Source organism: Chamaea fasciata, unplaced genomic scaffold (genome assembly GCF_029207755.1).
Source record: "Chamaea fasciata isolate MVZ Bird 193981 ecotype frontalis unplaced genomic scaffold, bChaFas1.0.hap1 SCAF_1, whole genome shotgun sequence".
Classification (NCBI taxonomy): domain Eukaryota; kingdom Metazoa; phylum Chordata; class Aves; order Passeriformes; family Sylviidae; genus Chamaea; species Chamaea fasciata.
This window is the reverse complement of record NW_027094086.1, coordinates 151,875,421-151,936,422: the sequence shown is the minus strand read 5'-3', so window position 1 is coordinate 151,936,422 and position 61,002 is coordinate 151,875,421. Positions and strand designations below refer to the sequence as shown.

The 61,002-nt window shown below is 43.9% G+C and overlaps 3 protein-coding genes across 6 annotated transcripts; 1 reads left to right on the top strand and 2 right to left on the bottom strand.

Annotated features, from left to right (window-relative positions):
* Window positions 1-4,486: 4,486 nt before the first annotated feature.
* TMIE (transmembrane inner ear) lies at window positions 4,487-19,037 on the bottom strand. The gene is given in 5 exon segments (XM_066202159.1): window positions 4,487-4,923; window positions 8,566-8,673; window positions 8,676-8,714; window positions 12,229-12,346; window positions 17,355-19,037. Coding segments are annotated over 5 exon segments (702 nt in total). The 5' UTR covers window positions 17,451-19,037; the 3' UTR covers window positions 4,487-4,582.
* Window positions 12,258-36,090, bottom strand: JMJD4 (jumonji domain containing 4). 3 transcript variants are annotated; one of them, XR_010723609.1, is made up of 8 exons: window positions 35,941-36,090; window positions 33,956-34,390; window positions 32,850-33,015; window positions 31,698-31,823; window positions 30,266-30,524; window positions 28,734-28,880; window positions 24,436-25,634; window positions 12,258-12,346 (listed from the first exon to the last, which is right to left on the bottom strand). XR_010723609.1 is itself a non-coding variant. In XM_066202112.1 (7 exons), exons 2-7 carry the CDS (start codon window positions 34,212-34,214, stop codon window positions 25,341-25,343), a joined length of 1,251 nt encoding a protein of 416 aa, XP_066058209.1. In that variant the 5' UTR covers window positions 34,215-34,390; window positions 35,941-36,090; the 3' UTR covers window positions 22,540-25,340. The 3 variants fall into 3 exon arrangements, 1 of the variants encoding a protein (XP_066058209.1); XR_010723608.1 differs by having other exon boundaries at window positions 12,259-12,346; window positions 24,427-25,634; XM_066202112.1 differs by lacking the exon at window positions 12,258-12,346 and having other exon boundaries at window positions 22,540-25,634.
* A 137-nt stretch (window positions 36,091-36,227) lies between these two features.
* Window positions 36,228-56,072, top strand: SNAP47 (synaptosome associated protein 47). Of its 2 annotated transcripts, none has more exons than XM_066202124.1 (5): window positions 36,228-36,258; window positions 42,403-42,937; window positions 44,069-44,559; window positions 49,646-49,761; window positions 52,757-56,072. In XM_066202124.1, the coding sequence occupies exons 2-5, from the start codon at window positions 42,444-42,446 to the stop codon at window positions 52,901-52,903; spliced, it is 1,248 nt and encodes a 415-aa protein (XP_066058221.1). In that variant the 5' UTR covers window positions 36,228-36,258; window positions 42,403-42,443; the 3' UTR covers window positions 52,904-56,072. The 2 variants fall into 2 exon arrangements, with proteins under 2 accessions (XP_066058221.1, XP_066058227.1); XM_066202130.1 differs by lacking the exon at window positions 36,228-36,258 and adding an exon at window positions 37,219-37,358.
* Window positions 56,073-61,002: the final 4,930 nt, after the last annotated feature.

Sequence of the window (61,002 nt, the reverse complement as noted above, 5' to 3'; positions counted from 1 at the left end):
CCAAATTACCCCAAATTACCCCAAATTACCCCAAATTAAGCACAATGACCCAATTTACCAAATTAATCCAATTAACCAAACTGCAGCCCCTGGGAGCGATTTTCAGCGCTTGGCACGCCCAGAATCCTTTTCCCTACCGAGGAATAATTCAGACTAATCAATGAGGAATAATTAGGAATAATTAATTCGAACTTCTTTCATTTCTGCGAGTTCTTGGAGCCCCGTAAGCTGGGAGGGGGAGGCAGCGGCTCTGAGGTCGTTAACGAGGGAATCTTTAGGGAGGGGGAAAAAAGACTTTATCAAATAAAATTGGGATTTATTCAGAAAGGCAGAAGAAAATCCCAAATAACCCGAGGAAGGAAGAAGAACGTCCCAAATATTTAGATTTGGGAGGCGTGGCTTTGTTGGATTAATTTGTATTTAAATTAGGGAGGCGTGGCTTTGCTGGATTAATTTGTATTTAAATTAGGGAGGCGAGGCTTTATGTGATTAAATTTTTTTAAAATTAGGGAGGTGTGGATTTATGAGAGTAATTTGTATTCAAATTAGGGAGGCGTGGCTTTGTGGGATCAATTTATATTTAAATTAGGGAGGCGTGGCTTTGTGGGATCAATTTGTATTTAAATTAGGGAGGCGTGGCTTTGTTGATCAGTCTGTATTTAAATCAGGGCGGCGTGGCTTTGTATGAATAAATTGTTTTTAAATTAAGGAGGTGTGGATTTATGAGATGGATTTGTATTTAAAATAGGGAGGTGTGGATTTGTGGGATTAAATCCCATCCCATCAATCCCATCCCATCAATCCCATCCCATCAATCCCATCCCATCAATCCCATCCCGGGGGCTTGGGGACCTTTTGGTCGGAGGAAATTCGGGAATCATCACAAAAAATTCACAGTTGTCTTCTCCACTGGCCCAGGGTCATTTGGTGACCATTTGGTGACCAATTTGTGTCCGTTTTTTGTCCATTTTTGGACCATTTTGGGGCCATGTTGAATCCGATTTTTGTGACCATTTTGGGTCCATTTTGTGCCCATTTTGTGCCCATTTTGTGCCCATTTTGTGTCCATTTTGTGCCCATTTTGTGTCCATTTTGTGTCCATTTTGTGCCCATTTTGTGCCCATTTTGTGTCCATTTTGTGACCATTTTGTGTCCATTTTGTGCCCATTTTGGGTCCATTTTGTGCCCATTTTGTGTCCATTTTATGTCCATTTTGTGTCCATTTTGTGCCCATTTTGTGTCCATTTTGGGTCCATTTTGTGCCCATTTTGGGTCCATTTTGTGCTTTTCACTGAGCACAGGAAATAATTCACCTCACCTTGATAAAACCCCAACGAAATTTCCGTCCTCGGCGCAGCGCGACGGAAAAGGAAACCTGTGGACACACAGCAGGAAATGGTTTTCCCTCAAACCCAAAGAAATCCGGATATTTTATCCGGATTAGGAACTGTTCCTGACGTCCCTTTCCCTCACAAACCCTAATTTATTTTCTCTCTTTGCTCACCTCTCTTTTCCATTCTCTCCAAGAGAAAAAAAAAAAATCACTTTTTTGGATTTTTTTTGGGGGGAATTCACAATTCGCAGAAATCGATTCAATTTAATTCAATCAATTTAAACGATTCGGTTTAACTTAAACTTTGGAAAAACAGGATTTAATCCCCTGGGATGGAATTCCTGGATTTCCGCACAAATCCCTGGCCTGGCTCCTGAGGCTCCTTGAACTGAATTTATTTTTTAGATCTGTGAAATAAATCCCGAAATCTCTGGGAGCTGAGCAGAGTCAGCCTCTTCTCCCGGGGGAAAATAAAGGGAATTCGTGCCAGGGGAGCTTGAAATTGGATGTAAGGAAAAAAAAATTCCCTTCAATAAAAAGGTGGAGCCCGTTTTAGAATCCTCACCCAGAGCGTCCCAAAAATTTCTGCTTTGGAATCTCACCCAGAGTATCCCAAAAAATTCTATTTTGGAATCTCACTCAGAGTATCCCAAAAAATTCTATTTTGGAATCTCACTCAGAGTATCCCAAAAAATTCTATTTTGGAATCTCACTCAGAGTATCCCAAAAAATTCTATTTTGGAATCTCACTCAGAGTATCCCAAAAAATTCTATTTTGGAATCTCACCCAGAGTATCCCAAAAAATTCTATTTTGGAAACTCACCCAGAGTATCCCGAAAAATTCTATTTTGGAATGTTGACCCAGAGTGTTCCAAAAAAAAATCTACTTTGGAATTTTCACCCAGAGTGTCTCAAAAAATTGTATTTTGGAATTCTCACCCAGAATATCCCCAAATTTCTATTTTGGAATTCTCACCCAGAACATCCCAAAATTTCTATTTTGGAATTCTCACCCAGAACATCCCAAAATTTCTATTTCGGAATTCTCACCCGGAGTATCCCCCAAATTTCTATTGTCAGCCCCAACGAACAGCCCTGGCTGCCTTTGTTTCTTTTCTGCTTAACCACCTTTCCTCCTCCTGCTCCTTTCCTCCAGGAAGAACTTTCCGTGTGGAGCCGCAATCAAATCCCAGACGGCCCCGGGGGAGAGCTCAGGGCTGTTCCAGGAGACAAAACCCAAAAAATAACAAAACTGGGTCAATCCCAAGGTGCTCCAACTCTATTTGACCACCCAAAACCGAGTTCGAGGGGTTTTTTTCGGTCTTATTTTGAAAGACCGACGCCCAAAATGACAACCCTTGGTCATTCGGAGGTGCTCCGACTCCATCTGACCACCCAAAAGCAGCTTTGGGTTTATTAGAGAAGGTTTTGGTTTTATTAGGAAAGAGCAACCCCAAAATAACAACTCCAGGTCATTTCCGAGGTGCTCCGACCTCATTTGACCACCCAAAACCAGGTTTGGGTTTGGATTAGGAAAGGTTTTGGTTTGATTTTGAAAGACCAACCCCAAAAATAACTCCAGGTCGTTTCCGAGGTGCTCCGACTCCATTTCACCCCCCAAAACAGGTTTGGGTTTTATTAGGAAAGACCAAATCCCAAAAATCATAAAACTTGGTCGCTTCCAAGATGCTCCAACTCCATTTGACCAGCCAAACCCGGGTTTGGGTTTTATTAGGAAAGGTTTTGGTTTGATTTCGAAAGACCAACCCCCGAAAATAACTCCAGGTCATTTCCGAAGTTCTCCGACTCCATTTGACCGCCCAAAAGCAGCTCCGGTTTCATCCTCAAAGGTTTTGGGTTTATTCTGGAAGACCAAACCCCAAAAATAACGAAACCCGGTCGTTTCCAAGGGGCTCCAACTCCATCTGACCGCCCAAAACCGCGGTTGGGTTTTATTAGGAAAGGTTTGGGGTTTTCCTGCAGTTCTGATCGTTCTCTTCCCAAACATTCCCAACCTCTCCCCTGACATTTTTCCCACTTTTTTGGTTTTTTTCAGGAGCTCTGGAAATTTGGTATTTTTGGGTCTTTTTTGTTTTTTTTTTTTTTTTCTTGGAAACAGAAAATTTCCGTTCATTTTTTTTTTTTTTTCCGGGTTCGTTTCCTACCTGGATGAGTCGGGTGGGGAAGAAAAAGGGGAAGGAAAAAATCGGGATGAGGAAAAAACGGGACAAACGGGAAATATTTTGGCAGCAATAAATCCAGGTCGGAAAACCCAGCAGGAAAACGGAATAAAATCAAAAAATCAAATAAATTAAAATAAAATAAAAACAAAATTAAATAAATTAAAGTAATCAAATTAAAATAAATTAAGAAATTAATAATAAATTAAAATAAAAATTAAATCCCATTCCCGGGGGATAAAAGATCGGTGGGAATTTTCCCTCTGGAGCTGAAAATTCCAGGATAGCCCGAGTTGGAATTATCCCGAGATTTTCCACCCCAAAAAAAATCTGGATTGAAATCCCCCTAGCTGGGAATTTTAAGGCAGAAATTGCTGGAAAATTCCCCAGAAAAACAAAAAAAAAGGCGGAAAAATTCCCAAAAAGGCTGGAAAACTCCTGGGAAAGGAGGGAACAGCGGCCACATGGAAGAAGAGCGGAATTCCCGGCTTTCCTCATCAAAAACTCGGGAAATTTTGGATAAATCTGGAAAAAAAATCGGAATTCCTGGAGTTTCCTGCAGCAATCCAGGGAAAGAGGCACCGGAGAAGGAAGAAAAAATTCCAAAGCGTCCAAAAAACTCTTGGAATCCACAGGAGGCACACCTTGGAGAATTCCACGTTTGGGATTTTCCCGGAATTTCCACAATCCCTAAAATTCCCAACGAGGAGATGTTGATTTGCCAGGAAATTTTTTTCCCAACCCTTTCCAACCTTTTTCCTCCTCCAGCAGGAGAAATTTGGGATGAATCCCGTCCTCCTTTCCTCGGGATCCTCATCCCTGAGCCTTCCCCAACTCCTCGTTCCCGTTCCAGCTGAAAATCCTCCCGTAAAAAAAATTCCCAGTTTTCCTTTGGGAGAGCCCAATCGCCGTCTCCAAACGGGAATCATCCCACAAATCCAGCAAAATTCCACCGGAATTTCCGCTCCAAGTTCTCCTCCTGCCGCGATTTTCCGGAGAATTCCCAAAAAAAAAAAAAAAAAAAAAAAGAAAGAAAACAAAAAATTCCGGCGCTGGAATTCCCGGAGTTCATTTCTTCTTTGCCGGAGCTTTGGAATTCCCAGCGGATTTTCCAGCTTCTTTTTCCCCCTTTTTCCCTTGTTTCTTGTCGTCCGCGTCTTTTCCTTTTCCCCCTTTTTCCTTTTCCTCTTTCCCTCCCTTTTCCCCTTTTTTTCCCTCTTTTTCCCCTTTTTTCTCCCCTTTTTCTCCCTCTTTTTTTTTGCCTCCCTCCTTCCCGTCCTTCTTGGCTTCTTCCTTCTCTCCCTCTTTTTTCTTGGAGCTCTTGGATCCTTCTTTTTTCCCCTGAGCTTTGTCCACTTTTCCCGACACGCTGGGAATTTCTTCCTCTTTTTTCTCTTCCGCCACCTGAGCTGTTTTCCGAGGACAGAAAAAAAAAAAAATAAAAATATTAGGGAAGGGATTGATGCGGATTCCACGACTCGGGAATGGTCCAAAAAATTCCAGCTGGAAATTTGGGATAAAAGGGGAAAAAAAAAAATTCCCAGTGAGGATTTTCCCATTCAGTCGGTCGTTCCCATTGAGGAGTTTTTTGGGGGGGGGAAATTTTTTGAAAATCCAAAAATTCCTTTGGAAAAAAGAAGGAAAAAAAAATCCAGGAATGGAGAAGCAGAAAATCCAAAGGATTCCCTGAGGGAAAGAGGAGATTTAGGGAATCATTCCTTAAATTCCTTGGAAAATGATCTCATCCTAGAAAGAGGATTTTATGGAATTTGATGGAATTCCAGCTCCCAGAACGACCCAGAAAAGAGGGAAAAGCTCCCAAAGGTGTTGAGGAAAAAAGGGAAAAAAATCCAGGAATGGAGAAGCAGCGAAATCCCAAAATTTCCATTTTTTGTGGAATTCCAGCTCCCAGAACGACCCAGAAAAGAGGGAAAAGCTCTCAAAGGTGTTGAGGAAAAAAGGGGAAAAATTCCAGGAATAGAGAAGCAGCAAATCCATGGAAAAAAAAAAGAAAAAAGAAGATTTCGGGAAGAATTCCTTAAATTCCTTGGAGAATCCATCTCATCCCATCAGGATTCGCTCCAAGGACGAGGGCTGGGTGGAGAGAGAAGGATTTATTCATGGAATTCCCGATTTCGGGGTGGGAAATCCCGGGATTTGGGGCAAATTCCCGGCGTTCAACTCGGAATTCTGCCTTTTGGTGGCGTCGGAGTCGATTTCTCCACGGAATTCCTCAATTCCTGAATTCCTCAGTTCCCAAATTTCTGGATTCCCTCAATTCCGAAATTCCTGAATTCCTAAATAATTCCATCAGTGGTGGGATCTGCTCTTCCCATGGATTGAAGCAGCAAATCCCAAAATTTCCATTTTTTATGGAATTCCAGTTCCCGAAAAGACTCAGAAAAGAGGGAAAAAATTCCACCAAAGGTGTTAAAGAAAAGGAAAAAAAATTCCCAAATTTTCCATTTTTTATGGAATTCCCGCTCCCTGAAAGACCCAGGAAAGAAGGAAAAAATCCATTAAAGGTGTTTAGGAAAAGGAGAAAAAATCCCAATTTTTCCATTTTTTATGGAATTCCAGCTCCCAGGAATACAGGAAAAGAGGGAAAAAAAACCCATCAAAAGGTGTTAAAGAAAAGGAGAAAAAAATCCCAAATTTTCCATTTTTTATGGAATTCCAGCTCCAGGAAGACGCAGAAAAGAGGGAAAAAAACCAACAAAGGTGTTAAAGAAAAGGAAAAAAAATCCCAATTTTCCCATTTTTTATGGAATTCCCGCTCCCAGAAAGACCCAGAAAAGAAGGAAAAAAACCATCAAAAGTTGTTAAAGAAAATGAGAAGAAATTCCCGAATTTTCCATTTTTTATGGAATTCCAGCTCCCAGAAAGACCCAGAAAAGAAGGAAAAAAACCATCAAAGGTGTTAAGGAAAGGAGAAAAAAATCCCAAATTTTCCATTTTTTACGGAATTCCAGCTCCCAGAAAGACCTGGAAAAGAGGGAAAAAAACCCATCAAAGGTGTTAAAAAAGGAGAAAAAAATCCAAATTTCCGATTTTTTATGGAATTCCAGCTCCAGGAAGACGCAGAAAGAGGGAAAAAAACCATCAAAAGTTGTTATAGAAAATGAGAAGAAATTCCCAAATTTTCCATTTTTTATGGATTTCCTGCTCCCAGAAAGACCCAGGAAAGAAGGAAAAAAACCATTAAAGGTGTTTAGGAAAAGGAGAAAAAAATCCCAAATTTCTCATTTTTTATGGAATTCCAGCTCCCAGAAAGACCCGGAAAAGAGGGAAATAAACCAACAAAGGTGTTAAAGAAAAGGAAAAAAAAAAATCCCAAAATTTCCATTTTTTATGGAATTCCAGCTCCCAGAAAGACCCAGAAAAGAGGGAAAAAAACCCATCAAAGGTGTTAAAAAAGGAGAAAAAATCCCAAATTTCCGATTTTTTATGGAATTCCAGCTCCCAGGAAGACGCAGAAAAGAGGGAAAAAAACCCATCAAAAGTTGTTAAAGAAAATGAGAAGAAATTCCCAAATTTTCCATTTTTTATGGAATTCCTGCTCCCAGGAAGACCCGGAAAAGAGGGAAAAAAAACCCATCAAAAGGTGTTAAAGAAAAGGAGAAAAAAATCCAAATTTCCGATTTTTTATGGAATTCCAGCTCCCAGGAATACCAGGAAAAGAGGGAAATAAACCATCAAAGGTGTTAAGGAAAAGGAGAAAAAAAAATCCCAAATTTCCCATTTTTTATGGAATTCCCGCTCCCTGAAAGACCCAGAAAAGAGGGAAAAAAACCCATCAAAAGTTGTTAAAGAAAATGAGAAGAAATTCCCAAATTTTCCATTTTTTATGGAATTCCAGCTCCCAGGAAGACCCGGAAAAGAGGGAAAAACCCATCGAAGGTGTTAAAAAACAAAGGGAGAAAATCCAGGAATGGAGGAGCAGAAAATGGACGGCAAGAAGAGAAGATTTCGGGAAGAAGAATTCCTTAAATTCCTTGGAGCAGCATCTCGTCCTCTTCCTTCAGCACGGGCAGGGAGCGGAGAGCTCGGGCTTGGCCCGAGGGAGGGAGGAGATTTTCGGGATTTCCTACGGGAATCGGGAAAGGACGGTGAGGACAGAGGGAGGAGGAGGAAAAGTTCCAGCAGGAAAAGATTAAAGAAAAACCCAAAAGCTCGGAGAAAATCCGGGAATTCGGAATTCCGAACGTCCCTGGGATTTCTCCACTCGAAGGTTCTGCAAGGAATCCGAACTCTCGGTTTCGGAATTCCCCCCACGTTTCGACTCTGGGGTGGATTCCCCCGACCGGAAGGGAAGGGCGGAGATGGGATTTCTAAAACTTGGGAATTCCCCCCGGGGATGTCGGTGAGCTCACCGAGGGATTTTCCATTCCCAGAATTCCCAAAGAACCCCGGGAATTACCTCCGGGAACGTCAATGAGCTCAATGAGAGATTTTATCCTCCCAAAATCCCAAAAAACCCGGGAATTCCCTCCGGGGATGTCGGTGAGCTCACCGAGGGATTTTCCATTCCCAGAATTCCCAAAGAAAACCGGGAATTACCTCCGGGGATGTCGCTGAGCTCACCGAGGGATTTTCCATTCCCAGAATTCCCAAACAACCCGGGAATTACCTCCGGGGATGTCGGTGAGCTCACCGAGGGATTTTCCATTCCAGAATTCCCAAAGAACCCCGGGAATTACCTCCGGGAACGTCAATGAGCTCAATGAGAGATTTTACCCTCCCAAAATCCCAAAAAACCCGGGAATTCCCTCCGGGGATGTCGGTGAGCTCACCGAGGGATTTTCCGTTCCCAGAATTCCCAAAAACCCCGGGAATTCCCTCCGGGGATGTCGCTGAGCTCACCGAGGGATTTTCCATTCCCAGAATTCCCAAAGAACCCCGGGAATTACCTCCGGGGATGTCGCTGAGCTCACCGAGGGATTTTCCGTTCCCAGAATTCCCAAGAACCCCGGGAATTCCCTCCGGGGATGTCGGTGAGCTCACCGGGGGATTTTCCACTCCCAGAATTCCCAAAGAACCCCGGGAATTACCTCCGGGGATGTCGGTGAGCTCGCCGAGGGGCGGCACGGTGTCCAGGCGGTCGGCGTAGGCTTTGGCCGCCTTGCGCTGGGCGTAGCGCGCCTCGATCTCCTTCCGCGGCGCGGGATGCGGCACTTGAAGATGCAGCAGAGCGTGATGACTGGGAAACACGGGAACGCGGGAATTCCGGGAGTCGCCGGGAATGTGGATGGCGGGGGAAGGTGTCGGGAAGGAGAGAGGAAAGGGAGGAATTCTGGGCGGGTGAGCGGGAATGGGGAGTGTGGGATTGCGGGGGAGTTATTGGGAATGGGAAATCGGGAATTCCGGGGGAATTACTGGAATGGGAAACAGGGAATTCCGGGGGAGTTGTTGGAATTTTGGGGAATTCCAGAATGGGAAACAGGGAATTCTGGGGAGTTGTTGGGAATGGGGAATGTGGAATTCCAGGGGAGTTGTTGGAATTTTGGGGAATTCTGGAATGGGAAACAGGGAATTCCGGAATGGGGAATGTGGGATTCCGGGGAAATTACTGGGAATGGGGAACGTGGGATTCCGGGGGAGTTGTTGGAATTTTGGGGAATTCCAGAATGGGAAATGTGGAATTCCGGAATTTGAAACGTGGAATTCCGGGGAGTTGTTGGGAATGGGAGAGGAAAAGGAGGAATTCTGGGCGGGTTACTGGGAATGGGGAATGTGGAATTCCGGGGGAATTATTGGGAATGGGAAATCGGGACGGGGGAGTTATTTGGAACTTGACAGGGAAAATGAGGAATTCTGGGCGAGTCCTTTGGAAGAGGAGAGGGAGGGATGAGGATTGAACCGGGATTAACTTGGAATTCGGGGTGAGTTCAAGGGAACGGGAAATGTGGATCCCGAGGAACACCGGGATGGACCGGATGGAATTCTGTCCCTAGGGATCCCGAGGAATTTGGCTCCGGGAGAGACGGAAAACTTCCGAAATTACAGGGGAAAAAAAAAAGAAAAAAACCCAATTTTTTCCTGCTTTTGCATTCCCAGAATTCCCTTTCCGCCGGGATTTTTCCGCCGGGATTTTTCCGCCGGGATTTTTCCGCCGGGATTTTTCCGCCGGGATTTTTCCGTCGGGATGTCGTCTGTTTTCCCGGGAAACGCGGACGGAGAAAGTTTGGGAGTTTTGGGATTTCCCGCCTTTTGGTTTTGGTGGGATGGCGCCGCCTTGTGGGACGTGCTGGGAGCCACACCCGGATCCCACCGCTGGCTGGATTAATTCTTTGTCATTAATATTATTATTATTAATACCTGATAATCCCGGCTAATAATAATTGCTATTAATACCATCTTGAGTCATTCCGGCCCAGCGCTAACGTCGCGCTCTCGATCGTTAATTTTCTATTTCGGCTTTCCTTCCGCTCGCTCCAATTTGCGTCTCATTAACATGAATTTTCTCTCTTCACATTTCCTCCGTTCCCATTTAATTCTTTTCCCAAAATTCCACACGCTCGACTCGATCTAAGGATGATTTAACTGAATTTATTGGGGCCTTTTCCGGGGCATTTCCCACTTTCGTATTCTGGTTTCGCATTCCTTCCTGTCGCTCCATTCTCTGTTCCCATATTTATTTCTCTTTCAGTTTCCCACTTCCCTTTTTTTTAATTTTACATTCTACAGCGAATTTAATTATAATTTATTATTAATTCAATTTAAATATTTTACTTTTAATTCTACATTTGCTCATTTCTCGGTTTGCATTTATTCCTGCCGCTCAATTCTCTATTCCCATATTTATTTCTCTTTTAATCTCCCACTTTCCTATTTTTTTCTTTTAAATTTTGCATCCTACAGCGAATTCAATTATCATTTAAATTAATTAACTCAATTTAAATATTTTACTTTGAATTTTATATTTTTACATTTCTCAGTTTGCATTTATTCCCGTCGCTCAATTCTCTAGTTCCATATTTATTTTCATTTCCCACCTTCCCATATTTTTTTCAATTTTCCATTCTGTGGCAAATTCAATTATCATTCAATTTAATTAACCCAATTTAAACATTTTACTTTTAATTCTACATTTGCTCATTTCTCGGTTTGCATTTACTCCTGCTGCTCCCATTCTCTATTCCCGTATTTATTTCTCTTTTAATTTCCACCTTCCTCTTTTGTTCTTTGAAATTTTGCATTCTACAGTGAATTTAATTATAATTTAATTATTAACTCAATTTAAATATTTTACTTTTAATTTTATATTTTTACGTTTCTAGTTTTGCATTCATTCCTGTCGCTCAATTCTCTATTTCCGTATTTATTTCCCTTTTATTTTTCTACTTTCCTATTTCGTTCGTTCTTTAAAATTTTACATTCTACAGGGAATTTAATTATAATTTAATTTAAATCTTTTACTTTCAATTTTATATTTGTACATTTCTAGTTTTGCATTCATTCCTGTCGCTCAATTCTCTATTTCCGTATTTATTTCTCTTTTAATTTCCCACCTTCCTATTTTCTTTTTTTTTTTTTAATTTTACATTCTACGGTGAATTTAATTATAATTTATTATTAACTCAATTTAAACATTTTACTTCTAATTCTACATTTGCTCATTTCTCGGTTTGCATTTACTCCTGCTGCTCCATTCTCTATTTCCGTATTTATTTCTCTTTTAATTCCCCCCTTCCTATATTATTATTATTATTTTTAATTTTCCCATCCGCGGCGGCATTCCGTTCCGATCGAATTCCACTTCTCCCTCCCTCGACACCCGTTCCTCTTCCCTGCCCGCGTTCCCGCCGCTCGCGCTCAATCCGCATCCGCCGCGCGCCGTTGGCACGAGGGGATTCGCTCCGGAATTCCCAGTGGCCCCCGGGCGCGACGCTGACGACGCTCTCTCACGTTTTTCCACTAAAAGCTGATTTCCCGTTTGGATTCCCCGGATCGCCGTTCCGCTCCCTTCGCCCAGCTCCCGGATTTTCCCACGGATTTCCTTCCGCCCGAATACCGGGATGAGCTCGGGGCTCTTCCCACGGGGGATTCCAGCTGGGAATCTCCGGTTCGGAGCCGGGGAAATCCCTCGGGGATTCCCAGTTCCAGCCTCGGGAATTCTCCTCCGATTCCCAAAGATCCGAAAGGAATTCCGGGAATTTTGGGACCCGATTCTCATCGCTGGAATTTCTTCTCCGGGTGATCCCAGGACGAATCCACGACCGGAGATTCCCGACTTTGCCCATTCCTGGGGAGCTTCTCCTGAGGGAAATCCCGGGAATTCTGGGAATTCCAGGAGTTCCAGGGAATTCTGGGATTTCTGGGAATTGATTCTGGGAATTTTCCTGGAACATCTTCTCTGGGTGATCCCGGGACAAACCCACGAGCGGAAATTCCCTCCTGGCCCATTCCTGGGACATTTTTCCCGAGGAAATTCTGGGAATTCTGGGAATTTTTTTTTTTTTTGGAATTCCGGGAATTCCAGGATTTCCAGGAATTCTGGGAATGAAATCTGGGAATTCTCCTGGAATTTCTCCTCCGGGTGATCCCGGGACAAATCCACGACTGGAAATTCCCTCCTTGCCCATTCCAGGGGAGTTTTTTTCCCCCCGAGGAAATTTCCGGGAATTTGGGACTTTTTTTTTTTAAATTTTTTTTTTTTTGGGAATTCCGGGAATTCCGGGATTTCCGGGAATCCCCGGGTTTCAGGGACTCACTGATGGAGAGGACGAAGAGGGCGAAGATGCCGACCACCTGCCAGAGGCGCAGCCCCCAGATCACCACGGTCTCCGACGTCACCGGCTCCGGCTTCTTCTTGGGCGGCGCCGTCGTGGCCTGGGGGGCGCAATAATTAATTACGTCATTAGTTAATTAATCCGTCAATCAATTCCCCGCGTTTAGAGTTAATTAATCTAATCATTCATTCATTCATTCCCTGGTTTTAGACTTAAATCGACGTCACCGGCTCCGGCTTCCTCTTGGCGGCGCCGTGGCGGCCTGGGGACACATTAATTAGCTAATTAACTGATTAATTAATTCCGTATTAGCTAATTTTCAGTTTCTTAACCAATTCCATTAGCTAATTAATTAATTTATTAGTTAATTAGTTAATTAATGTGCTAATTAATTCCCTGGTTTTAGAGTTAATTGATGTCTCCGGCTCCTTCTTGGGTGGTGCTGTGGCGGCCTGGGGACAGATTAATTAGTTCATTAGGTAATTAATCCATTGGGCGGCGCCGTGGCGGCCTGGCGACACATTAATTAGTTCATTAGGTAATTAATCCATTGGGCGGCGCCGTGGCGGCCTGGGGACAGACTAATTAGTTAATTAATCGGTTAATTAATTCTCTGTTTTTATAGTCAATCGACGTCACCCGGCTCCGGCTTCTTCTTGGGCAGCGCCGTGGCGGCCTGGGGACAGATTAATTAGCTAATTAGGTGATTAATTAATTCCGTATTAGCTAATTTTCAGTTTCTTAACCAATTCCATTAGTTAATTAATTTATTAGTTAATTAGTTAATTAATGTGCTAATTAATTCCCTGGTTTTAGAGTTAATTGACGTTTCTGGCTCCTTCTTGGGCGGCACCGTGGCGGCCTGGGGACAGATTAATTAGTTCATTAACTGATTAATTAATTCCGTATTAGCTAATTTTTAGTTCGTTAGCGAATTGCATCAGTTAATTTATGAACTAATTAGTTCATCGATTCATTGATTAGTTCATTAACTCCATATTTTTAGAGTTAATCGACGTCACCCCGGCTCCGGCTCCTTCTTGGGCGGGGCGGCGGCGGCCCGGGAACGGGTTAATTAATCCATTAATTACTTCCAGAGGAGCTAATACTGGGAATAAAGCGGGAAAAAAAATCGGGAATAAAGCGGGAAAAAAATCGGGAATAAATTGGGAAAAAAAAAATTGGGAATGAAGCAGGAAAAAACGGGAATAAGGCCCGGAAAAAAAATGGGAATAAAGCGGAGAACACGTTGGGAATGAAGCAGGAAAATTAATTGGGAATAAAGGAGGGAAAAATCGGGAATAAAGCAGGAAAAAATGGGAATAGAGCAGAAAAAATGGGAATAGAGCAGGAAAAAAAATTGGGAATACAGCAGGAAAAAATGGGAATAGAGCAGGAAAAAAATTGGGAATAAAGGAGGGAAAAAATTGGGGAATACAGCAGAAAAAATGGGAATACAGCAGGAAAAAAATGGGAATAGAGCAGGAAAAAATGGGAATACAGCAGGAAATAAATGGGAATAGAGCAGGAAATAAATGGGAATAGAGCAGGAAGAAAATGGGAATAGAGCAGGGAAAATATTGGGAATAAAGCAGGAAAAAAATGGGAATGAAGCAGGAAAAAATGGGAATACAGCAGGAAAAAAATTTGGGAGTAAAGCAGAAAAAATGGGAATAAAGCAAGAAAAAATCAGAATACAGCAGGAAAAAATCGGAATAAAGGAGGGAAAAATTGGGAATAAAGCAGGAAAAAAAATGGGAATGAAGCAGGAAAAAAAAAGGGAAAACAGGGAAAAAACTGGAATAAATCAGGAAATCCGTGGGAATTTCGGGTGGGGATTTCAGATGGAGCCGAGGAGGTTTTTTGGGGGTTTTTTGGGGGTTTTTTTGGGGTTTTTGGGGGTTTTTGGGGTTTTTTGGGGGGTTTTTGGGATTTTTTTGGTGGTGGGAATGATCCCAAAAATGCGGAACGAGCGGCCGGAAATCCCGGGAAAAAAAAAATTCAGGATAAGGGCAGGGAAGGCGAGGCCGGAAATCCTGGGGGGGGAAAAGAAAATGAAGGAAAAGGAGGCTCGAAATCTTCTTTTAAATTTTTAAAAAAACTTAATTTAATTTAATTTTTAAATTTTAATTTAATTCCAATTCCCAAAATGGTTTTTAAAATATTTTCTTTATTATTTATTATTAGCTATTTATTAATTCTTCAAATATTTTATTTTTTATTCGCATTTTTATTTTTTCTATTTCCGCGTCGCCGGTTTTCCCTCCCGGCTCATTCCCAGTTTTTTTTTTTTTTCCACAGGAAACCAGGCTGGGAATGCAGAGTCATCCTCAGGGAAAAAAAATCGCTTCTTTCTTCTTTTTTAAGGAATTTTTGGAAATTCCCGGTTTTTTTTCAGGATTCCAGGGAATGAGACCAGGAGGGAAAACCCAAACTCACCCCAAACATTTCCCTGGGGGGGAATTTCCAGCAAAAATTCCAAAGAAAAACTGGGATTTTTGGGGATCGTTCCTGGTTTTATTTTAAACCCCCGCTCCTCAAATGATGGAAAAATCCGTAAAATTCCCAATTTCAGTGGGAAAAGCCGCGATTCCAACCCCAGATTCCCGATTTCCCCCTCCAAAAACCACCAAAAAATCCCCCAAATCCACCCAAACTCCGCGGCTCCACCTTAAATCCCGACCGGAAATTCCCACATTTTTCCTCCTTTATTCCCAAATTTCCCCCCCACTTTATTCCCATTTTTCCCTCCTTTATTCCCAAATTTTCCCCCCACTTTATTCCCATTTTTCCCTCCTTTATTCCCAAATTTTCCCCCACTTTATTCCCATTTTTTCCTCCTTTATTCCCATTTTTTCCCTCCTTTATTCCCATTTTTTCCTCCTTTATTCCCAAATTTTCCCCCCACTTTATTCCCATTTTTTCCTCCTTTATTCCCATTTTTTTCCTCCTTTATTCCCATTTTTCCCTCCTTTATTCCCATTTTTCCCCCCACTTTATTCCCATTTTTTTCTTCCTTTATTCCCAATTTCCCCCCACTTTATTCCCATTTTTCCCTCCTTTATTCCCAATTTTCCCCTCCTTTATTCCCACCTTTTTCCTGCCTCGTTCCCAATATTTCCCTCCTTTATTCCCAACATTTTCCTGCTTCACTCCAAAGATTTTCCTCCTTTTTTCCCCCCATTTTTCCAGCTTTATCCCAAATTTTTCCCTCCTTTATTCCCAATATTTTCCTCTTTTATTCCCACTTCTTTCCCGCTTTACTCCAAATATTTCCCCCTTTTATCCCCAATATTTTCCCCCCTTCATTCCCATTTTTTCCTTCCTTTATCCCAATATTTCCCCCCTCTATCCCAAATTTTTCCTGGGGTTTTTTTCCCAATATTTCCCCCCCTTTATTCCCATTTTTTTCCTCCTTTATCCCCAATTCTTCCCTGCTTTAATCCCAATTTTCCCCCCTTCGTTCCCACTTTTCCCCCCTTATTCCAATATTTTCCCTGCTCCATCCCCATTTTTTTTTCCTCCTTCATTCCCATTTTTTCCCCTTTCATTCCCATTTTTTCCCCTTTAATTCCCAATATTTTCCCCTTTATTCCCAATATTTCCCTGCTTCATTCCTGACTTTTTTCCTGTTTTTTCCCCCAATTTTTCCCGCTTTATCCCCAATATTCCCCTCCTTTATTCCCAATATTCCCCTCCTTTATTCCCATTTTTTCCTCCTTAAATCCCATTTTTTCCCTCCTTCATTCCCACTTTTCCCTGTTTTATTCCCAATTCCCCTCCCCTTTTATTCCCAATTTTTTCCCCTTTTATTCCTAAGTTTTTCCCTCCTTAATCCCCAATATTTCCCTCCTTTATTCCCATTTTTTCCCTTTTTATTCCCATTTTTCCCCCGCTTTATTCCCTATTCCCCCCTTTTATTCCCAATTTTTTTCCCCCTTCATCCGCAATTATTTCCCGGTTAATTCCCAATATTTCCCCCCTTTTATTCCCAATTCTTTCCTAGTTTTTTCCCGGTTTTTTCCTGCTTTATTCCCTTTTTTCCAGCCTTTTTTTCCCTGCTTCGTCCCCAATATTTTCCCCCTTAATTCCCCTTTCCCCCCTTTTCCTCCCCATTTTATCCCAAATATTTTCCCCCTTTATCCCCAATTTTTTCCCCTTTACTTCCATTTTTTTCCTCCTTTATACTCAACATTTTCCCCCTTTATTCCCATTTTTCCTCCTTTATCCCCCGTATTTTCCCTCCTTTATCCCAATTTTTTCCCTCTTTATTCCCATTTTCCCCCCTCCTTTATCCCAAATACTTTTCCCCTTTATCCCAAATTTTCCCCCCCTTATTCCAAATTTTCCCCCCCCTTTATTCCCATTTCTCCCTCCCTTATCCCCCGTATTTCCTCTCCTTTATTCCCATTTCCCCCCCTCCTTTATCCCAAATGCTTTTCCCTTTATCCCAATTTTTTTCCCCCCTTTATCCCCATTTTTTCCCCCCTTTATCCCAAACATTTTCCCGCCTTTATCCCAATTTTTTCCCTCTTTATTCCCATTTTCCCCTCCTTTATCCCAAATACTTTTTCCCTTTATCCCAAATTTTCCCCCCTTTATTCCCAATTTCCCCCCCTTTATTCCCAATTTTTCCCCCTTTATCCCCATTTTCCCCCCTTTATTTATCCCCAATTTCTCCCCCCCCCCTCACTCCCCCCCATTCCCGGTTTTTTCCCCCCATTCCCGTTTTTTCCCCCCATTCCCGGTTTTTTTTTCCCCCCATTCCCGGTTTTTCCCCCCCCATCCCCGTTTTTTCCCCCCCATTCCCGGTTTTTTTTCCCCCCATTCCCGTTTTTTTCCCCCCCATTCCCGGTTTTTTCCCCCATTCCCGGTTTTTTCCCCCCCATTCCCGTTTTTTCCCCCCATTCCCGGTTTTTCCCCCCATTCCCGGTTTTTTCCCCCCCATTCCCGTTTTTTCCCCCCATTCCCGGTTTTTCCCCCCCATTCCCGGTTTTTCCCCCCCATTCCCGGTTTTTCCCCCCATTCCCGTTTTTTCCCCCCATTCCCGGTTTTTTCCCCCCATTCCCGGTTTTTTCCCCCCATTCCCGGTTTCCCGGTCTCCTCACCTCGATGAGCTGCGCCAGGCACGCGCGGGGCGGGCCCAGGACGAGCCACGAGAACGCGCGCAAACCGCGCGCCGGCCCCGCCCCCCTTCCCTCCATTCCCTTCCCCGCGATTTGGAATTTCCCTTGGAATTTTTTCCCTCAATTTTTTGGGGGTTTTTTTTTTTGGGAATTTTCCGAGGAGAAGCGGCGGCTCGGCGGCGTTCGATCGGATTTCCCGGCGGGCAGCGCGGGGTTAATTAATGAGCGCGGGGTTAATTAATGCGCGGGGGCGGGGCCGGAGCCCCAAGGAAGGGGGAGCGCGCGCGGCGCCAGGAGATTCCTCTCCTGCCTTAAAAACCCCCGAACCCAGGGAAATTCCCGCCGAATTCCCGGAAAAAAATTGTGATTGAAGGAATTTTTTTTTTTCTTCCAAAAATTCTGTTTTTAAAGTTTTTTTTTTTCCCTAAAAAAATTAAAAATGAAGGAATTTTTTTTTTCCGTCTAAAAAACTCTTTTTTATTCCAAAAAAAAAAATTGAATTAAATCAAAATGAACGCAAACAAAATGAATCGGATTTTGGTTTTCCCTTAAAAATTCCCGCTGAATTCCTTTTTAAAAAAAATTGTTTTATATATTTTTTAAATTATTTTTGTTAAAAAACCCATTTTGGCTTTTTTTTAAAGATTTTTTTTTTTCCTTTAAAAAACAAATTTAAGGAATTTTTTTTTTGCCCTAAAAACCATTTTTTAATAAACTATTTTGTCTCCTAACTCCCCCCACCTCCCTTTTTAAAACGAATTTACTTTTCCCAAATAAAATAACTTAAAATTCTCCTTTTTTAAGGATTTTTTCCTTGGAAAATCTGGAGCTCCCGGATTTCCCGGTGAATTCCCTGAAGATCTCCCAGAGCTCCAGGATTTTTCCTGGAAAAACCCCCCCCAGGAGAAGACCTCGGGAAATGCCGGCTTCGGGGAACCCTCCCCGCGGAAGAATCCCGGGAATTCGGATTTTTTCCCTGTTTTCCAGCCCGCAGCACCAGCAGCGCGGGACGACCTCGCTCAGCCCCTTCCCGGATTCCCAGCTCCTGGAATTCCCGCAGATCCGGCTCCGCCCCTTCCCGGATTCCCAGCTCCTGGAATTCCCGCAGATCCAGAAGTTAGCGGGAATTTGTATTTTTTTTTTTCTTTTGGAAATTCCCGAACCCTCCGGGATTTCAAAATGGAAAATTCCCAAATTTCTTGGCTCCGAATGGTCCAGGATTTAGAAGGGGAAAATTCCCAGATTTCTTGGCTTCAGATCATCCAGGATTCGGAAATGTTTGGAAAAATAATTGAAAATTCCCAAATTTTTTGGCTCCAAATCGTTCAGGATTTAGGAAATGGTTCGGAAAAGGAACGGAAAATTCCCAAATTCTTGGGCTTGGAAAAGGAATGGAAAATTCCCAAATTTCTTGGCTCCAGATCATCCAGAATTCGGAAATGTTTGGAAAAATAATTGAAAATTCCCAAATTCCTTGGCTCTGAATTGTTCAGGATTTAGGAATGGAAAATTCCCAAATTTCTTGGCTCTCAAAATGTTCAGGATTTAGGAATGGAAAATTCCCAAATTTTTGGCTCCAAATCATCCAGGATTTGGAAATGTTTGGAAAAATAATTGAAAATTCCCAAATTTTTTGGCTCCAAATCGTTCAGGATTTAGGAAATGGTTCGGAAAAGGAACGAAAAATTCCCAAATTCTTGGGCTTGGAAAAGGAACGGAAAATTCCCAAATTCTTGGGCTTGGAAAAGGAAATGGACAATTCCCAAATTTTTTGGCCCCAAATGGTTCAGGCTTTAGGAACGGAAAATTCCCAAATTCTCAGCCCCAAACCCTCCAGCATTTCACAAACGGCTTGGAAAAGGAACGGAAAATCCCGTCGGGAAAATCCCGTCGGGAAAATCCCATCCGGAAAATCCCGTCGGGAAAATCCCATCGGGAAAATCCCGTCGGGAAAATCCCGTCCGGAAAATCCCATCGGGAAAATCCCGTCCTCGATCCCGCTTTTCCCCTTTGCCCCCCCGGCCCCGCGGATTTCCCGGGATTTCCGCGGAGGATTTCCCGGGATGCCGCAGGAATTCCCGGGCCGTCCCAGGGGTCTCCGCGTGTGTCTTCCAGAGGCGCTCGCCGAGTGTCTGCAGAAGCTCGTGTGAGTCTCGGGATTGGCCCGGAAATCCCGGGAAATTTCTTTGGGAAAATCCAGGAATTTGAACGTTTAAAAACCATTCTGGGTCTCGGAATTCCCACTGAAATCCCGGATTTTTTTGGGAAAATCCAGGAATTTGAACATTTTAAAAACCATTCCAGATCTTGGAATTCTTGCTGAAATCCCGGAATTTTTTTGGAAAATCCAGGAATTTGAATGTTTAGAAACCATTCTGGGTCTCGGAATTCCCACTGGAATCCCGGAATTTTTGGGGGAAAATCCAGAAATTTGAACGTTTAAAAACCATTCCAGATCTTGGAATTCCCCTGGAAATCCCAGGAATTTTTTTGGAAAATCCAGAAATTTGAACGTTTAAAAACCATCCCAGATCTTGGAATTCTCCCGGAAATCCCGGGAATTTTCGGGGGGGGGGGAAAATGTCAGGAATTGGAACGTTCAAAGCCACCCCAGCGCCACGCCGTTGGTGATTTAAGGACGAGGAACTCCCGGAACGTCCCATCCCATAAATGTTTCCACCCGGCGCCGTTATCCCGGAATTCCGGAGTTTATGTGTCTTATCCCAAAGAATATTGGATGGAAAATGAGATTCCTTTTATCCCGGAATTCCGGAGTGTCCGTGTGTTATCCCAAAAAATATTGGATGGACAATGAGACCTGTTTTATCCCGGAATTCCGGAGATTCCGTCTCTTATCCCAGAGGATATTCCAGGGTTTTCCTGGACAAGGAGATTCCTTTTATCCCGGAATTCCGGAGTTTCCGTCTCTCATCTCAGAAAAATCCGGGATCGTTTTCGCAGTGATCCCGGCCCAGGGAGCGGCTTTGAAAGACTTTGCCAACCCCGAACCCTCGGGAATTCTGGGAATTCTGGGAATTCTGGGAAATCTGGGATGGTGGGATGGTGGAATTCTGGGAATTTTGGGAATTCTGGGAATTCTGGGAAATCTGGGATGGTGGGAATTCTGGGATTCTGGGAATTTTGGGATTCTGGGAAATTTGGGGTTCTGGGAGTTTAGAATTTGGGAATTCTGGGATTTGGGAATTCTGGGGATTGTGGGAATTGTGGGAATTGTGGGAATTGGGGGATTCTGGGAATTGGGGGATTCTGGGAATTTTTGAGATTCTGGAATTTGGGGAGTTTTGGGAATTCTGGGATTCTGGCATTGTGGGATTCCGGGATTCTGGGATTGTGGAAATTCTGGGACTTTGGGAATTGTGGGATTGTGCCAAATTTGGGGATTCTGGGATTGTGGGATCTGGGAATTTTGGAATTCTGGGACTCGGGGGATTTGGGGATTCTGGGATGGTGGGAATTCTGGGAATTGTGGGACGCCGGGAATTCTGGGAATTCTGAGCCCCCCGATCCCTCCTGGGCTCCCACCCCTCCCCCCTCCCCCCGGGCGCTTTTTCCCTCCTCCCGAACTTTTGGGAATTCTTTCCGGCCGGATCTCCACCTGCTCCGGCGGCGTGGCCGACTTCCTGCAGCCCAGCCTCGCAATTCCCGCCCAGAATTCCCACTTTTTTTTTTTTCCCCCGGGCTGGGATTTGATTGGGGGGGGAGGGGCAAAAAAAAAATTCCGGAATTTGGGAATTCTGTCGGAATTCTCCTTTGAAATCCCCGATCGCTTTGGGTTTTTTTTCCCTCTGTTTTCTGCTCCAGTCGCGCTACGAGCACATCCAGAGGATCCGGCTCCATCCCGAGGAAAATCCCGCCAGTTCCTCCCGATCCGACGGGAAAAATTCCGCCTTTTTTTCCCCCCCTCAATTGTCCGGATCAAATCCCATAAAAAAAAAAACTCGGGAATTTTATCCCCCTTGGAAAGGGAAGGATTCCTCTCTCCCCACAGCCGAGGTTTGCTTGATCCCCAAAAAAACCCTGGAAAGGCTGGAATTGTCATCTCGGATTTTTGGGAATTTTTCTCATGGAAAAAGGGATTTTTTGGGGGGAATTTTATCCCTTTTTTCCACAAATAATTCCTGGGAAAAATAAAAAAAAAATCTCCTTTTCCTCCTCCCAGCCGAGATTTTCTCGATCCCAAAAAAAACCCTGGAAGGGCTGGAATTGTCATCCCTAGTTTTTAGGAATTTTTTCCATGGAAAAAGGGATTTTTTGGGAATTTTTGGGAGTTTTTTGGGGATTTTTATCCTCTTTTCCTCACAAATAATTCAAAAATAAATTCTCCTTTTCCTCCCCCCAGCCGAGATTTTCTTCATCCCAAAAAAACCCTGGAAGGGCTGGAATTGTCATCCCCAAATTTTGGGAATTTTTTCCATGAAAAAGAGAATTTTTGGGAATTTTTTCCCTTTTTCCCCCCAAATAATTAAAAAAAAAATTTCTTTTCCTGCTCCAAATGGGATTTTTGGGGTTTTTTTCCTCCTGGAAAATTCCCAGGAAAAAAAAAAAAAAAAGGGAAAAAATTTTTCCAATTTTTGACGAGATTTCTTGGAAATTCATCCCAAAACTCCTAAAAAATTCCGGGAATTATTTTTTCCCGCTCCTTTTCCCGCTTTTCCCAAGTCAGGACTTTTTTTTCCCGAGCTGCTATTCCCAAATTTCCCAAATTTCCCAAGATTTTTTAATGGAATTCCAAGGGTTTGGAAAAAAAAAAAAAAAAAAAAGTGGATTTTTCCCGGATTTTTTTTGGGAAATTCCGGGAAAAAAAACCAAGAGAAAAACGTGGAATTAAAAGCTGGAATTTCCCTTCGGAAATTTGGAATTTTTGGGATATTCCCGACGGAAATTGGGAAATTCTAAAACGTCGAAGAATTGCCCCAAAAAATCCCTTTTTTAACATTTTTTTATCCCATTTTTCCCCATTTTTCCCAATTTTTTTTCCTTCTCCAGGTGATTTCCGGGAAAACAAAACTCCCCGAGGTTTTTCCCGGCTGCTTCTCCCAAGTTTTCCCAATTTTCTGAATGAAGGAAAAGCGGATCCGTGATGTTTTCGGGAAGGAAGAAAAATCGGAAGTTATAAACAAACGGGAGTTTTGGGGGGTTTTTCCAGGAATTTTGTCATTTTTTAAGGAATTTTTCATTTTTTCCTGGGAATATTTTCATTTTCCCAAGAAATTTTGTCACTTTTCCAGGGAATTTGTCATTTTTCTCAGGAATTTTGTCATTTTTTTTTGAATTTTTCATTTTCCCCAGGAATATTTTCATTTTTTCCAGGAATTTTTTCGTTTTTCTCAGGAATTTTGTCAATTCTCTCAAAAATATTTTCATTTTTCCAAGGAATACTTTCATTTTTCTCAGGAATTCTGTAAATTTTCCCAGGAAAATTGTCACTTTTTAAAGGAATTTTTCATTTTTCCCGGGAATATTTTCATTTTTCCAGGAAATATTTCCATTTTTTCCCAGAAATTTTGTCACTTTTTCCAGGAATTTTGTCACTTTTCCAAGGGATTTTTCATTTTTCTCAGAAATTTTGTCATTTTTCTCAAAAATATTTTTATTTTTCCAAAGAATACGATAATTTTTCCCAAGAATTTTTTCATTTTTCCCAGGAATTTTTCCTTTTTCCCAAGGAATACTTTCATTTTTCTCGGGAATATTTTCTTTTTTCCCAGAATTTTGGCACTTTTCCCAGGAATTTTGTCACTTTTCCAAGGAATTTTTCATTTTTCTTGGGAAGATTTTCATTTTTCCCAGGAATTCTGTCATTTTTCCAGGATTTTTTCATTTTTCCAAGAAATATTTTCATTTTCCCCAGGAATTTTGTCACTTTTTCACAGAATTTTTCATTTTCCCAGGAATTTTTCATTTTTCCCCCGGAATTTTTCATTTTTCCCCCGGAATTTTTCATTTTCCCCGGAATTTTTCATTTTCCCAGGAATTTTTCATTTTCCCCGGAATTTTTCATTTTCCCAGGAATTTTTCATTTTCCCCGGAATTTTTCATTTTCCCCCAGAATTTTTCATTTTCCCCCAGAATTTTTCATTTTCCCCCGGAATTTTTCATTTTCCCCGGAATTTTTCATTTTCCCCCGGAATTTTTCATTTTCTCAGGAATTTTTCATTTTTCCCCCGGAATTTTTCATTTTCTCAGGAATTTTTCATTTTCCCAGGAATTTTTCATTTTCCCCGGAATTTTTCATTTTCCCAGGAATTTTTCATTTTCCCCGGAATTTTTCATTTTCCCCCAGAATTTTTCATTTTCTCAGGAATTTTTCATTTCCCCCGGAATTTTTCATTTCCCCCGGAATTTTTCATTTTCCCCCGGAATTTTTCATTTTCCCCCGGAATTTTTCATTTTCCCCGGAATTTTTCATTTTCCCCCAGAATTTTTCATTTTCTCAGGAATTTTTCATTTCCCCCGGAATTTTTCATTTCCCCCGGAATTTTTCATTTTCCCCCGGAATTTTTCATTTTCTCAGTAATTTTTCATTTTTCCCCCGGAATTTTTCATTTTCTCAGGAATTTTTCATTTTCCCCCGGAATTTTTCATTTTCCCCCGGAATTTTTCATTTTCTCAGTAATTTTTCATTTTTCCCCCGGAATTTTTCATTTTCTCAGGAATTTTTCATTTTCCCCCGTAATTTTTCATTTTCCCCCGGAATTTTTCATTTTCCCCAGGAATTTTTCATTTTCCCCCGGAATTTTTCATTTTCCCCAGGAATTTTTCATTTTCCCCCAGAATTTTTCATTTTCCCAGGAATTTTTCATTTTCCCCAGGAATTTTTCATTTTCCCCCGGAATTTTTCATTTTCCCCGGAATTTTTCATTTTTCCCCCGGAATTTTTCATTTTCCCCGGAAATTTTTCATTTTTCCAAAGGGATATTTTTTTTTCCCCTCATCCAAGCGACTCCAGGAAAACAACCCTCCCCGCTCCTTTTCCCCGGCTTTTTTTTATCCTCTAATAAATACCAGATTAATTACAATAATTAATAATTACCGTATTAACCTATTAACGAGAGAACACCGCCGGAAGTTTCTTCAGGAATTCTTTTCCGTTCAATAAAACTCTCGGGGACTCACGAGAAATCCCACGCGCTCCTCGTTCCAATCTTTCATTTCTTTCCCGGAGATTCGGGAATTCTCCGAAGAAAGTTCGCCATTTCTTTAGGAAATGAAGGGGAAAAAAAGCGAATTCCCGACAGGAATAAAAGAACATGCAGAGTCCGGGGGGTGGGGGGGAAAAAATTCCAAGGAATTCTCCGGAAAACGCGAAAATTCCCAAGTTTTTCCTCCATTTTTTTTATTTCGGGAAGGATCGGAATTCCAAGGTAACAGCGCTCAGCCCCTTCGGCGCTTCCGGGTTTTTTTTGGTTTCATTCATTTATTTTTTTCCCAAGGAGAAGGGAGACCATTCCCGGTGGGAATTGTGGGATCCCGTTTTTCCCCGCCGGGAATTCCGGGAGAACAATTCCCATTCCAGCTTTTCCTTTGAATTATTCCGAATTTTTTTTTGGGGGGGGGGATGAGTCGAGGAGAGTTTGTTCTGCTCCGGGAAAAGGAATCCTGAGCGGCTCGGACTCGGAAGGCGCGGGATCAACATTCCCAGCTCTCAATCCCGCCCAATTCCCTAAAAAAAGGACGGAAAAGCCGAGCTCAAGCTGGCCGCAGGAGAGGTTTTAACCAAGCTGAGCTTGAGTTCCGCTTCCACGCTTGATCTGCCGGGAATTTTCTCCCTGAGTTCCCGCTCGTAATCCTGAAAACATTTGGGATTCTCCTCCAGCCGGGACGGGGTTTTCTTCCGCTCGGAATTTTGGGAATTTTCTCCCTCCTTCCCCAAAGTTCTCCCTCCTCTCGTTGGAGCAAAGCCCTCCTTCAAAATCTTGGCAGAAACCCTTGGGAAAAGTCGGGAATTCAGAGCAGGGCCGCGTCGACGGCCGACTCCAGGCGCTGGAGGAGGACGTCGGGCCGAGGAGAGAGAGAGCTCAGCTCCAATTGGCGGAAATCCTCGTTAGCAATTAACGAGGCCAGCACCTCCACCGCCCTCTGGAGGTCGAAGAGGGCGTGGAGCGTTCCCGGGCCGGAGCCGGCGGCTCCGCCTTCCGCGTCCGGCCCTTTCTCCAGGACGGAGGCGCGGTTTCGGCCGACGACCTCGAGGAAGCGGTAGAATCCCTCGTAGTCGATGCCGGCGCAGGATTTCAGGAGCAGCTGGGAAAAACAACCGGAAAAAAAACCCAACGGGGGAGGGGGAGGGGAATTGAAATCCCAATGAAATGGGAATGATGGGGGAGGGGAAAAAATTCCAGGGAAAAAATTCCAGGGAAAAATTCCCGGGTTGTGGTTGTGGTAAGGCAGGAATTGTCCGGACGCGGGAATAGGTCAGGGTGAGCGGTTGGGTGCGGGATAATTGGATGATTGGCAGGGGGGAATGGGGGGGATTGGGGGGTAATTAGTGGGTAATTGATGGGTAATGGGTGGGTAATTAGTGGGTGATTGGTGGGTAATTGGTGGGCAATTGATTGATAATTGGTGGACAATTGATTGGTAATTGGTGGAGAATTTCTGGATAATTTTTGGATAATTTTGGATAATTGGTGGACGATTGGTGGATAATTGATGGATAATTAGTGGGTAATTGGTGGGTAATTGGTGGGTAATTGATTGATGATTGGTGGGTAATTAGTGGGTAATTGATGGATAATGGGTGGGTAATTAGTGGGTAATTGATTGATGATTGGTGGCTAATTGATTGATGATTAGTGGCTAATTGGTGGCTAATTGGTGGACAATTGATTGATAATTGGTTGATAATTAGTGGGTAATTGATTGATGATTGGTGGCTAATTGATTGATGATTAGTGGCTAATTGGTGGCTAATTGGTGGACAATTGATTGATAATTGGTTGATAATTGGTGGGTAATTGATTGATAATGGGTGGCTAATTGATTGATGATTGGTGGGTAATTGATAATTGGTGGATAATTGATAATTGATGGATAAATACTGGGTAATTGATTGGTAATTGGTGGCTAATTGGTGGGCAATTGATTGATAATTGGTGGATAAATGGTGGATAAATGTTGGATAATTGGTGGAAAATTGGTGAATAATTGATTGATAATGGGTGGATAATTAGTGGCTAATTGATTGATAATTGGTGGGTAATTCGTGGATAATTGAATGATAATGGATAATAGTGGGTAATTGATTGAAAATTGGTGGACAATTGGTGGGAAATTGGTGGGAAATTGGTGGACGATTGGTGGATAATTGATTGATAATTGATAGATAATTGGGGGCTAATTGATTGAAAATTGGTGGACAATTGGTGGTCAATCGATTGATAATTGGAGGATAATCGCTGGACAATTGATTGATAATTGGTGGGTAATTGCTGGACAATTGATTGATAATTGGTGGGTAATTGGTAGGGGATTGGTGGATAATTAGTGGATAATTGATAATTGGTGGACAATTGGTGGATAATTGGTGGGTAATTGGTGGCTAATTGGTGGTTAATTGATTGGTAATTGGTGGATAATTGGTGGCTAATAATTGGTGGCTAATTGGTGGACAATTGATTGATAATTGGTGGACAATTGATTGATAATTTGTGGAGAATTTCTGGATAATTTTTGGATAATTTTGGATAATTGGTGGACGATTGGTGGATAATTGATGGATAATTAGTGGGTAATTGGTGGGTAATTGATTGATAACTGGTGGATAAATGGTGGATAAATGTTGGATAATTGGTGGGTAATTTGTGGATAAATGTTAGATAATTGGTGGCTAATTGGTGGCTAATTGATTGATAATTGGTGGGTAATTGGTGGCTAATTGATTGATAATTGGTGGGTAATTGGTGGAACAATTGATTGATAATTGGTGGATAATTAGTGGATAATTGATTGATAATGGACAATTGGTTGGTAATTGATTGAAAATTGGTGGGAAATTGGTGGACGATTGGTGGATAATTGATTGATAATTGATAGATAATTGGGGGCTAATTGATTAAAAATTGGTGGACAATTGGTGGTCAATTGATTGATAATTGGAGGATAATCGCTGGACAATTGATTGATAATTGGTGCCTAATTGGTAGGGGATTGGTGGATAATTAGTGGATAATTGATAATTGGTGGACAATTGGTGGATAATTGGTGGGTAATTGGTGGCTAATTGATTGGTAATTGGTGGATAATTGGTGGCTAATTGGTGGATAATTGGTGGCTAATTGGTGGATAATTGGTGGCTAATTGGTGGACAATTGATTGGCAATTGGTGGCTAATTGGTGGACAATTGATTGATAATTGGTGGACAATAGATTGGCAATTGGTGGCTAATTGGTGGACAATTGATTGATAATTGGTGGACAATAGATTGGCAATTGGTGGATAATTGGTGGACAATTGATTGGTAATTGGTGGACAATTGATTGGCAATTGGTGGATAATTGGTGGACAATTGATTGATAATTGGTGGGTAATTGGTGGACAATTGATTGATAATTGGTGGACAATTGATTGCTAATTGATGGAGAATTTTTGGATAATTTTTGGATAATTTTGGATAATTGGTGGACAACTGGTGGATAAATTTTGGACAATTTCGGATAATTAGCGGACAATTCTTTAATTGCGCTCCCCTCTGGACGCCAAGGCACCGGGGTTGCTTTTTCCCAAACATCAGGAGCGGGAATTTTCCCCCAAATGTTCCTTTGTTTGGAAGGAAACCCACCCAAGGAGGGGGACGAGCTTCCAGAGATCCCCGTGGGATCGGCCTCACCCAGGAAGATTCCGGAAGGAATCCCGCCCGTCCTCTTCCTCGTGGAATTTCGGTTGGATTGCGGAGTTTGGTGTTTTGGCTTCTTCCCCGCCTCCAGGGATGGGGCAGCCAGTTTCTTTGGGAATTCCAGGAATTCCTTCCCGAAATCCCACTGAAATGAAGTGGGAAGCCCTTCCCTGTGTCCTGTCATTCCGAGCCTTATCCCAAATCCCTCTCCAGCTTTTCCGGAGTTCCTTTAGGTTCTGGCAGGGGCTCGGAGTTCTCTCCCAGGAATTTTCCCTTCTCCAGGTGAACATTCCCAGCTTTCCTCCTTCCACCTTTCCAACCAACATTCCAGCCACTCGACAGGAGCAACCCCCAAACTTTTCCAGCTCAACGCTCCCAACTTTTTTTTCTATAAGGAATTCTTCCCCGCCGAAACAAAGCCCAAACTCCTCCTTCCTTCGAAATTCCGCTCCGAGGATCCCGGAATTCCGGATTCCCTGGAGAAAAGCCGGGATTTGGGAGGGAGTACCTGGCACTGGAGGTGCCGATCCTCCACGGGCTCGTTCCATTGGCTGAGCTCCCTCTGCACGGCCGCCAGCTCGTCCTGCAGGAAGCGCCACATGACGGCCACGTTGCAGCCGTTCACCCAGTTGTGGTTGATGGAGATGGTGTCCTCCTGAGGGGGGGAAATTTGGGATACCGCACGGAGAATTAATAATTAATAATTGATTAAGGTATTAGGAATAATAAGATGGAATTCGGTGGTCTAAAAATCCCGTTCCTGAGCAAACCAAAATGTCCCAATTCCCAAAATTCCACCATTGACCCAGTTGCGGTTGATGGAGATGGTGTCCTCCTGAGAGGGGAAAATTTGGGATAACGCACGGAGAATTAATAACAATTAATTTAAAAAGTTCTTAGGAATAATAATATGGACCGTGGTGCTCCAAAAATCCCGTTCCTGAGCAAACCCAAATGTCCCAATTCCCAAAAGGTCCCAATTCCCAAAATTCCGCCGTTGACCCAGCTGCGGTTGATGGAGATGGCGTCTTCCTGAGGGGAAAAATTTGGGATAACGCACGGACAATTAATGATTCGTCACTAATTAATTCCTTCGGAAGGTCAATAAGGGATTTGCCGCTCCGAAAATCCCGTTCCTGACAAGGGAAACGGCATGGAAATCCTGGAAAATTCCTTTTCCCGCGTCTCTGACCAGCCCCAGACGTCCCCGATTCCCCAAAAGCCAAAAGGTGGGAGAAGGCGGCCGGGATTTTGGGATGGAATCCTATGGAATCCTCGATTCCGTTCCAATTCCCGGGATTAACAGGCCCAGCCTGCCTCGGGCTCCTCCACGATCCCATTCCTCAGGGACTGGAGGAATTTCCCGACAAAAGAGCGGGGAAAAGGGATTCCCAGATTTTTCCATGGAATATTCTCCGAAATTCCAGTGCCCCGAGGAGTTTTTGGTGGTTTTGACGTCCCAGAATTCCGGATTTGGGATGGAAGGGATTTTAAGGATCATCCCATTCCCACTCCCCCAGGGTGCTCCAAGCTGGAATTTCTCCTTCCTGGGAAGGATTTCCATCCTTTCCTCTTCCTTTTATTCCAAGGATTTTCCTCTTCCTCACCCCAATTCCGCACCATGGAATTCCTGGAATTCTCCGAGCGGGAAAAGGACCCTACAAAAGTCCGAGCTGGAATTTCTCCTTCTCGGGAAGGATTTTCCTCTTCCTCACCCCAATTCCGCGCCACGGAATTCCTGGAACGGTTTGAGTGGGAAAAAAGGTTTTAAGGCTCATCCCAATCCCAGGACGCTCCGAACCTCGTCCAAACCCTCCTCGGCCACTTCCCAGGGATGAAACTTCTCCGAGAAAAAAAACCATTCCAAGGCCTCAATTCCTTCCCGACATCACCTTGGAGAACAACTCAACCCTTTTTTTTTTGGGGAAAAAAAAAGAAATAAAATCCCGATTTCCATCGCGACAAAACTCCCTTTTTTTTTTTTTTTTTCCGGGAATGCGAATTCCAAGAGGATTGCCGAGGGGGGAAGAGTTCCCTCACCAAGTTCTGGACCTGGTGGTGCCACCCGCTGGGGACGAAGACGATCTCGCCGGCTTCCTGCAGGATCTCCAGCGGGGCCCGGCCGCGGCGGCGACCGGCGGGAGCGCGGAGGCGCGGGGCCGTGACGTCGAAGGGGAGGTCGCCGCGGGCATCGCGCAGGAATTCCTCCTGGCCCGGGGGGAAGAGGAGCCAGCGCTTGCGGCCGCAGACGTTGGCCGACCAGCTGTAGGAGCGGAAGACGTCGGCGTGGAACGGCGTCCTGGCGAGGAAGGGGGGGGAGGGGGACACGGAAACGTCCCCCGGTAAATCAGCGCTGGGAGGGGTCGGGGGCACTGAAATTCCAGCGGGGATTCCGGCTGTTGGGGAAGGGGTTGGTCCCGAAAGTCCGGGAGGGGTTTGGGTTGTGGAGGTTTTGGCTGTTGTACGGACGCGGATGCCAAAATTCCACGAGGGATTTCGGTTGGATCACGGAGTTTTGGTTAATAAAAGGTCATTATATGGATACTGATCCCAAAATTCCTCATGGAATTTCAGTTGGATTACGGAGTTTTGGTTAATAAAAGGTCATTGTACGGACGCCGATCCCAAAATTCCTCATGGAATTTCGGTTGGGTTACGGAGTTTTGGTTAATAAAAGGTCATTGTACGGACACCGGTCCCAAAATTCCGTCAGGGATTTCAGTTGGATCACGGAGTTTTGGCTAATAAAAAGCCATTGTATGGATATTGATCCCAAAATTCCACGAGGGATTTCAGTTGGATGATGGAGTTTTGTCTATTCAAAGGTTCCACATGGACACTGATCCCAAAATTCCTCATGGAATTCTGGCTGGATCATGGACTTGTGGCTGTTAAAAGGTCGTTATATGGATACTGATCCCAAAATTCCATGAGGGATTTTGGTTGGGTTATGGAATTTTGCCTTGTAAAATGCCACTGTATCCACGTCAATCCCAAAATTTCCACGAGGGATTTCAGTTGGATGATGGAGTTTTGGCGATTCAAATGTCATTATATGGAGAGTGATCCCAAAATTCCTCGTGGAATTCTGCCTGGATTATGGAATTTTGGCCAATAAAAGGTTCTATATGGATACCGATCCCCAAATTCCTCATGGAATTCTGGCCGGATTATGGACTTTTGGCTATTAAAAGGTCGTTATACGGACACTGATCCCAGAATTCCTCGTGGAATTTCAGTTGGATGATGGAGTTTTGGCGATTCACGTTCCACTAGATGGACACCGATCCCCAAATTCCTCATGGAATTCTGGGATAATTCCCTGGGCTGTTCCAATGGAACCAGATTCCCCTGAGGGATAACGGGACAATTCCCCGGGATGCCGAAGCGGAAGCAGATCCTGAGGGATGACAGGACAACTCCCAGGGAATTCCAGCTGGAACAGGGATGGGTTTTGGGAAGAGAGCCTCACCAGGATCCCTTGGGGCCCATGTAGACGAAGCGGAAGTCGTCCCCGCCCACGGCGTCCCAATACTCGTTCAGCCAATCCGAGGAGAAATACACGGGCGTGGTGTAACCGTCGTGCTCCGGGAAAGCTCTGGAAAACACGGAGAGCCCTCGGAAAAGCGGCTCAGGAATTCCCCAGATCCCGGGGGAAGGGCAAGGCGGATCCTGTAGGATGGAATTCCGGTTGGAGGGGGAGCTAATCCCACGATTATTCGCTGTCCCAGGTTGATCCTTGGATATTTCCCGGGATTCTGGGGCGGCTTCTCCGGGAATTCCGGCCCAGCCAGGAATTCCATGCCGATATCCCAAAGAAACGAAGCGGGGAGCCATTCCCTGTGTCCTGCCATTCCGAATCCAGCTTTCCTGGAGCTCAGGGAGAGGCCGCGAGGATTCCCTGGATCCTCAGGAGAACGTTCCCGGGGCGGGAACTGTGGGAATGAGCCCAAATCCCAGATCCAGCTCCCCTGGATCAGCCATCTCCAGTGACGTCACACATGACGTCATCCCAGCGCTCCTTATCTCCTTTTATCTCCCCAGTGACGTCACCCATGACGTCATCCCAGCGCTCCCTATCCCCTGTTACTGGGCCATCAATGCTCACCAGTGACGTCACACATGACGTCATCCCAGCACTTCTCATCTCCTGTTATCTCACCAATGACGTCATACATGATGTCATCCCAGTGCTCCTTATCTCCTGTTATCTCTCCAATGACGTCACCCATGACATCATCCCAGCACTCCCTGTCTCCTGTTACTGGGCCATCAGGGCTCACCAGTGACGTCACCCATGACGTCATCCCAGCGCTATCTCCTGTTACTGGGCCATCAGGGCTCACCAGTGATGTCACCCATGACGTCATCCCAGCGCTATCTCCTGCTACTGGGCCATCAGGGCTCACCAGTGACGTCACACATGATGTCATCCCAGCGCTCCTTATCTCCTTTTATCTCTCCAGTGACGTCACACATGACGTCATCCCAGCGCTCCCTGTCTCCTGTTACTGGGCCATCAGGGCTCACCAGTGACGTCACCCATGACGTCATCCCAGCGCTATCTCCTGTTACTGGGCCATCAGGGCTCACCAGTGACGTCACACACACGGCGAGGCCTCACCTGCTCAGGTGCCAGTCCTTGAGGTAGAGGCAGCCGCGGGCCGAGCTGTGCCCGTTCCCGATGTATTCCCGCCAGTATTCCAGGAATTCCCGGCAGGCCAGCTGCTCCTTGGGGTGGGAGTTGTACTCGCGGAGGTCACACTTGGCCACGGGCACCGCGGCGTCCCCTGCAACGACACGCCCGCGGCGCGGATCGCCCGGGACGCCGCGGGCGCCGCGGGGTTCGGGGTTTCATTCAGCACTCCAATCCAGCGGGGGGCGTTTAAAATTCCCTCGGAATCCGAATTACTTCCTAATTACGCCACGCTACTTATAGGTTTTTATGCATATTTAAATGTATGCATAAATAGGCCCATTTAAATATTCCATCCCTTCGTCTTTCCCCCGGGCTCTTCCGTCCAACATTTTCCTGTTCCCTGAATTCATTTCCCAGAGGTTTTTCCCTATCTTTGTGGTCCCCGTTTTCATTTCCCAGAGTTTGGTTTTCCATCTTTCTCTATTCTCGATGTTAACAGGTTATTAGCTCGGATGCAGAATTAGGCAAGTGTTACATAAATAATTAATATGGAAATAATAGAAAATAATATCTAATAATTTATTAAAAAAATAAAAATTCCAGGGCTCACCGAACTCCCTGAGGAGACGGTCGAAGTCGGGTTTTCCATGGAAAAAAATCCGTAAATTGAGAAAAAAATCTTGGAATTTTGGGGTTTTTTAGTGCTTCTTTCCCTAAAATCCCAGCCTAAAATTAAATAATTTAGGGAAAAAACAATCCCAGGACTCACCGAACTCCCGGAGGAGATGCTCGAAATTGAATTTTCCATGGGAAAAAAAAAATCCATAAATTGAGGAGAAAATCTTGGAATTTGGGGGTTTTTTAGTGCTTCTTTCCCTAAAATCCCACCCTAAAATTCCATAATTTCGGAAAACACTCCCAGGACTCACCGAACTCCCGGAGGAGATGCTCAAAGTCGGGTTTCCCCAAGGAATAAATTAATGGATTAATTTAGGCAAAAAATCTTGGAATTTTGGGGTTGTTTTAGTGCTTCTATCCCTAAAATCCCACCCTAAAATTCCATAATTTAGGAGAAACCTCCCAGGACTCACCGAACTCCCGGAGGAGATGCTCGAAGTCGGGTTTCCCATCCCGCCCGACCCAGGCTCTCCTGCTGCCCCAACCCTCGGTGAACGCGGCCGACAACACGCACGGACGGTTGGGAACGAGATAATCCCGGAAAAAATCCGAGTAACCCAAAGAATCGGGTTTGTCGATGAAATCCACGCGCTCCCCGGCAAAAACGCCGGGAGGGCAATTCCCGAAATCCCGGAAAAAAGCTGTGGAAGAGGCGAAGGTCGCTCTGTCCATGCAGGCTGAGGGGGGGAGAAATAAAAATATCCCGAGGAAATGTGGAGCGGGTTTTGTGTGGTTATTCCCCCTCCCAAAACAATCTGTTTCGAAGTGGAAAACTGAGGGGAAAATCAGGAGTTTTGGGGATAATCCCGATTTTCCATCCCGTGGGCGCTTTTCCTTTCGGTTCCGACCTAAAAGAGCAGGGAAAATCAAATCGGTAAATAAATGGCAGCGCGGCATCGGGGAGGAATTGATGAATTGGAAGGGGAGGGGAGGGATAAAAAGCGCCGGGAAAATTCCTGAAATAGGGGAAAAAAAAAAATGGGAAAGGAAGGAAAAAGAAAAGGAGGGAAGATGGAGAGAAGAGGGAGAGGGGATAAAGTGAAAAGGCGGCAGGGATGGGATTGGGGAGATGCTGAGGGGAAAAAAGGGATTTAGGGATCGCCGGGAGGGAATTCCTCCCTCACAGGGCTCCCAGGGAATATCGGGATATCGCAGTGGGATCAACAGATTTCCATAAAGGAATTCCTCCCGCGGAGATCTCCAAGGGAATCTCGGAATTAAGGGACATCCAGGAGGGAATTCCTCCCGCGGAGATCTCTACAGGAATTTCGGGATTAAGGGAAATCCAGGAGGGAATTCCTCCCGCGGAGATCTCTACAGGAATTTCGGGATTAAGGGAAATCCAGGAGGGAATTCCTCCCGCGGAGATCTCTACAGGAATTTCGGGATTAAGGGACATCCAGGAGGGAATTCCTCCCGCGGAGATCTCTGAAGGAATTTCGGGATTAAGGGAAATCCAGGAGGGAATTCCTCCCGCGGGGATCTCTACAGGAATTTCGGGATTAAGGGAAATCCAGGAGGGAATTCCTCCCGCGGAGATCTCTACAGGAATTTCGGGATTAAGGGAAATCCAGGAGGGAATTCCTCCCGCGGAGATCTCTACAGGAATTTCGGGATTAAGGGACATCCAGGAGGGAATTCCTCCCGCGGAGATCTCTGAAGGAATTTCGGGATTAAGGGAAATCCAGGAGGGAATTCCTCCCGCGGAGATCTCTGAAGGAATTTCGGGATTAAGGGAAATCCAGGAGGGAATTCCTCCCGCGGAGATCTCTACAGGAATTTCGGGATTAAGGGAAATCCAGGAGGGAATTCCTCCCGCGGAGATCTCTACAGGAATTTCGGGATTAAGGGAAATCCAGGAGGGAATTCCTCCCGCGGAGATCTCTACAGGAATTTCGGGATTTAGGGAAATCCAGGAGGGAATTCCTCCCGCGGGGATCTCTACAGGAATTTCGGGATTAAGGGAAATCCAGGAGGGAATTCCTCCCGCGGAGATCTCTACAGGAATTTCGGGATTAAGGGAAATCCAGGAGGGAATTCCTCCCGCGGGGATCTCTACAGGAATTTCGGGATTAAGGGAAATCCAGGAGGGAATTCCTCCCGCGGAGATCTCTACAGGAATTTCGGGATTAAGGGAAATCCAGGAGGGAATTCCTCCCGCGGAGATCTCTACAGGAAATTCGGGATTAAGGGAAATCCATGTGGGAATTCCTCCCGCGGAGATCTCTACAGGAATTTCGGGATTTAGGGACATCCATGTGGGAATTCCTCCCGCGGAGATCTCCGCGGCGATATCGGAATTCCGGGAATTGCCCCCGCGGCGGTCCCAGCTGTGAGCGGAGGGTGAGTGGGGGGAGGACCCGGACAGCACCGGCCGCGGCACACGCCGTGCCCTCACCTCTCTCCCGTTCCTCGCGCGCCCCCGCCGCCCGCAGGAAGCGGCAGCGCCCCGAGGGAGCCGCACTCACCCCCGTCCCCCTCAGGGGCGGCCCCGCGGCGCCAATGGCGGCGGCAACGGCGGCCAAGGCACGGCGGGGTTATGGCGGGCACGGCCGGAACCTCTGCGTCAGGCCGCTGGGGGCCGGGGGAGAGGTGAATAGAGGAGCGCCGCGCCGCGGGGCTCAGCCAATAGGAAGGCGCGGCGCCGCGGGGCTCAGCCAATAGGAAGGCGCGGAGGGCGCAGGCGCGGAGCGGGGCCGGTGCCGCACTGAGGGAGGTGCGTGACGGGGCCGCGGGGGCGCGGAGGGGAGCGGGGGTGGGAATGGGATTGAAGGGAATGGGATTGATGGGAATGGGATTGAAGGGAATGGGATTGAAGGGAATGGGATTGAAGGGGATGGGATTGAAGGGGATGGGATTGAAGGGGATGGGATTGAAGGGAATGGGAATGGGATTTAGGGGATGGGAATGGGATTGAAGGGGATGGGATTGAAGGGAATGCGATTTAGGGGATGGGAGTGGGATTTAGGGGATGGGATTAAAGGGAATGGGAGTGGGAATGGGATTTAGGGGATGGGAATGGGGTTAAAGGGGTGGGAATGGGGTTTAGTGGGGTGGGAATGGGATTAAAGGGAATGGGATTGAAGGGAATGGGAATGGGATTTAGGAGATGGGCATGGGATTAAAGGGATGGGAATGGGGTTAAAGGGAATGGGGTTAAAGGGATGGGAATGGGGTTTAGGGGATGGGAATGGGATTGAAGGGATGGAAATGGGATTAAAGGGGATGGGAATGGGATTAAAGGGTCGGGAATGGGGTTAAAGGGGTGGGAATGGGGTTGAAGGGATGGGAATGGGGTTAAAGGGAATGGGATTTAGGGTATGGGAATGGGATTTAGGGGATGGGATTAAAGGGAATGGGATTGAAGGAAATGGGAATGGGATTGAAGGGAGTGGGATTAAAGGGAATGCGATTTAGGGGATGGGATTAAAGGGAATGGGAGTGGGAATGGGATTTAGGGCATGGGAATGGGGTTAAAGGGATGGGAATGGGATTAAAGGAGATGGGAATGGGGTTAAAGGGATGGGAATGGGATTAAGGGGATGGGAATGGGATTAAAGGGATGGGATTAAAGGGAATGGGAGTGGGAACGGGATTTAGGGGATGGGAATGGGATTAAAGGGATGGGAATGGGATTAAAGGAGTGGGAATGGGATTTAGGGGATGGGAATGGGGTTAAAGGGATCAAAAATGGGGCCAAGGTGGATTTTGGAGCGTGGGCCGGGAATGGGGTTTTGGGGCCGAGAATTCCATCCTGGAGTTGCCTCGGGATCGAGGGACGCCTTCCAGGGGTTGGAGAGGGCAGGGATGAGCTGGGTGAGGAGAATGTCCGACAAATCCCTGGATGTCACCGGGTTGTGGACGCTGAGGGGCTGGAGAATCCCTGGGAATGTTCATCCCGGAGAAAAGGAGCCTCGGGAATTTCTGGCTCTGCCCAGCTTGGATTCGATGTCCTGGGAGAGTTTTTCCCGAGCTCAGGGGTTCTGGAATTCTGTGGGGAAAGTTCTGGAAGTTCCTGGTAGCGAAGGGGACAAAGAAGGGATTGGGAAAAATGCGGGATTTTTTGGGATTGGGGAGAGATTTTTTCCCACAAGAAAAGGGATGGAGGGACAGGACACAGAGAATGGCTTCCCAAAAATACAACGGGATTTTTGGGGAGGAATTCCTGGCTGGGCCTGGAATTCCCAGAGATTTGTGGCCGCCCCTGGAAGTGTCCGAGGAAACGTTGGATGCACCTGGGATAGATCCTGCGCTTGGAATGGGATGATCCTGAAGGTGCCTCCCAACCCAAACCGTTGGAATTCTCTCTGGGATTCTGTTTGGGGCTGAGGAGGAAGAAAAAATCCTGGGAAAAAAGGAGAGAAAAGGATGGAAATCATTTTCCAGGAGGGAGAAGAGGAAAAATCCTGGGGAAAAAAAAGGAAAGAAAAGGATGGGGATCATTTCCCAGGATGGAGAGGAAAAAGAATCCTGGGAAAAAGGGAGAGAAAAGGATGGAAATCGTTCCTAGGAGAGAGAGGAAGAAAAATCCTGGGATAAAAAAGATGGAAATCATTCCTAGGAAAGAAGGGAAGAAAAATCCTGGGATAAAAAAGATGGAAATCCTTCCCAGGAGGGAGAGGAGGAAAAATCCTGGGAAAAAAAGAATGGAAATCCTTGCCAGGAGAGAGAGGAAGAGAAATCCTGGGATAAAAAGGATGGAAATCCTTGCCAGGAGGGAGAAATTCCCGCACGGAATCGAGGTGAACTTTGGGAATGAAGGGATGAGGTCAGCCCTGGATTGTTCACATCCTAGATTCGGAATTTGTGGATTTATTTAAACACCTGACTGGATGAGGTTTATAAAAAAACCCCGTTTATTGAAAGCTGGCGGCTCCCAGGAGTCTGTGAAGCTCAGAATTCCCCGGATTTATTTGCGGGAGCGAAGCGGAAATAAAATCTGTGGGATTGTCAGCCTCAGCGCGGGCCCAGAGGAAACGACGAGTGTTTAAATGTATATTTAAGTGAAAATTTCCAGAAATCTTTAAATAGAGAAAAACGTATTGAAATAAATATTTACAGAAATATTTAAATAGAAATATATTGTAATAATTATTTACAGAAGTATTTAAATAGAAATATATTGAAATCAATATTTACAGAAATATTTAAACAGAAATATATTGAAATAAATATTTACAGAAATATATTTAAAGAAATGCTTAAACAGAGAAATGTATTAAAATAAATATTTGCTGCAGTGTATTTAGATAAATATTTGGGGAAATATATTTAAATATTTGCAGAAATAAATTTAAAGAAATATTTACAGAAATATATGTAAAAATAATTAAATATATTTAAATAAGTATTTAAATATTTAATATCTATTATTTAAGTATTTAATAAATACTTTAAGAAATGTTGTTAAGTAAATATTTAAATAGCGAGATATGTTTAAAGAAAGAAACATGTTTAAGGAAATGCGGTTAAAGAAGTATTTGAATAAAGAAATGTGGTTAAATTAATATTGAAATAGGGAAATGTAGTTAAATATTTAAATAGAGAAATATGTATAAGTATTTAAATGGAGAAATATATTTAAGTGAATATTAAGAACTATAGATTTCAGTAAATATTCAAAGAAAGAAACGTAGCTAAATAAATGTTTAGAGGAATGTATTTAAGTATTTAAATAAATATATTTAAATAAATAAAAATATAGATTTAAGTAAATATTCAAATAAAGAAATGTAGCTAAATAAATATTTAATTCGAGAAATGTATTCAAGTGTTTAAATGGAGAAATATATTTAAATGAATATTAGAAAATATAGATTTAAGTAAATGTTTAGAGAAGGAAATGTAGTTAATTACGTATTTAAATAGAGAAATATATTTAAGTGTTTAAATAGAGAAACATATTTAAATAAATATTAAAAAGATAGGTTTAGGCAAATATTTAGATAAAGAAATGTAGTTAAATAAATATTTAGAGAAATATATTGAAGTATTTAAATCGAGAAATATGTTCAAGTGTTTAAACAGAAAAATATATTTAAGGGTTTGAATAGGTGTATTTGAATATTTAAAAATGTCGATTTAAATAAATGTTTAAAGAAAGAAATGTAGCTAAATAAACATTTAAATAGAGAAATGTATTTAAGTATTTAAATAAATATGTTTATGTAAATAAAACTATAGATTTAAGTAAATATTTAAAGAAATGTAGCTAAATAAATTTTTAAATGGAGAAATATATTTAAATGAATATTAAAAAATATAGATTTAAGTAAATATTTAAATAAGTGTAGTTAAAGGAATGTTTAAATGGAGAAATACGTTGAAGTGTTTCAGTAGAGAAGTATGTTTAAATAAATATTAGGAAATGTAGGTTTAAGTAAATACTTAAAGAAATGCTATTAAATAAATATTTAAATAAATAAATAGATTTCAAGAAATATTTAAATAATTAAATATAATCAAATCAGTATTTGAATAAGTGAATTTATTTAACTCAGTGTTTAAATGTTTAAAAGTGCAGGAATGTCCCGGCCACGGTTCCCAAAGGGAATTCGGGGACGGTGAGAACATCACCCAGGGATGTTCTAATTAACTAATTAGTGACGCTGCCAGTTAATTGGCTGAGCTCCCCGAAGGTGCCTCGGCTCCTTTTTGTGGCGGCAGCCGCTGGCTGATGATCCGGGGAAAGAATTCCTGCCCAATTCCTGGATTCTGGAATGTCGCAACTGCGTGTCCAATCCTCCTTTCCCTGTCACCCATCCAGGGCTGCCGGAATTCCAGGATTTTGGGGCTGATGTGACCGAAAAAATTCCGAGTTTTTCCTTTAAAAACCGCTGTGGATAATGGGAGAGCCCAGATCTGATCCGGGAACAGATTGGGAATTTTGGGAATTTCGGGAAGAAGTGGAAGGAATTTCTTGTGCCTCCTGGATGGAGGATTCATTCCCAAATTTCCAAACCTATCCCTGAATTTACGAAGAATTCCGAAGGAATTCGAGGTTTTTCAATTATATTTTTCCGTCAGTCCCGACTTTTCCATGGATTCGCTGCTGGATGTCAAATCCGCATCTCCCGGTCACTGAGAATATTTGGATCCTTGATTTTTTTGAAGGAATTTCTTCTTTTGGGAGCAGCCCTCTTTTCCCAGTTTTTCTCCAGGGTTGTGGATTGATTGGATCGAAAGAGACGGAGAATTTTCACTTTAAATTCCGATTTTTTTTTTTTTAATCAATTTATGGCTGGGGTTTTTTTTTTCCCCTAAAATGAATAATGACAAAAAAAAATTTATAAAAATCCACGGAAATAAGGGATGGAAACCAAATAAAATTTTTTTTGTTTGTTTGTTTTTGGAGGATATGATGTGGACTAATCCTTAATTACATTGGAATTTTGAGGGTATTTAATTAAAAAAGATTAATTGAACCTGGACTTTTTTAAGGAATTAGTGATGCAGCAGCCTGAAAAGGATGTGGGATCCGGAATTCAGCGTTCCCCCAAAAAAAAAAGGAATTTTTTTGTTTCCGTGAGAATTCCCTCAATTTTTTCCTGGAGGGATCGGTCTGGAATTAAGGAGGGTAATTAGTGAGAATCTCGTTAATTAAGGATTCCACGAGTACCTGGGCTGGGATTAATCCGTGAAACATCAAAACCTCGGAGAAGGTGCTGGTGAAAAACGAGGAAGCAATTAAAGCCCGGTGACGTCATCGGCGTTCCCAAAGGAATTATGGGATGTCACCGAGCCTCGGCGCTGGGAGCTGCAGCCACGAGGGAAAGATTCCAGGAAAATTCCAACCCGGCTCCAAAAAAACTTGGGGGAATGTGGAGAGGAGCCGTTCCGGGCCTGGAATTGCTCATTCCGACATTGGGGTTGTTTGGATGGGAGGAAGCCAGGCCTGGGAATTCCTGGGGATAAACTGGGAATTCCTGGAAGAAAACTGGGAATTCTTGAAAAAAACTGGGAGTTCCTGGAAAAAACTGAGAATTCCTGGGGGAAAAAAAAGAATTCCTGGAAAAAAAAGAAAATTCCTGGAAAAAACTTGGAAATCCCGGAGAAAATTGCGAGTTCCTGGAGCAACCTGAGAATTCCTGCAGGAAACTGAAAATTCTTGGAGAAAATTGGGAGTTCCTAGCAAAACCTTGGAATTCCTGGAGAAAACTGGGTGTTCCTGAAAAAAACCCTGGGAATTCCTGGAGCAAACTGAGAATTCCCGGAGGAAACTTGGAATTCTTGGAACAAACTGAGAATTCCCAGAGGAAACTGAGAATTCCCGGAGAAAACCTTTCGGGATTTTGGGATATCCTGGATTTCCCCCTGCACCTGTTGATCCGTGGGAATCCGAGATGAGCTGGGAATGGGAATATTCCGGGATATTAATGGAATTTTTGATAAAACAGGGTGGCCACTGATGGCCGATGGTCTTTTCCAGAGGCAATATTCCCGTGCTTTGAAATCATTCCCAAATTCCTTGGCTGTCGGTCTGAGAAGAGCCAGATTAATTGCCGTGTGTTAATTAAGGATTCCTTTTCCCTTTCCTTTTCCCTTTCCTTTCCCTTTCCCTTTCCCTTTCCCTTTCCCTTTCCCTTTCCCTTTCCCTTTCCCTTTCCCTTTCCCTTTCCCTTTCCCTTTTCCTTTTCCTTTCCCTTTCCCTTTCCCTTTTCCTTTTCTTTTTCCCTTTTCCCTTTTCCCTTTTCCCTTTTCCCTTTTCCCTTTTCCCTTTTCCCTTTTCCCTTTTCCCTTTTCCCTTTTCCCTTTTCCCTTTTCCCTTTTTCCCTTTTCCCTTTTTCCCTTTTCCTTTTCTTTTCCCTTTTTCCTTTTCCCTTTTCCCTTTCCCTTTCCCTTTCCTTTCCTTGGATTTCAGCATCTGGCGCTGGCTCGGAGAGCGTTGCCCCGGGCGAGGAGATGAACGAGGACATCCGGATCCACTCCTGGCCTTGCTCCTACTACCTGGACGCCAGCAAACAATGGATCCCCGGGAAACTCTCCCTGACTCCCCTCTCCATCAAATTCACGGCCGACAAAACCCGGGAGCTCCTGGTGGATTTCCAACTCTCCGGGATCGGCGAGATCAAGAAGGAATCCTCCCACCTGATCTTCAGCTCGCTGACGGTGCTGGAGAAAGGCACCAAGCACTGGTTCAGCTCCCTGCAGCCCAACAGGAACGTGGTCTTCAACGTCCTGGAGCATTTCTGGCGGGAGCAGCTGCTCTCGGGGCGGGAAGGGGGAGCGGGAGCGGCGCTGGGATCCAGCAAGGGCCGGGAGCTGACGGGAATGCTGGAGGGATCCCAGAGACGCCTGGAGGACACGGCCAAGGTGCTGCATTCCCAGGGGGAGCAGTTTGACAACATCATGAGGGGCCTGCACAAGATCGAGGGCGACATGGATGTGGCCGACAGGTACAAAATGGCCGCCGTCCCCTTAGTTAATTATAGTTCTGTTAATTGTAGTTAATGATCAATATCCAATATCCCATCGCCGGTGCCCAATCTCCCAGTGTTTAATAATCAATACCCATATCTCATATCCAATGTCTCATATTTGATATCCTATGTCCCCTCTCCACTGTCCGATCTCTCGATATTTAATCGTAAAGATCCCATATTTAATATCCAATATCCCATATCCAGTATCTCATATCCAATATCCAATATTTAATGTCCCACTCCCATATCCAGTATCTCGTATCCAGCATCCCATGTCCAGTATCCAATCTCCCAATATTTAATATTCAATATCTCGTGTTAAATGTCCACTATTTAATATCCAATATCCCATATCTGATCTCCAATATCCAACGTTTTATATCCAGTATCCCATATCCAGTATCCAATCGCCCAATATTTAATAATTAATATCCAATCTCCCAATATTTAATAATCAATATCCAATATCCCATGTCAGATATCCAACATCGATTAACCCATATCCCATATCCAATATCTAATATTTAATATCCCACATCCCGTATCCCGTATCCAATATCCAATATTTAATATCCAATATCCAGTATTTAATATCCAATATCCAGCATCCCATATCCAATATGCCATTTCCAGTATCCAATATCCCATATCCAGTGTCCCATATCCAATATTTAATATTCCATATCCAGTATTTAATATCCAATATCCAGTATTCCATATCCAATATTTAATATCCCTTATCCCATATCAAATATCCAATATTTATTATCCCTTATCCTATATCCAATATTTAATATCCAATATCCCATATCCGGTATCTAATATCCAATATTTAATATTCCATATCCAGTATTTAATATCCATATCCAATATTTAATATCCCATATCCAATAGTTAATATCCCTTATCCCATGTCCAGTATTTAATATCCAATATCCAGTATCCCATATCCAATATTTAATATTCCATATCCAATAGTTAATGTCCAATATCCAGTATTTAATGTCTCGTATCCCATATCCAATATCTCATATCCAATATCCCATACCCAGTATCCCATATCCCATATCCAGTATCCCACAGCCAACATTTAATACCTCCCAGGCTGCTGACGGAGCTGGAATCTCCCTCCTGGTGGCCCTTCAGCACCAAACTCTGGAAAACCCCTCCGGAATCCAAACCCAAGGAAAACCCGCCGGCGGCACCTCCCGATCCCAAAACCGAGGAGGAAATCCTCCTGCGAATCCCCGTCATCATCACCCACCGGCCGGATTCCAACTCCAAACCGGGAAAACTCGCCCTGCTCCCTTCGGGGTTGGAAATCCGGGATTGCAATTCCCAGCTGCTGCACCGCTTCGCCTCGCGGGAAGTGGACGACATCCGCGTGCACTCGCCCTACGAGATCAGCGTCCGGCAGCGCTTCATCGGCAAACCCGACACCTGCTACCGGCTCCTGGCCGCCAGGATGCCCCAGCTCATCCCGCTCCTGGAGATCCACTTCGGCTCCAAGGTCCAGCTCCTGGAGGACGCGCTGGGATTCGCCGCCGCCGGCACGGCGCCCGCCGCCGAGCTGGGAACGTCCCTATGGCGGGCAGGTGGGGTTGGGAACGCCGGGCTGCCGGGGGTTTTCCGTGGGGTGTTTCCCCAGGTGAAATCGTCCCTGGGGTGAGGAGAAAGCCAAGGAATTCACTCCAGATCCCAAAGGTTTCCAAGGAATTAACTCCAGATCCCAAAGGTTCCCGGGGGTTTTCCGTGAGATGTTTCCGAGGTGAAGTCATCCCTGCAGGGAGTTTGTGGTGAGGAGAAATCCAAGGAATTAACTCCAGATCCCAAAGGTTTCCAGAGGTTTTCCAGATCCCAGAGGTTTCCAAGGAATTAACCCCAGATCCCAGAGGTTTCTAGGGGTTTTCCATGGAACGTTTCCGAGGTGAAATTGTTGCCTGTGGTGAGGAGAAATCCAAGGAATTAACTCCAGGTGGTTTCAGAGCCTTTGGCGCTGCTGGTTTGCCTGGAATTCATTCCCAGCTGGAAGGGAATATCCAATAATTAATTTCCAATAATTGATATCCAAAACCCAGTAATTTATATCTCATATCCAGTAATTAATATTCAATACCCCATATGTTGTCGTCAATATCCAATATCCCATAGATAATATCCGATGTCTAATAATCAACGTCCTTTATCCCAATATCCTATAACCAATAATTAATATCCAATACCCCGTATCCAATGTCCTGTATCCGATAATTAATATCCAATATCCCATGTCCAGTTTCAGATATCCAGTGTCCTGTATCCAATAATGAATATCCCACGTCCCGTATCCAATATATAACCGCCAATATCTCATATCCAGTATCCAAGGTCCAATATTTAATAATCAGCTTCCCATATTTATTCTTCCAATATCCCATATCTTGTATCCTATATTCTCATATTCAATATTTAGTATCCCATATCCGGTATCCCATATATAATAACCAATATCCCATATTGCACATCCCGTATTTAATATCTGCGATCCCGTATCCCACTTCCAATATCCCAAATCCCTTATCCCGTATCCGGTATCCAATGTCCAATACTTAATAGTCAGCATCCCATATTTAATCTCCAATACATAATGTCCCATATCCAGTATCCCGTATCTCATGTCAAATATCCAGTATTTGATATCCCATATCCTATATCCGGTATATCATATCCCATATCCCATATCCCACACCCAGTATCCGATATTTAATAATCAATATCCCGTATTTCACATCCGATATTTAATATCTGAGATTCCAGTAGCCCGTGTTCAATATCCGATTTCCAATATCCCGTAGCCAGTATCCGATATTCAATAATCAATATCCCATATTTAAGATCCGATATCCCATATCCAGTATCACATATATATCCGTTATCTCATATGCACTATCCCATATCCAATACTTAGTAAGCAATATCCCATATTTCATATCCCATATCCCGTATCCCATTTCCAAAATCCCATACCCAGCATCCCGTATTTTATAATCAATATCCCGTATTTCAGATCCCATATTAAATATCCAATATCCCAAGTTCAATACCCCGTATCCAATAATTAATATCCAATATCCCGTAATTAATATCCAATATCCCATAATTAATATCTTGTATCCAGTATTTAATAATCAATATCCAATATCCCATAATTAATATCCCATATCCAATGCCCCATAATTAATATCCTGTATCCAATATTTAATAATCAATACCCCATATCCAGTAATTAATATCCCATATCCACTATCCCATAATTAATATCCTGTATCCAATATCTAATGATCACTATCCCATATCCAATATCCCATAATTAATATCCTCTGTCCAGTATTTAATAATCAATATCCCACATCCAATAATTAATATCCCATATCTAATAATCAATATCCCATAATTAATTTCCTGTATCCAGTATTTAATAATCAATATCCCATATCCAATAATTAATATCCCATATCCAATATTTAATATCCTGTATCCAATATCCCATAATTAATATCCTATATCCAATATTTAATAATCGATATCCCATATCCAGTAATTAATATCCCATATCCACTATCCCATAATTAATATCCTGTATCCAATATCTAATAATCAATATCCCATATCCAGTAATTAATATCCCATATCCACTATCCCATAATTAATATCCTGTATCCAATATCTAATAATCAATACCCCATATCCAATAACTAATATCCCATAATTAACATCCTGTATCCAATATCTAATAATCAATACCCCATATCCAATAATTAATATCCCATATCCACTATCCCATAATTAATATCCTGTATCCAATATCTAATAATCAATACCCCATATCCCATAATTAATATCCCATAATTAATATCCTGTATCCAATATCTAATAATCAATACCCCATATCCAATAATTAATATCCCATATCCAATATCGAAAATCCCACATCCCGTATCCCAATTTCCGATATTTCTATAAAACCCTTAATTCCCTTCAATCCTGCAAATTCCCCCCAAACACCCGGGAAATCCTTAATTAAAACCTGATTTTCCCATATTAAAAAACCCCCAGGATTTTGAGTTTAGGCGAGTCCAGGGGTTGGAATTCCAGAGATTTTTGAATCACTGTAAGAAAATTTTGGAGGTGAAAAATTCCCGACAAAAAAAAAAATTGACTTTCCCACCGATTAATCCTTCAAAAAATCCATTTTTTCAACCCAAACCTCGGGAATTTTTCACAGCTTGGAATTTATTCTTCCCAACATCCCTAAATCCTTTTTTTTTTTTAATTCTTTTCCCTGATTTTTTTTTTAATCCCGAAGGAACAAATTAAAGATGAATTCAACGCCGAAACCACCTGGAAAATCGGAATAAATGAATCAATCCGGTGATTTTTCATTTAATTCTTAATACACTATGCTATAATAATTATAATTTAGTATAATGAATTATACATTTAATTATATAGGTAATTAAATCTATAATTTAATTAACTTGTTTATAATAGTATAAAGTTATATAAATATATAAATTTTATATAATTATTTTATACAATTTAGGATCTGATTTATCTATAATAAATTTATACACGATAATCTTTTTAATAATTACAAATTAATTAAATTAATTACAATTTCAAGGAATATCCTGTTGCTGAGGAATATTCCAGCTTGGAAAAAAACGGATTCATTTTTCAGGCAATTAATTTTTGGCCGCTGGAATTCCAACACGACTCTAAGGAGAAAAACAACCTGATGGAATTCCAGGGAATAATTGGAAAATAATTGGAAAATAATTGGACCCAACCCTTTTCCAGAGGTTTTTTCCCACTTTTTTCCAGCTGGATTTTGGGTTTTTTCCCTCTTTAATTTAGAAAAACTTGGGAAGCCAAGGGGAGGTGATAAGAATCCTGATTTTTCCAGGGGTTTTTTTGGTGTTTTCCTTGGATTTGTCACCGTTCCCATTCCGGCACCAGGTGGCGCTCGCGGACTGTGTGGATTCCTTTGGGATTTTTTCATTAAAAACTGATTTTTCTCCTGATTTTTTTTTCCCCGTTTTTCTTAAATCAAGAGGGGGAAAAAAAATCAATTTTTTTTTTTTGGCCCATCTCTGTTTTCCAATCAGGAATAGATCGCTCGGGGATAGTGAAATGGGATCATCCTTAAAATCCAACCCAAATCCTGGGATAATCCTGCTTTAGGGATTGGGAACGTGTTGTCTCCGCGAGAGAAATTGTTGGGAATGCACACCTTGGATATTCCTGGAAAAAGTAGAATTCATTGGGGGGAGTTGGATCCTGAGCCTTCCCAAACTCCCATGGAGCAAAGCACCATATCCCATATCCCAGATCCAGTATTTAATAGCCGGCGTCCCGTGTCCCACATCCAGTATATAATATCCGGTGTCCCAGAGTCCACATCCCATTCCTGGGATTCTCTGTTTGCTGCTGAATCCCAGAATTCCAGGATGAGCCTTAAGGATCGTCCCATCCCATTGTCCCATCATCCCATCTTATCCTGTCCCATGGATCCTGTCCCATGGATCCCGTCCCATCTCATCTCATCACATGGATCCCATCTCATCTCGTCCCATTATCCCATCCCATGATCCCATCCCATCATCCCATCCCATCAATCCTATCCCATCAGTCCTATCCCATCTCATCCCAGCATCCCATGGATCCCATCCAATGGATTCCATCCCATCCCATCCAATGGATCCCATCCCATCATCCGATGGATCCCATCCTATGGATCCCATTGTCCCATCCCATCATCCCATCCCATCCCATTATTGCTTTATCCCATTCCATCCCATCATCCCATCCAACCCCATCAATCCCATTCCATCAGTCCCATCCCATGGATCCCATCATCCCATGGATCCCATCCAGTGGATCCCATCATCCCATCCCATCCCATGGATCCCTTGCCATCCCATGGATCCCATCCCATCCCATCATCCCATGGATCCCATCATCCCGTCATCCCATCCCATTATCACGTTATCCCATTATCCTATCCCATCTCATCCCATCCTGTCCAATGGATCCCATCCCATCCCATGGATCCCATCCCATGGATCCCATTATCCCATCCCATGGATCCCATGCCATGGATCCCATCCCACCCCATCCCATGGATCCCATTATCCCATCCCATGGATCCCATCCCATGGATCCCATGCTGTGGATCCCATCCCACGGATCCCATGCTGTGGATCCCATCCCACGGATCCCATCCCATGGATCCCATGGATCCCATCCCATGGATCCCATCCCATGGATCCCATCCCGTGGATCCCATCCCATGGATCCCATGCCATGGATCCCATCCCACCCCATCCCATGGATCCCATTATCCCATGCCATGGATCCCATGCCATGGATCCCATGCCGTGGATCCCATCCCATGGATCCCATCCCATGGATCCCATTATCCCATCCCATGGATCCCATGCCGTGGATCCCATCCCGTGGATCCCATGCCGTGGATCCCATGCCGTGGTCAGCAGTTCCCTGATCCCAAATCCCATTTGGCCCCTGGCCATTCCCAGGGCTCTCCAGGCCCATCCCGGATCCTCCCGTCCTCTCCGGGGGATTTTTTTCCATAAAACTCCCCGAGCGGGGCGAAGCTGAACTGTGGAATTTCCGTGGCAGCCGTGGGATTCCTGGGAGCCGCCGCCAATCCCGAATTCCCGACGGCGGAAGGGACGGACAAGGAGCAGCTGCAGGTGCAGAAAATTTCCCAGGATGAAGCCAAGGAGCTCAGACAGGTAAAAATCGGGATAAAATTGATGGGAAAAAAACGATTTAATTCCTTGAATTCTTTGATTCCCGCTTCAGATATTCCTGGAAATTGATTTTTGTGGGAATATTTGGAATTTCTCTCAAGCCTGGGCTGAAAATTCCCCGGTGATTTTTCCATTTTTAGTTTTGAATTTTAAGTTTTTAAATTTTGGGGTTTTTTTTTTTGTACAAATCAGAGATTGTCCATCTCGTTGGATCGGTTGGAACTTCAAACAATTGAAAATTAAAACTTGGAACAATTTTATTTTTTTAAATTTTTATTTTTCTTATTTATTTTTTTATCTTTTATTTTTTAATTTTTTTATCTATTTTTTTTTTTTATTTCTAAGTTTTCCAGCTTTTTTTTTTTTTTTTGGATTTGCCTTCTATATTTAAGATATTTCAATTCTTTTTTTTGTTTTGTTTTTTTTTCCCAAATATTTGGAATATTTTGTGGATTTTTCTGGTGCCTTATCCCGGAAAAACCTACGAAATATTCCATGAAAACCCGGGGAGAATCTTTCTTTAGGGGATCGAGGTGGAATCCAATAGAGGAACGAATTTTCCCTGCGATTTCACTGGGGGAAAAAAAAAATCAAATTTTCGGGGATTCCAGTGGGATTTTCTTCCTTCTGTGTCTTTTTGAGGAATTTCTCACACGGAATTTTAAGGGGAAAAATTCCTCTTTTTCTTTTTTTTTTTTCCCCTCCGAGATCTTATTTTTAATTTTTAATTGAGTTCTCTGCTAATTCATTTCTCTGCAGTTTTCCAACTATTTTATTGTATTTTGTTTCGTGGTATAAAATTCAAATATAAAATTTAATTTTTTTTTTAAAAAAATATTTTCTTTCATTTTATTTCATCTTGTTTCATTTTCGTTTTGTTATTTTTTCTTAGTTTATTTTGATTTAGGTTTTAAAATTTTTTTGATATTTTGTTAATTTTTTTAATTTTGCGTATTTGATTTTATTTGATTTTGTTGGTTTTAGTTTCATTTTATTTCATTTTTATTTCATTTTATTTCATTTCGACTTTATCTTAATCTTTTATAAATTCTTCTTTTAAGCTTTTATGTTCTTTATGCAATTTTGCTTTTTTTAAAATTTAATCGTCCCTATGTTTTATTTTCTTTCTCCGTTTTATTTCGTTTTATTTTGAATTTTTATTATATGTTTTCATCTTTTATTTTTATTTTATTTCTGTTTACATTTTTGTTGTTTTTTATTTTCAGGTCCTTTTATGCCCTTTCATTTCTTAAAATTCCTTTTAATTGCTGAGTTTTATTTCTTTTTTTTAGTTTCATTGATTTGATTTGATTTGAACTTGTTTTTTTTATTATTTTGATGTTTTTATGTAATCAGATGATCCACCCAAGGATCGAAGGTCCTTCAAAGGTCCCTCAAAGGTTCCTCAAAGGCTCCTCAGAGGACCCTCAAAGGTCCCTCAAAGGCTCCTCAAAAGTGCCTCAGAGGTTCTTCAGAGGTTCATCAAAAGTCCCTCAAAGTTCCTCAAAAGGTTCCTCAAAGGTTCCTCAAAGGTTCCTCAAAGGTCCTTCACAGGTTCCTCAAAGGTCCCTCAGAGGACCTTCAAAGGTTCTTCAAAGGTTCCTCAAAGGACTCTCAGAGGATCCTCAAAGGTCCCTCTAAGGTCCCTCAAAGGTCCCTCAGAGGTTCTTCAGAGGTTCATCAAAAGTCCCTCAAAGTCCCTCGAAAGGTTCCTCAAAGGTTCCTCAAAGGTCCCTCAAAGGTCTCTCAGAGGACCTTCAAAGGTTCCTCAAAGGTTCCTCAAAGGTACCTCAGAAGACCTTCAAAGGTTCATCAAAGGTCCCTCAAAGGTCTCTCAGAGGCTCCTCAAAGGTTCCTCAAAGGACTCTCAGAGGATCCTCAAAGGTCCCTCTAAGGTTCCTCAAAGGCGCCTCAAAGGTGCCTCAGAGGTTCTTCAAAGGTTCATCAAAGGTCCCTCAAAGGTCCCTCTAAAGGTCCCTCAAAGGTCCCTCTAAGGTTCCTCAAAGGTCCCTCAGAGGACCTTCAAAGGTTCTTCAAAGGTTCCTCAAAGGACTCTCAGAGGATCCTCAAAGGTCCCTCTAAGGTCCCTCAAAGGTCCCTCAGAGAACCCTCTAAGGTCCCTCAAAGGCTCCTCAAAGGTGCCTCAGAGGTTCTTCAGAGGTTCGTCAAAAGTCCCTCAAAGTCCCTCGAAAGGTCCCTCAAAGGTTCCTCAAAGGTTCCTCAAAGGTCCCTCAGAGGTTCCTCAAAGGTCTCTCAGAGGACCTTCAAAGGTTCTTCAAAGGTTCCTCAAAGGTACCTCAGAAGACCTTCAAAGGTTCTTCAAAGGTTCCTCCAAGGTCCCTCAAAGGTCCCTCTAAAGGTCCCTCAAAGGTCTCTCAAAGGCTCCTCAAAGGTTCCTCAAAGGACTCTCAGAGGATCCTCAAAGGTCCCTCTAAGGTCCCTCAAAGGCTCCTCAAAGGTGCCTCAGAGGTTCTTCAAAGGTTCACCAAAGGTCCCTCAAAAGACCCTCTAAAGGTTCCTCAAAGGTCCCTCAAAGGCCCCTCAAAGGCTCCTCAAAGGTCCTTCAAGGGCTCCTCAGAGGTCCCTCACAGGTCCCTCAAAGGTCCCTCCCAACCCAAACCATTGGAATTCTCTGGAATTCTCTCTGGAATTCTGTTTGGGGCTGAGGAGGAGGAAAACTCCTGGGAGAAAGGAAGGGGAAGGATGGAAATCCTTCCTAGGAGGGCGGAATTCCAGCTTGGAAACAATTGGTGACGCTCGGGAGTGACCTCGGGAGAAGAAGGAACGAGGTCGGTCATCCAAGGCCAGCTTAGACAATGGGACTTGGATCAACCTGGGATGGTGGGAGGCGTCCGTGCTTGGACAATCCGTACAAACCCTTCCAACCCATATTCCGGGAATTCTGGGCTATAAACCCACCAAAAATCCCGTTCCTCCAAACCCTGAACTGCGAGCTCTGCGCGTTTCCCTCCGGCAGATCCTGAAGAAGCTCAAGGGCCTGGCCCTGGAGACGGAGGCGGAGCTGGAGAGGCAGGACGAGGCCCTGGACTCCATCGGCAGCTCCGTGGACCGCGCCACGCTCAACATCGAGCGGCAGAACCGCAGGATGAGGAGGCTGACGTAACTTCCGGCGGGCACGGGGACGCCGGGAGGAGCCAGGAGGATTTTGCCGGGGCCGGGTTTTTCCAGAGACGCTTTGGGAAGGGTTTGGGATGAGGTTTGGAAAACGGCGCCGCTGCGGGGGGGAGGGTTGAGTTGACTGAGAGGATTGAGGGTTCCTGCACCTGGATCGTGGTTGGACCTTGGATGGGGTTGGGATCTGGGATGGTTGGACTTTGGATCGTGGTTGGACTTTGGATCGTGATTGGACTTTGGATCACGGTTGGATCTTGGGTCACAGTTGGACCTTAGATAAGGTTGGGGCCTTGGATGGTGGTTGGATCTTGGATGGTCGGATCTTGGATCACAGTTGGACTTTGGGTGGTTGGATCTTGGATAACAGTGGGATGTTGGATGATGGTTGGACCTTGGATGAGGTTTGGATCTTGGATCGTGGTTGGTTCTTGGATGGTTGGATGTTGGATGATGGTTGGATGGTGGTTGGATGTTGGATGATGGTTGGATGATGGTTGGATGTTGGATGATGGTTGGCCCTTGGATGAGGTTTGGATCTTGGATCGTGATTGGTTCTTGGATGGTTGGATGTTGGATGGTGGTTGGATGTTGGATGAGGTTTGGACCTGGATCTTGGATGATGATTGGATGTTGGATTTTTGGTGCTGTTTGGATCTTGGATGAGGTTTGGACCTTGGATAATGGTTGGATCTTGGATGAGGTTTAGGTCTTGGATAACGGTTGGATTTTGGATGAGGTTTGGAGCACATTTGGATCTTGTATCGTGGTTGGATCTTGGATGGTTGGATGTTGGATCCTGGCTGGATGTTGGATCCTGGTTGGATGTTGGATCCTGGCTGGATGTTGGATCCTGGTTGGATGTTGGATCCTGGTTGGATGTTGGATCTTGGATGGTTGGATGTTGGATCCTGGCTGGATGTTGGATCCTGGTTGGATGTTGGATCCTGGCTGGATGTTGGATCCTGGTTGGATGTTGGATCCTGGTTGGATGTTGGATCTTGGATGGTTGGATGTTGGATCTTGGATGGTTGGATGTTGGATCCTGGTTGGATGTTGGATCCTGGTTGGATGTTGGATCTTGGATGGTTGGATGTTGGATCTTGGATGGTTGGATGTTGGATCCTGGTTGGATGTTGGATCCTGGTTGGATGTTGGATCTTGGATGGTTGGATGTTGGATCCTGGTTGGATGTTGGATCTTGGATGGATGTTGGATCCTGGCTGGATGTTGGATCCTGGTTGGATGTTGGATCCTGGTTGGATGTTGGATCTTGGATGGTTGGATGTTGGATCCTGGTTGGATGTTGGATCCTGGCTGGATGTTGGATCTTGGATGGTTGGATGTTGGATCCTGGTTGGATGTTGGATCCTGGTTGGATGTTGGATCTTGGATGGTTGGATGTTGGATCCTGGTTGGATGTTGGATCCTGGTTGGATGTTGGATCCTGGTTGGATGTTGGATCTTGGATGGATGTTGGATCCTGGCTGGATGTTGGATCCTGGCTGGATGTTGGATCCTGGTTGGATGTTGGATCTTGGATGGTTGGATGTTGGATCCTGGTTGGATGTTGGATCTTGGCTGGATGTTGGATCCTGGTTGGATGTTGGATCATGGTTGGATGTTGGATCCTGGTTGGATGTTGGATCCTGGTTGGATGTTGGATCCTGGCTGGATGTTGGATCCTGGTTGGATGGTTGGATCCTGGTTGGATGTTGGATCCTGGTTGGATGGTTGGATGAGGTTTGAGTCTTGGATGAGGTTTGGATTTTGGCTGGTTGGACCTTGGATGAGGTTTTGATCTTGGAGAACGATTGGATTTTGGAGGAGGTTTGGATCTTGGACCACGTTTGGGTCTTCGATGGTTGGATCTTGGGTGAGGTTTGGATCTTGGATCACGTTCGGCTCTTGGACGATATTTGGAAGCTTTTCATGGATGGAAAGATCCAAATTTCCCATCGGGATAAAACCCATGGATTCTCCACTACCAAACCCTGTAAAACCAGGAAAGGATATGACGAAACCTGGCTTAATTTTCATTAATTAATTCATCAATTAATTAATGTGCTTTTTCCACTTTGTTGCTTTCCAGCCCATCGATTCCCTCTCCAGCTTTTTCCCTAAAATCCTTAGTGGGTGATCCTGGATTTTTTTTTTTATTTATTTGCACTCAGTGCTGATGAAACATTTCGAGGCTTTTCCAGAATCCCTAAAAAAAAAAAAAACGGGAATATTTTCAGTTCAAGGCTGAAGTTTACACTTGGCTCTGCCGGGAGCAGAGATTCCCCCCTCCTAAAATTATTGATGTTCCGAAAGAAAAATTCCCCGTTTCCTCAATCCCAATCCAGCTCTTGTAAAATATTTTATTATTATTTTTTTAAACTGTTAATTTAAATATTAAATATTTTTGTTAATATTTAATTTTTTATTAATTATTTAATTTAACCAAAAAAAAAATTCCATTTAATTTTTGTTTTTTGGTGGTGTTGCTAATCCCACACTTCCCAGTGCAATATTCTGAAATGGTGACGCTTCAAATCCTTGGATCCGGTGGGAATTTTTCCCGGTTTTTTTCTTGGAATCCGGCCTCAATTTTGGGAGGAGGAGCCGCCAAACCGCGTCGAGCTTTGTATTCCTTGGTCTTAGTTAGGACTGGCTTCAAATTTAGCCCCCAGCTTTTCCCTGGCATGCACTTTACCGCCTAATCCGTCGAGAATTCCATATCCAGCAATTCTTTCTTGGGAATAAAATCCTCTCGGAGCTTCTCCTGATGTTTTCCCGCCCCCCAAAATCGCTGCCGGTTTACCGGGAGAGGAAAAGAAACTTCCCGCACCTCGTTTTTTTTTCCGTGGATTTGCGAGTGGATTTCGCACCAAATCCGGGTTTGCTCGAGGCCGGGATGGGATCTGGGAATGGGATGAGTCCAACCCAGAATTCCCGAAAGGAGAATTTTTCGGATTTCGGCGTTTTTTGGGGGCGTTCTTTGTGCCATATATATTTGTTTTTTAATCGTTGTGGGGTTTTAGCATCGACTCTGTGTTTTGTGGGAGTATATCCACAAAAACCCCTTGGAATATTCCTTGGAAAACCCATCCTGGAGCTGTACATTGGCTGAATTTTCCACCTGTCATTCCTTCTTATTAAATCTCTTGGAATTGTGATTTTTTTGGTGTTTTTTTGGTTCTTTTTTTTTTTCTCTCCTGTCTTCGCTTGGCTGGGATTTGGCGGGAAAAAAAAAAAATCCATTCCCTGTTTTCCTGTGGAATGGGGATTTCAATGGATTCCGTGGGGTTTGGCCTTTAGGATGGGTTGGTTTGGGGTTAAAAATATGGAAAATGTTCCCTGCGGGATGAGCTTCGAGCTTCCAACCCATTCCAGAATTCCGTGATCTTCAGCAAAGCTTGGAAGAGTGGCTGATATTCCAGAGGGGCCTCAAAATCCTGGAAAAATGGGATATTTTTTTGCCGGAATCCTCATGGATTTAACCAGAAGAAATCCTGTCCTGGAGGGGAGGAGCAATCCTGGGAACTGGGACGTGGAATTCCCACTTGGATTGGCTTGGGAGGGATTTTTTAGGATCATCCAGTCCCATCCCAGGTTTCTCCAAACTTTTTTTTTTTTAATGGTTTGGAATGGGATGATCCTGAAGATCCATCCCAACCCATTCTGGGATTTTCCGGGATTTTCCGGGATTCTTTGTGCCATTTTCCTGCCTCCTTTTGTTGGCTGGAGATCCCAAACTCTGGAATCGCCCAGCTGCTCTGCCAGGCCTAGAAATTCCCCGGGGGGAAACCCCAAAGTTCTGGATTTTTGAGGGATTCCAAACGGGAATTCCGCGTCCCAAGTGCCAAATGCGGGAACGGGACCCGGAGGGGAGGCTCTGGAGACCTCAGGGGTGGTTCCACTGGAACAACCCGTCCTTCCCCACGGATCAGCAAAGGAACCTGGAGATTCCTGGATTCGGGAATTCTTCCTCATCATCATCCTCTCCGGAGCTTTTCCAGCTCACAGAGGAAAACTTGGAATCTTCAAAGCTTGGAAAACTCACCCCAAAAAGAGAAGGAACGTTTCGGGAGCCGCCGCCGCTGTTGGGTTCCGGAGAGTGAAATTCCGGGATCCCGATTCCAGCCTCTCTCCGTGTCCTTGGGACACTTTTTTAGGGATTGAAAATTCCCGGAGTGAGGAAAAGATCCCGATCTGCCTCGGCTTTGGCTCCTCTCGGGCAGTTTGGCCTCGTTTTTTGGGCTTTTGGGGTTTTTTTGGGAGAGCCGTTAGGGATGTGAGGTGGGATGGAGGGATGAAGGAGGAGCCGGGGAAAAAAGGGAAAATAATTCCTGAAATGTGTCTTTTCCCACCTTTCCATAAATAAAAAAAAAAATTGGGAAAACTTGAGCTCATGAACACGGGGTGAGGTTTTCCTTCTTCTCTCGTTGGCTGTGACCACGGTTGGGGATTTATTTGTTTTTAAATCCGTGGAAATCACGGGAAAAAAAAAAAACCCACCAAAAAATCCTGTTCTGATTTAGGAGGAAATGGCTTGGGCCAAATTCCTTCAGAGGAATTAAAGAGAAGAGGGAAGGGAAGGGAAAAAAAGGAAAGGAAAAAGGAAAAGGGGAAGAAAGGAAAGGAAAAAGGAAAAGGGAAAAAAGGGAAAAAAAAGGAAAGAAAAAGGGAAAAGGGAAAAAAGGAAAAGGAAAAAAAGGAAAGGGAAAATTGGAAAGAGGAAAAAGGAAAGGAAAAAGAAAAAAGGGGGAAAAAAGGGGAAAAGGGAAAAGGGGAAAAGGAAGGGAAGGGAAGGGAAGGGAAGGGAAGGGAAGGGAAGGGAAGGAAAGGAAAGGAAAGGAAAGGAAAGGAAAGGAAAGGAAAGGAAAGGAAAGGAAAGGAAAGGAAAGGAAAGGAAAGGAAAGGAAAGGAAAGGAAAGGAAAGGAAAGGAAAGGAAAGGAAAGGAAAGGAAAGGAAAGGAAAGGAAAGGAGAGGAAAGGTGGGGATTGTGCATGGGTGAGGCTGGATCAGCTGGATGGGGAGGTGGGAAATGGGGGCGTGGATTTGGAATTCAAACATTCTCCGGTTCATCCTGTTCGTGGGGATAACGGAATTCCAGGATGGATTGGGTGGGGAGGGAGCTTCAGGCTGATCCCATCCCGCCCGTTCCATGGGCAGGGACACCTCCCGCTGTCCCAGGGTGCTCCAAGGGTCCAACCTGGCCTTGGACACTCCCGGGGATCCAGGGGCAGCCACAGCTGCTCTGGGAATTCCAGCCCAGCCAGGAATTCCTAATTCCCAAAATCCCAATCTGGCAGCGGGAAGCCATTCCCTGTGTCCTGTCGCTCCATCAATAGGAAATCGTTTCTCTCTCCGTGTTTCCTGCAGCTCCTCCAGGTCCCGGAAGGTCACCCTGAGCTCCCGCCGAGGCGTCTCCTCTCCAGCGGAACATTCCCGGCTCTGGCAGCCTTTGCTCCCAGCAGAGCCGCTCCATCCCCGGGATCATCCCGGAGCCTCCTCGGGGCTCTCTCCAGCAGCTCCGGCTCCTTCCCGGGCTGGATCCAGGGCTGGGGGATCACCTGGGCGGGGCAGAGGGGCAGAATTCCGACCGCGTTTCGTTCAGATCCTCGTTTTTTCCAACGGAACTCCTTCCTAAAGGATCGTGTTGGATTCCAAGGTGGGGTTGTTTTAAGGTTTTGAATTTCTCTCGGCTTCGGGATTTTTAGAATTTGGGGGTTTTTTTCGGCGTTTCTCCGTGGAGAGCAGCGTGGGCACCTCTGATTTTCCCCACCGGGAATCTGGGAATCCTGGAATCTGTGGGATGTCGGGAATTCCATCCCTGGGATCCCAGAGATCTTTCCCAATTCCTTCAGGCTCGTCCTGGTTTGGAATCAGCCCAAATCAAGTTGGTTTTTTTTTTTTTACAAAATCACATTTTAATTTTTTTTCCTTCTCACTCTTTGAGCGCCGGCAGAACATTCCTTGAACCCCCTTCCCCATTTTTTGGGGGGCTCCCGGGAAAATTCGTTTCCCAACAGAAAACAGGAGGAAAAACTCACCGAGGGGGTTTTTTTTGGCTCCTTTTAGCAGCTTTTTCTTTTTTTTTTTTTGCTGCCTGCCAGCGCCGGGTCGTATTTTTCCGACAAAAAAAAAAAAAACCAACCTCGTTAAAGGATTAACGAGGGGCCTTGTTAAAATAATAATTCCCTTTTGGAAGGAGAAACAAGGATAAAGAGAAAAAGGTTCTCTCATCAACCCCCCTCCGCGGGGTTTTTGCTTGGAGTGCTTTGAAAGGAGGGGGAAAAAAAATGGAAAATTAGGGAATAATATGAACACGCGCGTTTGTCTGGGAGAATAAAAGCGAGGTTTTTGTTTCTGCCTTCGGGGAAAATAATAATAGTAATAATAATAATAATAATAATTAATAGCTCTCCCCCCCCGCCGCTAATTAATCTAGTTAATGCCTTTGCACGAGAAGTTTTATCCTGGGAGAAATAATTGAAAAGAGGGAAAAGGTGGAGTTGCTGTATGGACGTTTTTAATGGAGTTGGATGAACGGGAATTCGAAATCCGGAACGACGAGGATGGGATGGGAAATTGGGAACGGCGTTTTCCAAATGAAACCTGGGGAAAAGCTGGATGGAGCAAGGGGACCTTTCCCTCAGGGGGGAGAAGAGCAGCCAGGGAAGATTCCCGATGGTGATGATGGATCCCTGAGGGCTCCGGGACTTCCGGGCGATCGGATCCGCCCCGTCCTTCTGAGGGATGGGGGATCTGGAGGGAACGGGAACGGAGCGGGAATCTCTGGGATGTCACCCCAAGGTTGGGTGACGGAGGGGGACATGGAATTCCTGGTGGATGTCCTCCATCATCTCCCAAAAAAATCCATCCTCAGTTCTTCCACTGTTCAATAATTCCTTTGGGAATCCTGCTGGTTTCAGGAATCCGTGGATCCTCTGGCACAGGGATTTGTGCTGGCTTCTCCAACTGCTGATTTCATTCCAGCCCCTCTGGTCCTTCCCCGGAAACCAGGAATGGCCGATCCCTTTTCCCTTGGTCTTTTCCCCTCCATCATCTCCCAAAAATCCAGCCTCCATTCTTCCACTGTCCAATAATTCCTCTCATCCCTTTCTTTTGGTCGTTGCCTTTATCCCGAAGGAATTTTTTTGGGGTTTTTTTTTTTCCTCATCTTTATTTTGGTTTTCAGGCCTCGCTGGGCCCTGGGAGCTGCCGTGAGCAGAAACGTTCGGCGGCGAAATCCCCGACGGGAAAAGGGGGAAGTTTTCCTCATCCCATCCCAATATCACACCCTCACACCTGCCCTGGCTCCAATTCCCTGGAAATTCCTGCTTTATCCAGATTAATGGAAATAAATTAACTCAGTAAAATGAATTAAATGAATTAAATGAATTAAAGGCAGAAAGCCGCTGGAGCCGGGACATTCCTTGGCACAAACAAAGTTCCAGTTCAAATCCCCGCGGCCGATCCAGACTTTTTGGCCCAGGGTGGAAAAGATCCGGCTCCTCCTCGGATCGGCACAAAAAAAAAAATTTCCTTCCCTTCGAAAATTCCTTACGGACAGGTCAGGGAGCCTTTGGTGAGGGGAAAAAAAAAATTGATTATGGCCCGGATCAGCAATATTTGGGATTGAATCTGATCATAATATTTGGGATTGAATCTGATCATAATATTTGGGATTGAATCTGATCATAATATTTGGGATTGAATCTGATCATATTTGGGAATGAATCTGATCATAACCAATATCTGGGATTGAATCTGATCATAACCAATATCTGGGATTGAATCTGATCATAATATTTGGGATTGAATCTGATCATAACCAATGTTTGGGATTGAATCTGATCATAACCAATATTTGGGATTGAATCTGATCATAATATTTGGGATTGAATCTGATCATAATCAATATTTGGGATTGAATCTGATCATAACCAATGTTTGGGATTGAATCTGATCATAACCAATATTTGGGATTGAATCTGATCATAATATTTGGGATTGAATCTGATCATAATCAATATTTGGGATTGAATCTGATCATAATATTTGGGATTGAATCTGATCATAATATTTGGGAATGAATC

Coding starts and splice junctions, on each gene's coding strand:
- JMJD4 (XM_066202112.1), bottom strand. CDS start 34,214: ATGGACAGAGCGACCTTCGCCTCTTCCACAGCTTTTTTCCGGGATTTC. Junction 33,016..33,955: donor GCATCTCCTCCGGGAGTTCG/GTGAGTCCTGGG, acceptor GTGTCGTTGCAG/GGGACGCCGCGGTGCCCGTG. Junction 31,824..32,849: donor AAGGACTGGCACCTGAGCAG/GTGAGGCCTCGC, acceptor CGTGTTTTCCAG/AGCTTTCCCGGAGCACGACG.
- SNAP47 (XM_066202124.1), top strand. CDS start 42,444: ATGAACGAGGACATCCGGATCCACTCCTGGCCTTGCTCCTACTACCTG. Junction 42,938..44,068: donor GACATGGATGTGGCCGACAG/GTACAAAATGGC, acceptor AATACCTCCCAG/GCTGCTGACGGAGCTGGAAT. Junction 49,762..52,756: donor AAGCCAAGGAGCTCAGACAG/GTAAAAATCGGG, acceptor TCCCTCCGGCAG/ATCCTGAAGAAGCTCAAGGG.